The 71,449-nt window shown below is 33.9% G+C and overlaps 6 protein-coding genes across 28 annotated transcripts; 2 read left to right on the forward strand and 4 right to left on the reverse strand.

Annotated features, from left to right (window-relative positions):
* Window positions 1-621: 621 nt before the first annotated feature.
* LOC108320868 (PH, RCC1 and FYVE domains-containing protein 1) lies at window positions 622-15,321 on the reverse strand. Of its 2 annotated transcripts, XM_017552434.2 has the most exons (9): window positions 14,386-15,320; window positions 13,814-13,900; window positions 13,125-13,214; window positions 12,793-12,873; window positions 12,420-12,590; window positions 10,296-12,329; window positions 9,431-9,577; window positions 2,848-3,140; window positions 622-1,364 (listed from the first exon to the last, which is right to left on the reverse strand). In XM_017552434.2, exons 1-9 carry the CDS (start codon window positions 14,431-14,433, stop codon window positions 1,274-1,276), a joined length of 3,042 nt encoding a protein of 1,013 aa, XP_017407923.1. In that variant the 5' UTR covers window positions 14,434-15,320; the 3' UTR covers window positions 622-1,273. The 2 variants fall into 2 exon arrangements, with proteins under 2 accessions (XP_017407923.1, XP_017407932.1); XM_017552443.2 differs by lacking the exon at window positions 12,793-12,873 and having other exon boundaries at window positions 14,386-15,321.
* A 7,373-nt stretch (window positions 15,322-22,694) lies between these two features.
* LOC108347928 (endo-1,3;1,4-beta-D-glucanase) lies at window positions 22,695-27,942 on the forward strand. 21 transcript variants are annotated; one of them, XR_001833930.2, is made up of 9 exons: window positions 22,697-22,902; window positions 23,513-23,614; window positions 23,751-23,835; window positions 24,138-24,227; window positions 24,320-24,409; window positions 24,602-24,702; window positions 24,947-25,058; window positions 27,359-27,470; window positions 27,582-27,942. XR_001833930.2 is itself a non-coding variant. In XM_052877240.1 (8 exons), exons 2-7 carry the CDS (start codon window positions 23,546-23,548, stop codon window positions 25,055-25,057), a joined length of 546 nt encoding a protein of 181 aa, XP_052733200.1. In that variant the 5' UTR covers window positions 22,697-22,902; window positions 23,513-23,545; the 3' UTR covers window position 25,058; window positions 27,582-27,942. The 21 variants fall into 21 exon arrangements, 11 of the variants coding, with proteins under 11 accessions (XP_052733213.1, XP_017442899.1, XP_017442923.1 ...); XM_052877240.1 differs by lacking the exon at window positions 27,359-27,470; XM_017587392.2 differs by lacking the exon at window positions 27,582-27,942 and having other exon boundaries at window positions 27,359-27,525.
* On the reverse strand, window positions 26,778-32,101 carry LOC108327030 (putative pectate lyase 2). Its single transcript, XM_017560699.1, has 6 exons — window positions 32,013-32,101; window positions 28,021-28,396; window positions 27,557-27,912; window positions 27,328-27,463; window positions 27,042-27,206; window positions 26,778-26,786 (listed from the first exon to the last, which is right to left on the reverse strand). Exons 1-6 carry the CDS (start codon window positions 32,099-32,101, stop codon window positions 26,778-26,780), a joined length of 1,131 nt encoding a protein of 376 aa, XP_017416188.1.
* A 5,666-nt stretch (window positions 32,102-37,767) lies between these two features.
* Window positions 37,768-43,732, forward strand: LOC128196438 (uncharacterized). Of its 2 annotated transcripts, XM_052877260.1 has the most exons (10): window positions 37,768-38,044; window positions 38,153-38,255; window positions 41,320-41,555; window positions 41,639-42,297; window positions 42,382-42,641; window positions 42,722-42,889; window positions 42,968-43,072; window positions 43,175-43,223; window positions 43,306-43,401; window positions 43,490-43,732. In XM_052877260.1, the coding sequence occupies exons 4-10, from the start codon at window positions 41,941-41,943 to the stop codon at window positions 43,577-43,579; spliced, it is 1,125 nt and encodes a 374-aa protein (XP_052733220.1). In that variant the 5' UTR covers window positions 37,768-38,044; window positions 38,153-38,255; window positions 41,320-41,555; window positions 41,639-41,940; the 3' UTR covers window positions 43,580-43,732. The 2 variants fall into 2 exon arrangements, with proteins under 2 accessions (XP_052733220.1, XP_052733221.1); XM_052877261.1 differs by lacking the exon at window positions 41,320-41,555.
* Window positions 43,733-45,644: 1,912 nt separating this feature from the next.
* On the reverse strand, window positions 45,645-47,996 carry LOC108337929 (HVA22-like protein c). Its single transcript, XM_017574514.2, has 5 exons — window positions 47,794-47,996; window positions 47,648-47,674; window positions 47,425-47,547; window positions 46,612-46,870; window positions 45,645-45,838 (listed from the first exon to the last, which is right to left on the reverse strand). The coding sequence occupies exons 1-5, from the start codon at window positions 47,859-47,861 to the stop codon at window positions 45,770-45,772; spliced, it is 546 nt and encodes a 181-aa protein (XP_017430003.1). The 5' UTR covers window positions 47,862-47,996; the 3' UTR covers window positions 45,645-45,769.
* An 18,724-nt stretch (window positions 47,997-66,720) lies between these two features.
* On the reverse strand, window positions 66,721-68,050 carry LOC128196440 (probable membrane-associated kinase regulator 6). Its single transcript, XM_052877264.1, has 2 exons — window positions 67,001-68,050; window positions 66,721-66,911 (listed from the first exon to the last, which is right to left on the reverse strand). Exons 1-2 carry the CDS (start codon window positions 67,806-67,808, stop codon window positions 66,904-66,906), a joined length of 816 nt encoding a protein of 271 aa, XP_052733224.1. The 5' UTR covers window positions 67,809-68,050; the 3' UTR covers window positions 66,721-66,903.
* Window positions 68,051-71,449: the final 3,399 nt, after the last annotated feature.

Genomic DNA, 71,449 nt, shown 5'->3' on the forward strand with positions numbered 1-71,449 from the left:
TGGGAGAAAAGGATTCAAATTAGTAATGTCACAAAAACTTAAAGGAAGAAAAATTTTCAGCCTGTCTATGATGACATGAGCTGGATTGAGCTAAAGAAAACTACAATAGTCCAACCCAAAAAGGATTGACCCACAGCAAGCTTTGATTTCAGTAAAGTAATTATTTTCCTTATGCATTGATTGTATCTCTACTTAGGTCATTATGTATTAAAGTTCTAGAAGCTTAATGCACACTCGTTAATTTTACAATGTGACAAACCATGGAACTTTCCACTTCCAGTTTCAACAGCAGGATATAGTGACAGGAAATCCTGAGGGGCAAAAAAGGAGAGTGAAATGAAAAAATTCTCGAGATAGGCCACGAAGTTCTAGGAAGGAATGAAACTTGAGGAAGAAAAATATGTTATTTGAGCGCAGGTTCTTGGATAGTACTTTTGCTACTTACTCCATTGAAGATGCATTTGAGAGCAGTCATCACCATTTTTCCTACATTTGCCAACAACAACCTCTGCAAGATTTTAGGAGTGATAATAATCACAAATTGGCGTTCCTAATGATATGTCTATCCAAGAACCAATGATGATCTAAATTTAACGAGAAAAATGGTGAGTCCGAAGGATAAAAAATAAAACCAACAGATAATATACGGGGCTTAAAAATAAATAACTACCTAATGTACATATCCGTATTTTACTGAGGATACCTAGCCAAATTTAAATACCATCCCCGTCTGTACCTTTGAAAAGGTATTGAATATCAGAATGGTAAAAAGGGACCAACGACTAACCGCGCATACAGCCATGGATGTCAAGTGCAGCAGTGCCTTGCAATGCTCCAAATGAAGTGGGTGTATTGACAAAATGCACAGCAAAAAATCACTAGGTTGGCAAGAGAAGTTGCTATACAATAGGCAAAAAGAAACTGAACAAAAGAATCCTCAGCTGCAAGTAAACATACACGCAGTTGTACCAAAAATAAAACAGCTGAATAGCATCACAACTGTCAGTGAGTTAAGTAAAGAATTTTTTTTTTCCGCTATTTTCCTTTTTTCTTTCTTTGGCTGAGGGGAGGGAGGTTGTAGGAGCATTTTTCTGGAAAGTTACAAGTTTCCTCCTGTGGTTTTTTTCCCCATAATTCTGTATTCTACCTGTCAATTTTGGAGAATATCCTTGTTAATTTTGGAAGAGGGAGAAGGGAAAAGAATTTACTGTTTGCATAGCGTCACAGAATAAGGATAAGTTTTTGCTTCGGGAAAAAGATTCTCTTGCATATTCTATAAAGCAACTATATTGTGCCGCTCCAATATTTTGCTTCCATTTTCCGTCCACCACTTCTCAGCTTCTTCTTCTGTAAAATGCTTTCGACTGTAAAAACAACTGAGAATTTCAGTTAAGTCTACACAAAAACCTAAATGCTGGACAAACAGATAAAGAAAATATTCTTAAACATTCACCACATATTCCTAAAATATTTTTAAAAGAATGCAGTAGATTTTCTTTTTCCATTGTTTTTTGTTGCTCCACATACAAATAGCTAGCGAGGGGTTGAATAACGATATCTCCTTCCCCTCAGACCCGGTCTCAGTGAGGATCGAGGATATGCCAAACCAAAAATCAGCCTACAATTATTCCACGAAATATTGTTCTCTACCCAATTTTCGGTTACGAGGTTATTATCATAATTCACTTAAAGAATGAAAAGGGTTAAATAAAATCGACAAAGTATAAAAAAAGGTAAATATATTGTAGTCAACTATGAACCATTCTGAAATCTCTTGATAAATAATTTCATGCCAATCTGAAATCTCTTCATAAATATTTTTGTCATTTTGAAATTTCTTCATAAATAACAAAAGGGTTAAATAAAATGTTTTTCCCAGTAGAGAAACTCCAAAAATACTTCTAGCTTTGTATCCAAACAGGCCCCATGTTATTTTATATATCTTTATAAATATTTTTAAATTTGAAAGATAAGCCCATGCAAAAGGCAACAATATGATTTCTTTCTTGTTGATCATCACCGGAAGCAATAATTAATATCGTCGGGAACCTTGAGCGCATACAAGATGGGTAATCCCTTCCCGACATGGATTATTCCATATCGAAAGTGGTATCACCATGGGTTTAGGAACAAAAGACGCTATCACTTGTGTCAACCAATTTTAGTCTATGATTTATCTTATAAATATATAAGCAACTAAAATCTGCTTTTTCTTTCTTCAAAGAAAAAACTGGCATAATGTATCGGAAGTATTCAGTTCATTGTAAAGATATTCACTAAAATGAGCAAGCTTTGACCACTTTAAAGTTGTAGAGGGTATTGATAGATTGAGTTGTGACATTTCAAATAACGATTTTGTAATAGTGCCTCATTTTCAGACAATAGTACAATAGTGCAAGTAGCATGCACTCAAAAAGCTGCATGACTGCAGAAGCTCTATCAATCCCCCACATTAACCACATCTGATAGTATCTCATGTTTTCATGGAGTAACAAGTTGTAGATGGATGTAGATGCATGGAATGAAGGTCCATTAAATATAATCCATAATAACGAGTCTCAGATTCAATAAGGAAAATAAATAGATAAAAAGAAATGGTTAAAACAGAATAGATATGGATTACATGAGGTGGTTGAAAAAGTACTTTGAACAGCTTGATCCCCAACATCCACCACGCTTAGTTAAAAGCATTGATAAAAATATTTATAGGTGGAAAGAGGAAACCAACAATGGCAAAATGGTATTTAACAAAGCAGCGTCACTTCTAATTTAATTGGAGAACATGAGTTCATAAACATTTGTAATAGTTCTGTATGAATAGCCTTAACAAATTAGAGCACAGCATACCTGAAGCGAACGCGCTTAAGCTCATTACCACCACCTGGCTGGGGAGACAAACTTACGAACACACCTGGTTCATCTTGCACTACCCACTCTGCCTTTCCACTTTGTGTTTTGGCACCATTAGGTAATATCAGATTTGCTACATTGCTGCTGCCTTCATTTTTTAGCATGATAGTGTTTCTTATATGGCTCACATCCAAGGAATGATCTAGAATATTTTTAGTGGTTTCAGCACAGAGCTCTGTACTGGAGTCAGCATTGTGTCCTTCTGGCAGCCTTTCCACCATTTCCTTTAACTGTAACACAATTTAACATAGAGTCAGAGATAATAGATTACGAGCTAAAGAACAAGAATAGTAAACTTCACAGCAATCACTTAATCCAGAATCTCTTGCCTGCCAAACAAACATTCCTTGGATATTTTCGAACATTTTCTTTGCTACCCACATAATAATACAAGGTTTTTCTGCTGTGAGTGTGTGTGGTGTGTTCTGTCATCAAAACAGAGGAAAGTCTACGTTTCTTGTCACCAAGGAACCAAACAGATGTTGAGGGAGAGTTTTAGAGTTGATGTTTGTGACAGGGGGAACCCTGTGAGAAAGGAATGCAATTTTCATTTGGAAGCTTTGGATTTTACAGTGTAAAGTGAATGCAAGACTTTGTCTTTTACTACTTTTTTGTGTTGTTTTTTTATCACAGTTTCTAGATTCCTAATAATTTGGACTGACCTGGAAGATTCAAAAAAAAGGGAAAGTTTAGAAAGTAGAGTAAGTTCTTCAGGAAAGTTTGGCCAGCGAGTAGGGAAGAGTTATGGCGGAGATGAAGACAGAAGTGTCTATTAGCAAAGATATCCTAGGGGCATAAAGGAGATTAAAGAACTTCTTCATTATATCAAGAAAGGAAAGAAAGTGGTAAACATGGGTTTTTATATTCTGGAAGATAATTTGCAAGACATGGAAGAGATTAAAGAACTTCTTCAAGGCATTAAGAAAGGAAAGAAACTTTCAGACGAAGGAGAAAATTCAATCAATAGGAAAAGAAAAAAGAAGAGGATGCCATTGGCAGTAGTGGACTTGTGAAAATTGCTGATGATGATGTTTTTCAAGAAATGGGTAACGTTTTGCAACAAGTAGAAGATTCGTATGATACTGAAAAACGATCTAGTTTGCAGATAGATTCGACGATGATACTCTGGAGTTTGAAGAGCATAACAATGAATATGAATGCCAATCACATGATTCAGGAGCAGATTTAAAATGTGTTTGTGACAGAAATTGAAATGGTGGTTGAACCACATGATTCAGATGAAGCTGAACTGGAGAGAATCTACTGCCTGGAGTTAGGGGTTGAACCAAATGCATCAGTTGAAGCAAGATCTGAGTCATTACCTGGTATGGAGAAAACTTGTGATGTTTCAGAACTAGAAAATAAAAATAAGGAATGTGTTGGAGCCTACCAAGAAAGTTTTCTTGTCAAGGAATTCACAAATGTTATTATGGAGGTTACTGGCTTAGAAATTGTTGATATAGTACCTGCTAACATTTTTCTGGATGTTACGGATCAAGGTGTTGCTAGTTTGCTTCTTATGACAACTAATTGCAAAATTTATGACCAAGTCAACAATAATGATGGTGATAAAGAAGATATTAACAAAGATCAACATGTCAACAATCACTTTGGTTAGACTAATGGAGCTAGTTGAAAGCATGGATGAAGAAATTAGTCATGAGGGCCTCAAGCAGCTTAAATTTCTAAAATTCAACCTTGAGGACAAGGTTGTCCCAGCAGAGGAGAGTAATGTTAGGCATGGAAGTAATGGGAGGGTTAGGAAGAAATTTAAAGATAAAAGTAGTAAAATGGTTAGTTGTTAGAGGGGGAGACTTTATAGGAAAGTCTATATATTCTTATCTTGTGGGATGTTGAGGGAGAGTTTTAAAAAAGTTGATGTTTGTAACAGGGAGAACCCTGTGAGCAAGGAAAGCAGTTTTCCTTTGGAACCTTTGGCTTTTACAGTGTAAAGTGAATTATACAGTGCAAGACTTTGTCTTTTACTCCTTTTCTATCTTGTTCTTTCATTACAGTTTCTAGGTTCCTCACAGATTACATCAAGGTTTAACCTTAAGTCCTCATCATAAAAACCCTGGAAAGGAATCCAGTATAGCAGTACTGCTTGATGAAAAAGAGGAGCTACAAGAGCACTTATAGTGAAAGTAAATGGTAAGGTAGAGCCTGTGGCTCCTATTAAAGGAGATATTCTTCTGACTACCTCAATACCATATGCACGAAAGCCCTGGAATCCTGCTGCAAATGCAATAAGCATATGCCATGTCAAGTCACCATTAATTCTCTCTCTCTCTCTCTCTCTCTCTCTCTCTCTCTCTCTCTCTCTCTCTCTCTCTCTCTCCTGTACATATACCCTCCATATGATGGGATTCTTTGGAGTTAGGTTCAACATTTGATCCAATTCTTGCTAATTATCTTTAATCTTAATTGTGGCCTAAAAGCCTCATGACATTTTTTAATCTAGTTTTGGTCATGCTTATACAAAGATTATCCCTAATTGCATGATTTTGTGAGTGCAATAGTTTTGATTGAGAAATCAAGGGAAGTAGTTAATTTTAAACTTGAGCTTTCACGAAATTTTTTGGCAGGAAAATATTTTTACTTAAATAGGAAAAAGACAGTGTGTCTTGCAATTTTAACAATAAATAAGAGGAGTATGATTTAGAAGTAAAAATGGGAGAAGATGTCATACCACAAGTTTGACATGTACGATTGTCATAGAAATTGAAATGCTAAAATGGATGTGTGACAAACAAGAAAGGACATTATATGAAATTATGGTCTGTGAGAAGAAGAATTGGTTTGGCAACTATCCGGAAAAAAAAAAAAAAAAAAAAAATCAGTAAAGATGATTTTGGACGTAAACGAAGAAAACCATTAGAAGCACCACCAAGGAGACTAGATTAAATAGACTTTAGGTCTTTCCGTTGAATATAAAACTGTTGGATCTAATTAACAAAAATAATACATTGGATTTTTATGTTATTTTAAATGGAAGTTATGTTAACTGATAAGATCTGTTTTTGTCTTATTTTTAGTCAGTATCTTTTATCATATTAGGCATTATCTTTTATCAGATTACTAACTGATAGCTTTTAATAGTTTTGTATTATTTTTCTGGTTGTTCATGTTCTATAAATATGTTGATTTACATATGAATACAATTATGCCTTAAGCACATACAATTTCTTATATAAAAAATCAACACTTTCAAAAAGGGGAGAGAGACGAAGACCATTAGTTGAAATTGTTAATAGAGATCTCACAGTGAATAAGATAGCTAAAAGGTTGGTCTTTAACTGTTGAGAATCAAGAATAAATAATAAACGTTTTAATGTACAGGATTTGATATTTGTTTTAGGGGAAACTGAATATCCTCCGATCATATTTAAACTCAATCTCTCTATATAAAACATCTAGGTAATGTTTAGTCAGTTTCAACATTATGTCTATCTTTTTTTTTTATCATTTTCTTTTTTTTTATCAGCTTTTTCTCATTCAATATAATCTAGGGCCTAAGAGGTCATCCAAAAAACGATGATCCATTATCCCCAATGAAAACTTTTGTGAACTGTGTTCCAAATTGGTTTAGTTTTTTGCCACACTCTTTTCCACCGCACTTTTTAAATAGCTCCAATAACTTTTTCATCAAAATTTCCAAGGGCCACCAACCATGTTCACCCATATAAAGTGTCTAACCAAACCCATGTTGAGGTCCTTTTCCAACGCCCTCACAAACCCCTTTTTGCTGAACAAACACAAGCACAAATTTACATGTGCCAAAAAATTTCTGACAATCTAGCACCTAGATCTCCTAGCCCACACAACCTAGCCCCAACTTCCATCCCTATCCTAGTTTGTCTGGCAATACTTTCTCTGTAAATTAGCGTTTCCAATACCATTCTTACATAATCTAATCTCGTCAACTATATGTTCTCCACCTTTTCATTTAAACAAGTTCCTCATTTAGTCACGACTTCATCAATTTCCTTTTCATGTCATTGGGTCCACTTGCTTTGTCCAAAACTTAACATTGCTTCACTCCTATTTTGCAATGTTATTGTACTCCTGCTAATTTCTCCTTTTTCGAGACTGTTCCTTACTTTGAGTCTCCTACCACTAATTTCTCTCCACCTTTTAGTTTAAACAAGTTCCTCATTTAGTCACGACTTCATCAATTTCCTTTTCATGTCGTTGAGTCCACTTGCTTTGTCCAAAACTTAACATTGCTTCACTCCTATTTTGCAATGATATTGTACTCCTGCTAATTTCTCCCTTTTCGAGACTGTTCCTTACTTTAGTCTCCAACCCCTAATTGCTCTCCACCTTTTAGTTTAAACAAGTTCCTCATTTAGACACGACTTCATCAATTTCCTTTTCATGTCGTTGAGTCCACTTGCTTTGTCCAAAACTTAGCATTGCTTCACTCCTATTTTGCAATGATATTGTATTCCTGCTAATTTCTCCTTTTTCGAGACTGTTCCTTACTTTGAGTCTCCTACCACAAGTTACACTATCCACACATGTACACATTCTCTTGTTCTTCTTCCATCTATTTGTCAAGTTGACTTTGCACTCCCCTGGGATGCTCCTCCAATCAAGCCACTAGAGGTGCATCCCCTTAAAGCATATCACCATTGCCCATATTACACACCCACCATTGAGATATTGTAGAGGCCATGCCAAACTATTCACTAGCACTAGCTCCTTTACTAGATTTGGACCGATCACCTTGACTGGCTCATCCCTTTGCAAAAAGATATTCATTCTAATCACAATCAATCTCCTCACTAAGTTATCATTGTCTTCCCCTTTGCACTATACATGGCTCTATTACGTTTCTTTTGTGTCTATTCCTAGCTCTCTAGGTGTGATGTCTTATCTCACCCCAAGTGGTGGATCAACAAGCAATGATTGATGAAATGTGTGCACTTCAAAGCAATGGTAAATGGAAATCCATCTCACTTCTACCTTGCAAGTCCATAGTTGGGTGTCAATGGCTTTATTATGCTTTTTGAGTAGGCCCTCACATAAAAATTGACAGCAACAAGGTCCACCTGGTTGCCAAAGGTTGCATGGCGGTATTTAGGCAACACTACGCCAACACTTTCTCTCCTATGCCTAAAAGGGCATCACTAGACACGTATTTTGCATGGCTACTATTCTCCATCAGCCATTGTTTCAATTTAATATTAAAAAATGCCACAATGGAAATCGTGAAGAGGTTTATACGAAGTCACCACCTGTATTTGTTGCTTAGGGGGATTCCTTTACCATGGTAGGTTGGCTTAGCAAATGATTTAATAAGCTTAAATAGTCATCATGTGTCTGATTTGACCCGTTTCATATGATTGTGAAGTACTTTTATATGATTCGCAATGTTCTATTGCCACTCACCTATGGCATGCATCTACTTCATTGTGTAGGTGGATGATATTGTCATCATAGACACTAATCAACTTGGCATGTTCACCTAAAGCATCACCTCTCCTGCCAATTCCAGACTAAAATCCTTGGTAGACTTCACTAATTCTGAGATATTGAGGTTGCTAAACCCAAGGATGGCTTGATTATCTCTCGAAAGAGACATGCTTTGGATATCCTGAAAGAAATTGCCATTTTGAATACCAAACCAATTGACATTCCTATGGACAATGGCATCAAATTGATAGTCAATCAAGAAGAGCATTCATCATATCCTGATGATATGAAAGGTTAGTTGGAATGTTGAACTACCTTACTAGTTACTCATCCAAATATTGTATTTCCAACCAATGTAGTAAGTCAACTCTTGAATCCACCTTGTCAAGACCATTAGAATGTTGTTATTTGTATACTGAAGTATATTAAAAAATTTCCAGGCAACAGTCTCATTTATGAAGACAAAGAACATGCTTCGATTGTTGATTACTCCAATGTTCTACATTTATGAAGACAAAGAACATGCTTGGATTGTTGATTACTCTAATGTTGATTAGAACAGCACATCCAATGATAGACAATCCACCATGAGGTCCTATGTCTAATTGGAGGAAATATAATATCCTGAAAAAAACAAGAAACAAAATCTTGTAGCAAAATCCAATGTTAAAGCAGAATACCAAGTTATGAGCTTAGTGACTTGCGAACTCATAACTGAAGCAACTCCTGAAAAAGCTTAAATTCGAAGACTCTACACAAATGATAATGACTTGTGATAACCAGACAGCATTGCATGTTGTATCTGATCCGTTTTTTCACGAGAAGACAACATATCAATGTAGCCAATATCCTCATCAAGTCTTTGAGGGGTCCAACAATTGACTATATTTGTTACAAGCCAAGTGTATATGATTTATATGCTCCACTAAAGTTGGTTATTTCACCAAAAGGCCTATATTTGTTTATTCCTTGTTTGTAAGATCCCCCACCAAAGCTTTAGTTATGTATCTTCCCTTGCAAGAACAGTTTACATAAAAACAAACTACAACCATGCTTAGTAATGAAGAAGAGGAGAAAGAACCCTAAGGATAGAGTACCCAACCTGTGCAGTCAATGATTTTATGACCTCTTTTGCTGATTTACACTTTCCAGCTTCATCTGCAGCTACTGTAGTCACTTCCTTCAATTGCTTTGATGTTCTCTCAAGTTCAGCCTCTAAACTTTTCGATTTTCGAGTAAGATCTTCAACCTAACAAGTACATTTGATCAGTTCCAGGTTGAGTATACTTCAAATATTTTCAACAATTACAAATCACAAACAAATAGTATCAGAAAGTTAAAAACTATAATTATTTTAAATTAAAGATCATATAATTATGTAATTATTATAACTCAAGATAAAAACAAATAAACATATAATTATTTGGTTCAATTATCATATGTGAATGTGAATACACAGACCTGAACAGTGAATACAAACTAGTAATGAAAATGCACTGTATACAGTTGATGCAAATGGTGCCATAGAAGATACAGATTCTTTTACATCAGAAAGTTAAAATGGTAAAGTATATGCAGAACCTTCTCCTCTTAGAAATTCTTGAATTATATTTGCATTTTATATTCTATCTTTAACCAAGAAGAATAACACCGTGGGATTCATGTTATCAACTTCACGTAGTGGAATAAGGCTTTGTTGTTGTTGTTTTATGTTGGATCCCTTATCCTCCAAACTCTGTAATTACCCTGCTTTTATTTTAAGCAAATTCGTCCATCCAAAAGAATCTTATAACAAATCAAATGCAATGAGATATGCAAGCTTTAAGAAGTTAATCAACAATTTAATCAAAAGTAATCTTCTTTCAAAGCGTCAGAGTCATAAACAGATAAATATTACTTATGTGCAATACATTACGTTCTCTAGAAGGATAGATACACATGAATCTGATATATGTGATAAGGCTTACCTGAGTCCTTAAACTTATAACTTCTTGACTTAAAATATCATTTCTGTGCTTTAAATCATCATTGATATCTTCATACAATTCTCTTGGACTTGACTTTGATGAAACTGGAGATGATTGACAAGATATTCTTGCAACAGGCTCAGAAAATGAAATGTGTTTCTTAGAATCCACAAAAACAGAATTTGATGATTTTGAAGAAGCAAAACCCCTCATCTCTAATTTTCCATTTGAAGCCGGGGAACGATGAATATCTTGTGAATCTGGAAGCTTCGATTGACCACTTACTGTATGAAGAATAGAACCAAAAGATGAAAGCCTCAATAGTGTTCCCTGTATTTTAGTGGTTCTGTTCTCTTGCAAACTTACACTTCTCAAGCTAGGAGTTTGCACCAAGGGTACTGATTCAGAAGATTTTTTAAGTTTGAGATAACAGTCCTCACAAACTCGATACAGCTTACTAGCATTGGGAGCAAGGGAAGCTTTTAAAGATTTCTTGCTGGTGCAAGATTTGCAAAACACAAGTCCACAATTGTAACAATTATGACGTTTTCTTCTGAAATTAAATGAATTACGACATCCAAAACATGTAGAATGATCAACACTTGGGATCCATTTATGAAGACATACAGCAAGGGTAAAGTTTGAACCACAAAAAACACTTTTCACTTGTTTATCTTTTAAAAACTCAACAAGTGTGGGTTTATTCCTGTGATCATTGTCTCCATGACCTAATTGCCCATTCAAACCCTTTCCCCATGTGTAAACCTCTGCCTTGGAAGTCAAGACTGCAACATGATATGAACCACAGGCAATATCTTCTACAAAACTGTCAGCAATTTTAACACATGTAGGGACTTTTCCATCGGATGCAGGACAGCCAAGTTGCCCATAAGCAGTGCTTCCTACTGTATATACACGTCCTGATGTTGTCAAAGCAATTGTAAGACTGTGGCCACAAGCCACCTGGCTAATGTTTTCAGTACTCAATGCAATTACACACTCAGGAACTAGTCTAGGTTTCTTATCCGCATGTCCAAGTTGGCCTTTGTCTCCATCACCCCACGTGAACAGTCTTTTACAAGATGAGCTTGTAGAAGATTCCACAGACTCAATTATCACCTCCACAACTGCAGCAGTGTGCCAAACACCACAAGCAACCCTGGTTGTTCTAAACCCTCTCAAAGTTTCCACTTCCTGAGGAATAGTTGCACTACTATGATTTCCGTGTCCTAAGGCACCAAAAGTTCCATCGCCAAATGTGAACAATTGCCCAGCTGATGTAACAATAGCTGTGTGCCAAGGTCCACAGGACACATAAGATACACGTAAACCCTCCAAATTACCACTTACTTTCTTAGGAATCCAGTGAGTGGCTTCAATTCCATGTCCAAGCATGCCAGAATTGTGAGCACCATCACCCCATGTATAAAGATCCCCAGAATAAGTAACAGCGCATGTATGATATTCTCCACATGCTACTAACTCAATATTCAAGCCACCAAGAGCTTCAACAAGTTTAGGGTGATGAACATCCATTTCTACACCATGTCCAAGCCTACCTCCTGACTCCTCTCCCCAACTAAATATCTCTCCCTGCTTGGTAACCAGAACAGCATGTCTGTAGCCACAACTAATACTTTGAACATCTAGAACTAACTTTGATTCCAATGCCTTGGGGAGGAAAGCATCCATCTCAGAACTAGACAAGGCTCCAACTCTATGTACACCACCACCAAGAATTCCATTGCCAATACCTTCTCCCCAAATAAAAATATCACTTAGGGAATCAAAATCTTCATGATAAGAACCCTGACTGGAGGAACTTACAGCACTAGACAAACTAACTCGAAATGCCTCAGATGAAGAATTTCGATTGCTTGAGTTATCTGCAGATCCAGAGGATAAAGAGGAATTTGCAATAGATTCAGCTTGACTGGAACCCTTGCTAGCTGCATTGAACGAAATTATTTCAGAGAAAGCCTTAACCCATCTATTTTTCACATCAAAAGCAGCTCCACCGCCATCTCCAGGGTCCTGTGGTATAAAATTGTAGAGTGAAAAATATAGCAAATTGTAAATGTCTATCTGAACTGTATGAAACAAAAAGATGAAAGGCATTGTTACAGAAAATGGTGTATTTGAAGGAGTGGATTTTCGTGTGCTAGATTTTGGACTATCAGAACACTGACTGTCATCAGTTCTTGACTCAAATCTCCACTTGTGACTGTTCCCTCGAGTAACTAATGCCTTAAGACCAATAAACCAGATTTCAGCTTCTTCTTTGTCCTTGCATATCTGTACACAGATTAGCAGTGGATCAAATACTGAAGCTCATAAGCTATAAATTCCCCATTTTACTCAACTCACTAACTCAATATCAGACTAGCTTTTCACAACCAGGTCAGTGAGAGGAAAACAATGATGAGACAATCTTCATTACAGGCCTAGTAGATTTGATTTTCATAATAATTAACAATTATGCAGAAAGAAAGCACACCAAATCCAAGGATCTGTCATTGTATATAAGAGAAAATGATTGATATTCCTTCTCAGGTCGTGGATACCGCTGAAATGTTGCCTGGATGATAACACCAAATAAAATAAAAAATGAGCACGGTACAGTAATCCAATAGAAAAAATAAAGAACTAAGGAGCAGTAAAATATATGTATTTTTTCAACTTTTTCTACAAAGAATAAAGCCCAAAAGCCATTTCAGAATGATGTATTGAACTCAGGTGAAGGCTTATCAAGGAAATAATTGAAATTTCAAAAAAGGCACCCAGTATTAACCAGAGAAAATAGTATCTCAAGGCCTTTTACAAACTTACAGTTCTCTGCCCTGGAATGATCCTTGAAACTGTACCAAGCTTAAGCTGTTTCTCTTCCTTGCCAGAGTACCATAACAGTAGAGACTCATCCTAAAAGCAAAACCAATAGCATTGAACAAGGCAGAAGAGAAGATACGTGCTGGTTTTTCTTGTCCTTAATTTTAAATTTATTTGAAAAACACAATACTTCAGATACGTAGAGTTGATATGTGTGGGCAAAATCAGAAACATGTAAATAAGCACATTTTAAATTCCTAGCAAAAGCTTAATACTTGAAAAATAATATACAAAATTCCTATTTTATAACATTGAAGACACAATGCATCTAAAGGCATTTGACCTTTTCTTCCACTCTGGCATAATTGGCTGTTAAAATAAGCTGTTTGGCATCTATATTATTCAAAACGATTAAAATATTCCTAAAGTAATGTTGACTACTGAATTTTATGCATATTTAACTACTGGTTTTAATCTAATAAAATGTATTTTGTGGTCATCATGTATATAATAGCAACCTATTTGTTGTTGTGTTACCACTTTCCATCAGCAAAACTGTTACTGTCAGCGATATCTTCAGAAAATTGTTCTGTATAAAGTGTATAAAATTCTAAATAAAAAAAGGAGGTAGTTTTATTTCCTTTGATGGGTTATGACAACTCTTTTAACAAACAATAACAATAGCAACTTACATTGGAAAGCCTAAATGGGCAGAACTTCGGCTTCCCTCTTCGCCCGTACTTTAGAAGATACGAGCCTTTCTTAAGAAATGTAAGTGCCTAAAAAAGGGAGAAAAAAGGGTTATATATCATTAAAGGAAGATTATCCATGACTTCAAAACCAAAAAGCACAAGGCAAGACATCAGCTTCCAGCTTTAACGTCCAGTTATGTCAGCACCCATTGTAAATTAGGACAAAACATAGATGCATACTAACATGTGTTTATTACGTTTTCTTCAATTAGAATTAAAGTTTCACCCTCAGTAATCAGCATAATAAAGATTAGTATTACCAAAATAAAGCTTCAATTCTGATTGAAAAACAGTACAGGCAGCACCTAAGGAATCGTGTATAACTCCCATCCCATAAATTATTAATCACCTCACTAAAAATTTATTAGCTCAACAAGACCATAAGAACGAAGAACTAAAAGGTAGGTGAATGGCACACACAGCCAAGTAAATTTTATTTTCATTTTCTATTTTGCTACACTAATCATTAAAACCCAGAAGAAACAACAGAATAAAAGCAAAAACTGTTGAACCTGCTCGATATCTCTCTCGCCAAGAGCAGTTTTCTGAGGATCAGCCATTCAAGTTGCAATAAGAGGCGCTTCCCAAGAATGGAACCAACACCCATTTGAACAACGAACCAAAACAAAACATATACCATAAAGCAACGTCCAACCCCTCCCCATGAAACCCGATTCAGCGCTTTCAAATTAACCAAGAGAAGCTACTCACATCTACCCCATAGCTCAACCACACCGCAGAGTTCATAGGACCGCAGAGAAATTCTCCTCCGGTCACCACTTTCAGCTCGAAAGAAAACCCTAGAAAACGCGCTTACCACCGAAACCTCGGAATTCCTCGGATTCCCTCTAACAGAGAGGCCTCGGTGTCGCGAATGCGAAAGGAAACAACGCAACGGGAACCGAAACCAGCGACATTTCGAGGAATCCTCGGACAACGAGAAAAACCTAACCGTTTGAGGAGAAGTCGGGCTCGTTGGAACCGCGGCGTAGGGAATTGGAAGAAGGAGAGGTTGCGGTGTGGATGTTGCGGTGGCAAGAGACAATGCCTTGGGTTTTTCTCCTTTCTGAACTCGAATTCACCGAGGTTCGTTTGAAAATTTGGTAACACGCGAAGGGGTCTCTCTTCCGAGAGGAGCTAACTGTTTTTTCTGCCGGTTAATGCCACGTCAGCAACTGAAATCTGGGAGATGGGGATGGCTGGTTTTGTCGTTTTCTGGAACTTTGGGGGACAAATGAGTCCAATTTCGGGATTTGAAACGACATGCCTCGCTGGTGTCGCTCTCTTCGGGGACTTCACTCCCCTGTGCTTCGGACTATGGTAAGACCTCCTAGGGATTTCCCTGTCTTGATCTTAGATTCATTGAATGGAATAAGAGACTGCGTTTTCGAGGGTGCATCGTACACCGTGCTCAATACCACACCCAGTAACTCCGGTTGGATTTCGCGGGAGAAAAAAGGAATTTGGGCGTTTAATGTAGTATAATGTAACTATATTCCCTAGAGCTTTTATTACACGAGTGGGAAAGATTTTGTTACATTTGAAATTTGAAATAATAAACATGTTTTAGTGATTTTTTTTATTTATAGGTTTTGCTTGGTTTTACAGGAAAAATAGAAACGCCAGTAATTAAAATTATGAAGAAAAATGTTTCAAGCAAACTAATAAATTCCTATCAGTTAAAAGTAAACTAGTCATAATTTTATTTATTTATTTATTATAAATTTAATTATAATATATTTTATGAGGAAAAACTACATTTTTTTCAATTCGAGTTTTAGAAAGGCAATTTAAAATTTCAAAATTATGTTTTTAAAGTTCAAAACACAAGAAGTGTTTACTGCGAAATTTTTATAAAGTAATACAATTTCAAGATTTCTTCCATATGATCATATCTATCTAAATAGTAATGTTTATGATTTATGATCAAACTGTAGTGAAATATTTCTTTTCAGAGAATATAATTGTAACATCCCAAAAAGTTTTGCCCTTTTAAAATTCAAAATTTAAAATATTATAATAATACAATTACCGTAACACCCCGAACCTCAAACTTAAATCTATACATAAGTTTTAAGCTCAGACTTAACAGTAAAGATAACATTGAATCCTTCTAATACGTTCTTCTATCTCTTCCTGCACTTGCGCCGGATCACGCGACATCCCTTCATCTGCTCTCGTATAACAAATACGTTATACGATCATCGCAAAAATAAGATTTTCCGATACATGCACAAATAAGTAAGGGTGAGCTAACATGCAATATATCATTTATAAAATATGCATAATTACTATGATATAAACATTATATAATATTTAGGTCAGACATCCTCATATACCATCATACCAAAATTTTTACTAGACACTCATCCGGATGATACATTGTTAAGCAACTCAACGGAAGGTTCTCCACTTGCGATACTATTCTTAGTCCCCTCAATATATCCAAAATCGGCCCACAAATCAAGACATCCGACTACAGTACCCTCAACATCGATATATACACAGATACCGTGACATTACTGAATCTCTTCCTGAGACTCATACCATACTCATATCATGATCACATGTATAATTCCATGTCAACATCATAAAATTTATTCGTCACAGTCATTTTATCATATTTCATGCATTCATATATTTTTCCCATAAACCACCTCAAAATATATATCATCAAAACACATTGCACACTTAAACAAGAGAGAAAAACTTTGGAACCGAACCCTCTTTGCCGAGCACCATTTGGTCAAACGCTATCTGGACGGACAATACTGGACGAACGCTACTGAACAAAACTATTCCCCAAACATTCTAAGACCGGATACTATTTGGACGGACGCTATATGTCGAACGCTTATCTAATGAATACTATTTGGTTGGATCCCATTTGAATGGACGCTAGGTGATCATGTACTATTGAGCCGAACGCTAAACTCAGAAAACCATAATGACCGAACACTCTCATAATGAACACTGAGATCAAACACTAAGCCGAACACTAAAAACCGAACGCCAGATCGAATACTATTAGGCCGAACGTTATTTGCTTAAACGTCACAGAAATGAACGCTAACTCAACGAGCTTCCTATTTATCGAATACTGTTTGCACGAACGTTAAGATTGATCACTTAGGCTCGACACTAGACACCAAACGCTATTAGACCGGATACTAGTAGGTCGAACACCAAGAGACCGAACGCTAAGTAAGATCAAGCACTTAGACTTCACGCTGAGACAGCGCACTCTACTAGAACAATTACTATTATTTTGAACACTATTCAAACGATCGCTCAAAGATCAAATCTCGCGCACCACAGATTAAGTACTATTCGGACGAACGCTTAATTGATCACTTTACTGGATTTAACACTATATGAGGGCAACATCGTCGAGATCGGACGTTCCCTACGTACGACCACTAACTGTTAACAATCCTTATCTAAGACAAGCGTCATCCAAACCGAGCACTACCTATGAATGATCACTGCCTGAAACATGCATCATCACGACTGATCACTACTTATTAATTGATCGCTACCTCAATGAATATCAAGCCCGGTCGCTCCCCATAAATGATTGCAACCTCAGAGCAACATCACCAATAAAGATCATTCTCTAAGAACGATCGCTACGAGACAGAACACTATAATAACGAACGTTTGAGTCTGGGTTAAACGCCTAGAGTACTTTGCTGAACACCTAAGGTACTGATCGAACTAAATCAAACCAAACCTCAGGGTACAAAATTAAGACCGGACACTAGCTACCTGAGAACAACTATCATCAATATCAACAGTTACCTAGTAACGCTCGCTACCTGAAAATAAATAACACCAAGACCGAACGTCACTAATAAGAACGCTCGTTACTACCTATAGACCCAACAAGTTTTACTTCCCGTCTCTTTCGAAGAATTATTCCAAATCCAGCTTTATCTGCACTACCATCTCTCCCGTACCAGCACGATCATCACGGGTGGAAACCACAACCACAACATGCAAGATGAATAACCAGAAGTATCACATCATAAACCCATTACATATAAACTATAACAATTTCCATGATAAATCGACACCCATGACATTGCAGACTAGTCTTTCATAAACTAATGTCGTTTACTTGTAATTCGTCGTCATAACCTGTTCTCAATAACAGGCGACCCGAGCCGTCTTCCATCGCGACTTCAGACCTATCTCCCCGACTCCTCAAGGACTAACGAGTAAAAACATCGATACTACGCGTAACGATGCACTATACTCAACACGAGCCGAAGTCATTGGGCGAGACATTCACCTCCTCGCGCAAGTAAATAACATAGTGTATGTACCACCTCCAACAGAATAAACGTGCTCAATCACGAATTCATACATATTCTCAGTAACATGTATAAATAAACCGATATTAGATCAAGGAAATAACCAACAATTCTCAATAATTGTTTCAAAATACTCCCACGGATTCATACATTATCGCCGAACGCTATTTTCAACTCGGATACTATCTAGACGAACGTTTTGGGATCAATCATCATCAAGGACCGAACGCTGCCTATGGATACCAAACGTTATTAAACCGAGCCCCAAAGGACGAACGCTCAAGATCAAGCGTAGTCGTAACAATACCTCTGACGAGTACTTCCTGAGGATTAACATCATCGAGAACGAACGCTCACAATCATAATTAAACCAAGGTCGAACGTCCAAGATCCAAACCTAAGAATACCAACTTAAAGCCGAACGCTCAAGATTGCTACCCAAGAATTCCAAGTTAAGAACGAACGCTTATACTCACTAATATCTCAATACCGAACACTCAAATCAAACACTATTAATCCGGACACGATTAGGACGGACGTTTTTATTCTTGGTCGAACCCCTAGGTCACTTTGCCGAACACCTAAAGTACTGGACGATCGTCTAGAATCCTGGCCGAATGATCACAACTTAATCGAACAGTATTAAATTCACACTTAACCGGACACTATCAATTCAGGTATCAACCGAACGGTATTAAAAAGAAGCCTGACCGAACGACATAAATCAGCAGCTAACCGAACGGTGCTAAAATCAAAACTTGACCGATCAGCAGAAACTAACGACCGAACGCTCATTAGTCACTAATACCCCAAGGCCGATCGTTCAAGATTCAAAACTTAAGAATAAGCAACTTAAAACCGAACGCTCACTTATACCCAAAAACCGAACGTTCAGGATTCAAACCTAAAAATATCAAATTTAGATCGAACGCTTAACATATCTAATTCACTGGATAATATTTTGACGAACGTCTAGTATTTAACTAACTCAAGGACGAACGCTGGCGCTCGTTACATGAGAATACAAAACCGAATGCTCATATTAGTTTGGCCGACCACTAATTGGTCGAGCACTGTTGGGACGAACGTCCAATTTTGACTCACCAAAATTGGACGTACGCGCGTTCTGCAGAATTCTGCAGAATCGCACCAGATTCCAGAGAAAACCCAGAAACCCCCATTTTCATCCCCTTCGGTCCAGATTTGCCCAGATTTACAGTAAACACATAATATCTCAACAATCAAGGAAATAAATCGAACTCCCCTTACCTCTTGAAGACTTCCTTTGTAAAATTTGTGATCTAACTCCTCCCAGACGTGCAGCTCAAGATCTCCTAGCAACTTCAGCAGTTCTCCACTTCCTCTCCCAGATCTTGCTGCAAGGACTCCACTCTCACCAGATGCCCAACCCAGATCCTCCTCTCAGCCCTTCTAAAGTTGGTATTGCTTCCCCTGGGTGCTCTTTAGACGGTTGAAAACGGGAGAAAGGGTTTCCTCCCTCTGGCTGCTCTCTCTCTCATGCCAAAAATGAAACCCTCACCTTTACTAAGCTTCCTGAATTATGCACCTCCAATAATTGCATTCTAATAATGCAAGAGGTGGGTGACCACCGTGTCCCCACCACTTCTAAAAATATAGGTTCTTACAATAATGATTCCGGTAAAATTTTACAAATTTAACAAATATTGTAATAATTTTATTAAATTTATTGACTCAATTATGAAACATGACAAATGATATATTAAATTGAGTTTAATTTTTAAGTAATTTAATATTTTTGAAAAATATAATGTTAATAACGAAATTTTATAATTTAAATTAAAGATATTTTAAATTATTTAATAATGATAAAATTGTTTTGTAATAAAAATTGAAAATCGAAGTATAATTTAAATTAATTATTTAAGGTAATATTGCAAAATTGTATTTATTTAAATTTTTATGAAATTTTATTTTAAAATAGTTTAAATGAAAATTTAAAAAAAAATATTTAAAATATCATTTGTTAAACTGATAAAAAAATTTTAAATTTAAATTAAAAAGAATCAATAACATCTACAAAATAGAGAAATAAATTTAAAAATTTATTATTGACGAAATATATATATTAATTATTTAATTAATATTAATTATTTAATAATTTATTTAAATTTATCAAAAATAATAATTAAAAGATAATAAACTTTTCACAATTTTAGTTTAAAAAAAATAAAATTTAGTTAATACGTCGATATGAAAGTTATAATTTGATTCCCGATATTTTGGATAAATATGATGGATAATATATTACTGAGAAATCATACTATTGTAAGAAAATCAAAATATTATGAATAATATACTGTGTGGAAATTTTTTATTTGAACCATTTAGAAAATTTTTCATTTAATATTATTTATGATATTTGCAATCCCCTTAAAAATAATAAGGTTAACTCTGAATGAGTGGCTATAATATCCATTTCCGAACTTCTATTTAAAAAAAAACAATTATTTATATTTAAAAATAGCAATTTTATTTAATCATATTTTGATATCATTAAAACTACCTACCTCATTCCCTAGCGGTGTCTTCCTCAACTACATTACAGTGGTAAAAATTAAAATCAAAGCTTTTAGAGCAAAATTTATATTCAATATTTTACTCAATGCTTCATCCAATCCTCTATATATCAAATACTCAATACCTAAATAGTGATAAAGTGGGTTATAACACACTTGAGTATGCCAGATGAAAGTGGTTCTTTTTCTTATCTATTATTTTTTAAAATTAAAACTAAAATACAAAATAATTTAAATTACTTCAAAATCATTAACATAATAATTAATTATCATAAAATATTTTAACATATCATTATTTAAATCATTAACACTTATAAATTAAGTTTTAATAATTAATTATCATAAAATAATTTAACATATAAATATAATAATTATTTAAATTTATCTGACTAAAAATATTAATCAATTAAATATTTAAAAAATATTTATATAATTAAATATTTAAAAAAATAATAATATAATTAAATATATTTTTAATATATATATATCTATATCTATCTGTTTGTTAACTTATGTAACTTTCGTACCAAATTTTAGTTAATAAAAATATTTTTAAATATTATGAATTTTAAGTTTTAAAATTAAGGATATATTTTAAAAGATTAACATATATATATATATATATATATATATATATATATATATATTAAAAATTTTAAAAGTTAAAAATTAAAATAAATTGACAATTAGTTGAGTTACCATTTTTAGCACTGTGGATCAGTCTCGTTCCGATTTTAGTAAGTTAATGATGGAGAGTTAGAACAAGTCGGACTTCCCATTTTTCCACCTTTATTAACACTTACTAATATCATAAATTTAAATTTCATTAACTACAACCATAAAATTAATTGGTTTGAATGTGATTATATATAATGACATTACTAAAACAATAATAACATAATAAATACATGGATGTTCATGAAAAATAAGTGAATTAATAGACTATTAAAAAACATTAAGAATATGATAAATAATATATTTTAAAATGGTAATTTTGTTCTTATTAGAGTAAAAACATTACTAATTTATTACTAATTTTTCCCTATATAAAAATATAAAGCGGTATAAATTTATCAAATATGTTTTTACCTTTTATAAAAGAAAAAATATTTCTTATCACATTTTTATAATTAAGAATTTATAACATTCCATTACCACTATAAATAGACAAATCTATAAACAACATATTAAGCAAGTATATATATACTTTAATGGATTTGATAGGATTGTGGCTAGACTTGTATAGAGTCTACCATGATAAAACATATAATAACTTTTTTTTCAGTAATTGTTTTACTGGAAATCAAACTCTTTAAATATGACTCCATTTTATGAAATACAAATATATCTCGATATAAATGACCGAGATAGAGTTGAACACATGAAATACAATTACCGACATAAATATATAAAACAACAACGTAAAAAAAATTAAGTCACATTAAATGGATTGTTTTTTTAAGTTTGATAATTGTTTATAATCTAAATATTGATGACGATGAGATGCGTGCCCTCTTAAATTTTATAGTAATAAATATTATAATTGCGTTATTTTATAATTCTATTATTATTATAATAATGTTAACCCTTCAAATACAACATAGTAACAATCGATAGGATAAAAATATTTATCCAGTCAAGTATATGTTTAGACTAAGTTAATTAACAAGTCATTTTTAATATAAAAAAACAATCTTAATAATATTATTATGTGTACTAATAATATAAAAACAAACTTAGTATAAGTCCAGGCAAAAAAAACATAACGTATGAATAGGAACATGATTCATATACATAATATAGGTTAGTTGGTATAATATATTTCATAGGAATGGGTTTAGGATGTTGAATAATTTAACGCGCTTAATATGCTTCGATTTTCATAAAACCGAAGCATATAAAATGTGGTGGCAATTTTGTAATTGAAACGAATTTATATATCTCGGTTCAGTGGGAACTGAAGCCTATGAAGTCTACTACTTCGGTTATTTACGAAACCGAAGCATAATCCTCTGCGACAAAGCCCTACGGCTTCGGTCTTTTACGAACCGAAGCCCACCCAAACTCATTTCATTTCTCTCAATTCGTCTTCATCGCGTCTACATTCTTTCTTCAGAGAACTTAATTTCTCTTCAACCACATCTCGCGCCTCAAGGTATTTCTTCTTCTTCACCGAATCATCATCGTCTTCATTACCTTGCGCGTCTCCTCCAACACCAAACCTCATACTATGATAGGGTTTCTCTTCCATTTAGCCTTTCCCTTTGTTTTGACCGATTAAAATCCAGTTTCCACCGATTAAACACCATTCTACCGATTGATTCTTCGATTAGCTCCATTCTCACCGTTCAATCTCCATTTCACACCGATTAATCGGTTCATTTTATGTTTTCCCCCTTTTCTAGGGTTCCAACGGTCCATTTTAGGGTTCTTCGTGTTTATAGGGTTTTCTACCATTCAAATCCTAGCTTCTTGTGTTCTAGTGAGTTCGATCTCACTTTTGTGTCCGGTTAGGGTTTTCACTGTTCTTCTTCGCTTCTTCGATCCATTTTAAGGTTCTTTGAGTTTTCGTCAAATTCCGCTGTGTTTCTCTATACGAGGAAGCTTGAGGATGTTCGATTCACGATCATACAAATCCAATAGATCCTCTCCTCAAGCGTCTTCCATCAACTTTACTATGAGGATTGTGTCCCTAAGGTTGGATTTTGACGGGATGGTATTAATTTTTTGTGTTTTGATTGAGCTGATGCTTTGGTTTTTGGCAGCACTTCACCATCTATGGTTACGCACGGAGTAAGATGACTGATGCAGAACTGAGAAAATCAGAAGCACATAACTCATGTATCCCCATATTAGGGCTGGGCATGGTTTGGGTTTTTCTTTCCTTTCCCTTTTTCCTTCCTTTAGTTTTTCTATAGAAAAAGTTGTATAATAGTTTTTCTGTGGGGTTAGTTTTGGTTACTCTAGATTCTTTTCAGTTTGAGGGTGATTAGTAGATAATAGTTTTCAGTTTTTGAGCTCGCCTTCGAAGACTTTGCCGCACTCTGCCGTAACACTTCTCCTTTAGTTGGAACTGTGCAACCCAAAGGTAATAATGTTTTTCCCTTTCCCTTTCAAAAGGGATATATGTTATGACTTTCTTGCATTATAAAGGAGTGTTTGTTTTCAGGCCTTATTGTGGAGTCATTGTATCTGGTAATGATCTTTGCTTATATTGGAATATTTAGATGTTTGGACTCTGTAACCTAAAGGATGGCCACCATTTTATGTGGTGTCTGATTTGCAAACCAAATATCATGTCTGTTTGAGTTTAGATGAATAAAAATTATGACTTTTCTTTAAACTGTAATACATTTTGTCTGATTCTGATATTACCTATTAAATGTGCAGGAAAAGGTATTGAAATTGCAAAACCTATTATTGAAGCCTTGAAAAGGAAAGGTGCTTCTGCTGTGGGATTTGCTGGTTTCTGTTGGGGTGGTAAGTTCCACTAAATTGGTGTTGTATTTTGTAATTTCAGGTCACCTTAAGTATAAACTACAGAATGTAATGTGTTTTTCTCTTTCTCTTAGCTAGAACTGTGACTAACCTTGGAAAAACCAAACTTGTTCAAACTTCTGTGCTTTTACATCCATCATTTATCACTGTGGATGACATCCGTGGTATAAATTCTCAATCAGATGACAAAAACTTCAACTTTTTGTGAATTTGACATTATAATGCTTGTGTATTTTTGTAAATCTCTTTTTCATGATGTCTTTCATTTACCATTTGTTTATGGTTAAATAAAGATACAAATCTCATAAGCAGTGATTAGATGTTAGTTGTGAAAGAGTTACTTTGATCTTTTTCAGGTGTTGAAGTTCCAATTGCTATACTTGGAGTTGAGCATGACTCAATCGCTCCTCCAAAGCTCTTAAATCAATTTAAACAAGTCTTAGATGCTAAATCTAAGGTACGATGAAAGTTATTTTCCTTTTGTAGTAGTTATGCTCTGTCATTTTAGGCTTTTTATTTAAAAAAATAAATAAATTTTTAACTTAATTTAATCTTATCAAACTTATTTGTGATATGATTTTTGTATTTATTTACATATTTTTAATTTGTTTTATGTATGATTAATGTGAAATCTTTAATATAAATATCTTGTGACGAGACATATTTATTTGAAGTGTGTGACCTATTATATTTATTTGAAGATGGCAATTAAATTGCAGAAGCAGCTGGGAATTCTAATTGCATCCTGTGATATTTCGGATGGAAAACTTGTCACTGAAGAAGAGAAAACAATAAGCACTTCTATAAGTTAAGGTGTTATATTTTACAACTTATTTAGTCAACGATGCAGTTTCCATGTTCCATGTTTAATTCTTCATATTGCTTCTTGCCTATTTTATTTATTGAGAACTTATACATGAGTGAACACCAAAAGCTTTCTGCTATTTTAAAGTTGTAGTTCCTGTCAGAATTATGTCACTGTATGATATTTGCTAAAAGTATTAGGTATAATAAATAGTTTGATTTGATATTTGAGTATTAAATTTATTTTATTGGCTAGTCTTTTTTTTTATTGAATTTTCCAAGATACTGTCTCAGTTCAAAAGAGAACCGAGGCAAAAAGTCCTTTAAAAAAAAGGGCAAAATCCTACTGCCTCGGTTACTTTTGAACCGAGGCAAAATCGTATCATTTTTGTCTCGGTCCACAACAGAGGTAAAAATGGGTAGACTTTTTGCCTCGTCCGTATATGCCTCGGTTCTAAAATCGTTGTTTATGAGCAAAAATAACCGTTGTCGTTTCCCTTGACTGCACTAGTGCTACTAATCCACTTGAAAATGACTTGTAGAAAGAGACATTAGAGTCTAAACATAGAACATAGAAAAGTTTAAATAATAATATGGATGCAAAGTATGATTCATTGGTGGTGGAGGGATATTAGAAAGCCAAGTGGGGATGGAACATGGAAAAATTGCTTAGATGATAATATCTCATGAAAAATAGGAACTAGGAATAAGTTTAGATTCTAGAAAAATAAACTAGAGACTCACCCGTCATAAATAGATTTTCTAGAGTGTGCACCAATTTAGCTTATAACATTGCCATAAAATTAGCACAATTTCTAAAATATATTAAATTAATAGAGCATAGTCCATATGAGCTATAACACTCTAAGTAATATTGATATAATGAACACAATAATATCATGCAATTCTTACATGAAATTTGTCCTATGACAAAATTGATAGTATTTGTTAAAATATATTAATAAATAATACGAATAAAAATATTTAGAAGTAAAAATAGAATGTTCCTAATATATGAACATATATAATTAATAAATTGTCAAGCTTTATCAATTTAAAAGAACTTATTCTAACATTACAAAAATAATTTTGACAAAAACTGGAAACGAGATTATTAAGTTAAATAATTCAAATTTGAATGACTTCATTAAAAGAATAAGATTGAATATTGATGATACAGTTAGAAGTTGACTTGATTTAACTACATGTGTTGGTATTTTTAAGGGAAGTCAGAGTGGATATTTAAATAATTTTTCAATTCTTTTAGGATGGTAGACTTCTATTTATGTTGAGTTTATGCTTAGGAGCATGCCTAGAGGGAGAACTTTTAGAAACATTGGTTGAATAGAGATTCTATTTCATTATATCATGGTTTCTTAGATCAACGACTGGTTCCTTGGAATTTTAGAAAGAAATGATGTTAGTGCTTGCACTTTTCTAAGCATATTTGTTCAAAGTTTCTTATATTTTCATGAGATAAATCATTATGATGATAAGTTAGTTAATTTGACTTTTATTTATAAAATTATTATAAGTGGTTTGATATTTTACTTTCATGTATTTATTTATATTTCTTTCATAATATGTATACTTTGTCTATGTTTCGTGAAGTGTAATTATTATCATGATTTTGGTATGGTTCCCTGTGCTTTTTATTCATTTATCTTCTTTCATTTTTATTTTGATAAATTTTAATGTGACTACAAATTATTGATGAGTTTTGGAGTTTCAACATAGCTAAGATGTCAAAATTCATAGTGATGTTAGACATGAACTTATTTGAAAATTGAAAATTTATAACGTTTAGAATTCAAAAGTAAAAGTACAATTCAATACATGTAGAGAAAAATTATATCATAATCATTTACATAGTTTGCATTTTAGGACTAGTAAACAATTAAGAATATTGCACCTCTTTTACATTAGTTAATTAGTATATTTGGATTTTTTATTAAGTCGTAACACGCCCGATGAGCGTGTCAACGATCTTACAAATTTGGCATCAACAACTTCGAAATTTTGTTCCTTATTATAATTTGGTTTTTGCACACGTCCTCCTTTTTTTACGGTGAATGAAGCTCCATTCTCAAACATATCCTTTACGGAATGAAAATCCAATCTATCTCCACTTATATCATCCTTTTTTCTCCATGTCACCTACACATAATAAACAATTAACATAACACTAAAAAAATATTTATGTAATATATATATAATTAAGAGATTGATTATCAGTTAGATATGAAATTGTTGGATTGAAAATTCTAAAATTTATTACCTCTTTATTTCCTATGGTTGGTGCTACAAAGAGATTAGCTTCACTTTTGAGGCTTGGTTCCATGCTTCCACCAATTGCATACTGAAGCCATCCTTGATAAAGATTATTGGCTACATGCGCATATCCATGACGAATCCTGGGAGGTTAATTCATTTGTTAATAAGAGCAAATAATATTGCTTATATTTACTTGTGTATATTTTTAAGTACTTTGTCTAGCAATTATTTACCTTGGCATACGTTGATTACAATTAGGTCCAAAATGGTTGTACACGACTGTAACCTTCATATTTTTGTCTCTCACATATCCATCATCATGTCCAAGAAGCATGACTTTATCTTGGTTTTTGAACCAATTATTGGAGACAGTCACATCAGTGGAACCTCGTGTTACATCTAGCAAACCGTCTTGACAATCATACAATGTATTATGGTCAATCCAAATCTTTGAAGCAGTAACCAATCTTATTGCATCTCCGTCTACATGACCTAAAGGAATAACCTTTCCTTCGGGCCCCATTACAATCCCAGGGGCTTGGGGTTTACAATGATGAACTCGAATGTTATGGATAATTATGTTGGTGGCCTATAATAAAGTAAGTAAACTTTCATACAACTTGATAGCTCGTGAAAATAATTTTGTAATGTTTGATTATCATTTAGACAAGTATAATTATTAGTAAGTAAATATTACCTTAAAGATCATTAAACATGCATTATTAGCAATGTGGACGTTAACACCTCGACCATCGATAGTAGTAAAACTGCTAATGAGAAGAGGTTTCTCTAATGTAATGAGCATGTCTTTCTGGAATGTGATCCATACTTTACCTTGAATAATAGAAGTTCCATATCTCAAGGTGTTGGGTTTTGGGTTTATAGGATCATCACTAGAGTCAGTAACTTTATAATGAACAAGGTCATTACCAATGTTATTTATCATCTTACCAGCATAGCCCACAGAACATGTGGCTAACTGAGATCGATGTCTCCTCCATTCGGGATTTGGTCTCCAACATCGATCAATAACATTCATTTTCAAACCATTTATCTTTGATTGCTTTGCGAAACTAAGATGTGAAATGAAAAAGAAAACCACAAGAGTGAAAAATAAGTGTTGGGGGTTGGGAAAGGCCATAATGAAGAATATTTGCTCTTAATAAATGGAAAATAAAGAGAAATTAATAGAAGAAAAGGTGAACAATGGATTTGTAATATTCTTATATGATGTTGTGGTGTAAGAAAATGATTGCATATATAGGAAAAAGTTTTATTAGAGTGTTAGTTTAAGTTGTTTTATCAAACTATGGCCAAGATAATATTGTTTGCAAGACAAAAGCTATGAATAGAAATAAGTAAGTAAGGATGTTTATGTAGTTTTAAATCTTAACATCTTACCTAAATTTGTGAGTTAAAGAAGCAAAATTAGAAATATTAATATACTTTAATAATATTATTTTTAATAGTTGCAATTCAATTTAAATTTAATAAATAGTAATTTAAATTTACCCTATTCTAGGTTGGATTTACAATATTAATATCTTAAAAAAAAGGTTATGTTTATTCACCTTATTAAAATGATACCACATATATAAATTAAATAATGTTGTAAATACACATATTGTCATCATATTGTTATGATATGTTCATGGTCACAATTGATGAGAGTTTCTTGTTCTGGGTTGGAGATCATGTGTTCAATTCTTATTATTTGCATAATATACGTTTAAATTCTTTTATTTTATGTGGACGTGTGGTACATATCTTTGCTTGTAATTATTATTGCGTATGTGAATGACAAGATACATGGGATAGTTTGATGGGTTTGGTGTGTTTATGTAGAGCTTGAGGGTAGTGTGTTCGAACATTGGTTGGAGCTTAGGTAAATTATGGTCATTCTATTTTTAGTGAATAAGAAGGGAATAAGTTCATTGTATCTGGACACAAGCACAAGAAACCAAAGTTAATAAAGGTTATTTAAAATAAGCTGACAATTAGGAATTAAAATAATTGGATTTTAAAAATAGTGTTGCTCCTATCTTTTCTTGTTCTGTGAGATTATTATATGTTGATCATGTGGTATTTGGGACTATATCTTGGTTGTAGCGATGATGTTCTATGAGCATGTGTTCATCTGGATGGTGTAAAGTAAATTTGTGTATATTTTTGGTTTGTAATATGGTTGTAGGAGAAGGAAGTCCAAGTATGAGATTAAACGTTTAGTTAAGAACTCTTCAATTTTCTGTGTAATGATGTGATTGCATGTGTTCATCTGGATGGTGTAAAGTAAATTTGTGTATATTTTTGGTTTGTAATATGGTTGTAGGAGAAGGAAGTCCAAGTATGAGATTAAACGTTTAGTTAAGAACTCTTCAATTTTCTGTGTAATGATGTGATTGTGGCTGCTGATATTGTCTGAGGGTTAGATGGTTGTTGCTTCTGGTGTAGTAATGTATACATGTTTTTTCTATAGAAGTTTTGGTTTAGTAGTGGTCACGATTTGATGTTTAGTGCATGAAATTTTGGTTTTAATGAGTTATATGTTGATTGTTAAATTTGGGTTTAATAGTAATAATATTTTGTGGTGTAGGGCTTGGTTTCTAGTTGTAATAGTAATTTTAAGCCAATGGATTATGTTTGGGTGTTGACATATGATAATAGGCATATTACATGGATGGTATTGGTTTGTTAGATTCATGTAATAAAAACTAAACTGTATTGTGTGGGTTTAACAATACATATGTTGCTTTCTGGTTTCTAAATCAAAGCACAACTTTTAGGTTTTCATTTATGATGTTGGAAGTTTCTTTCATGTAGTTTAGGATTGAATCGGTGTTCTATAAATTGGAAATCGTGTTATAGTAACTGGAACAATGTCGTTATCTGTGTTAAAGTTGTATTGGGACTTTTAGTTAATTCTTTATTTGCGAAATTCATGAATTGTAGTGTGCTAATCTATTTTTGAATAGCTTAAGTTTTAATCCGAGTTGTTTAATGGTAACCCGTGTTGGTTAAGTTGCTAAGCCGTGTTGTTTGAGTGTTAAGTGTTGAAGACGAGTTGTTTAGCAATGTTATTGAGCTACTTGGTCTTGTTTTCGAGCTAGGTTAGTGTTAGGCCGAGCTGGGTAGTCAAGTTGGTTGGTCGGGCTAGGTAGCTAGGGTGTTAGGCCGGGTTGGGTTGGTTGATTGGGCTGGGCTGGGCTATTTGGCTGGTTTTTTGAACAAGTTATTTTGAGACCTCTGTTTGGAGGTTTTGGAACTCAGTTTGGTTGTTATGGAGGTCGGCCTTGGGTTTTTGACCCTGGTTGAATTGTTTATTGTATTTTGTCGAGCTGTTTGTATGAGGGTCGAGTTATGTTTTTTTTTTTCGAGCTATTTGTATGATAGCCAAGGTGGTTGCATGTTTGTTGGGCTACGAGTGTGTTTGGCTGAGTTGTTGTGATGATTGTCATGTTGTGTTGGAACATGGGGTAATGTTGGATATTAGTTTTATTGTTGTGGTGGGGTGTTGTTGTGTATTCAGTGTGAAGCTGGAAGACATGCTTGGTTGTTATGTCTTCTTGTTGTACCTTGTAAATTTGGGGTTTGTTTGTCATAAGTTGTGAAGGCCGAGGAAAAGGAAGTGTTGCACTTTTTCACCTATGATAAGTAGTGGAGAAGAGAAAGATGTTTTGCGCGTAGGTTTTCGGCTCATTGTTAAGTATAGTGCTTGGTGTGTGATGCAACAAAGTTTTTAATCGTAAGTTATTGAGGAGTAGGGGAGACAAGTCCTTTTTATAACAACATGAATCCTCGCACTACCTTGTTTTGGTATGGTACAAGAAAATAACATATGGTTTGGTATCATTTAGAGGTGATGTATGTGTGGTATGGTTTTGTTTGGTATCATTTCAAGGTGATATTGATCTTGTGACACATTTGTGGTGTGAATTCATTGATTATAATGGATGTTTTGTATAGAGTGGGTGAGTATGATTATTGTATGTTATCGAGTATTATTTTATGGTTAGTTTGCCCTTGTTTGTTTGTGTTTTTGCAATGATCGTATAACTTGCATTGTTATGCGGGGGCAGATGATATTATAAATGATGTTGGTGTTCTTTGTAACAAGGAGACACGTGAGAAAATCTTATGAAGGATTTTTGAAACACAATTAAGACAATGTTTTATTTTAATGTAATTTTTTGGAATATTATCCTATGGTTTTAAATTTAGAATAATGTGATTTCTACTTGGTTCGTTTTAGTTCGCGATAATTCAATAATGTTTATTAATTCTCTATTTAGCGATGGTATCTGAGTGTGGGGTTTTTCTTAAGTTAATGAATGTTTTATAAACTCACGTGGCATCGTAAAAAGGGTGTTACACAAATGTTGTCAAGGATAAGCTAAAAGAATTCTATGAAGACAAGCTAAGTATGGGAAATGACTTTGACATCAAATAGGGAAACATCATGGGTTTAAACCCTTTAGTTGTTCCTATTTATGTGAGTTTTTTCCATTTTGATCCCCTTCTTATTAGAATTCCCAATTGAGTCCTTAAAAGTGCTAATTTGAATCAATGGAGCCCCTGCCATTAAATTTATTTAACGAGGTTAAGTTTGTGCACAGGTTAAAACGTTGATGTGGCCAGTTTTTGCCACATCACTCATACTACGTCAGAGTCATCTTTTCCAACAGCACAAACCTAATTTCCCAAGCGTCGCCGCTGTAAAGCCACTGCGAAGCCTTCAGTCTCGCCGTCACCACCTTGCTACGCCGCAACCGTGAAGCCATCGTGAGAACGCTAGTAGCGCCTTCGCTGCACTGCCACCTTCTTCACGCATCCATCATCTCGTCGCACCTCAATGTTGAAGGAGTTTAGTGGTCTATAGTGGTAACCCACGACGCCACATTCGTCACTGTGAGGCCACCGGGACTGCCATTGCCAGCTGAGGAGGACACAAAAATGCTAGCCGAGGTAGCCCCGAAGGCGCCAATCGCAATCTAGTCGAGGTGGTACGGCACCACCACTCCTCCGACGCTAAGCGACACCACGTCGACACCGTAGACCACGGCAGCATCGAATGCGGCGAGAATGTTGGAGCCGTAGCACTGGCCGAGCCAACAGACTTTATACACTGCCAACCGCCCTTTTGGCGCCATGCCGGCGGCGACTCCTTTTGCGTAACCCAACGTTGATGCCGGCGACACGTACCTTCCAGCAGCGATAGACGCCGTATGAGTGTCGTGGCCGTTAGAGTCTCTTGCCGAGCGGAACTCCACGATCTCGTTCAACTTCCCGTTGGTGGCCTCGTACCCTTCGGACAAGTACCTGGCTTCGATGATTTTTCGGTTGCATGAGGTAGCCGGGAAGCTCTTCCTAGCGACATACCCGCCCTTCAACTTGGCAGGAACGGGCCCCAGGTCACGATCGTTGAAACTCTGTGAGTGGATTACGTGATCTGAAATCAGTCTCGTGCAGCAACCCGACGCGCCTCAATGAATATTCTTATGGTGGTTCACATCATCAAAAATCCAATAACAAAACCAATATCCATTCTTATCATTTCTCAATCACTGCAACTCTGAAACTGACATCTTTACCTTCTACCTTAATGCCCTTCAACTCCAAAGTATCATTTTTCGTTCACCTTTGGTTCCAATTTTTCAATCGATTCATGTTAAAGAGGGTATCTTTTTTTTTAAAATTAGCATTAGTTAGAGAAAATTAAAACAAAGAAGGATAATAGGTATGGTAGGAGATTTGGAACCATGTGAGTTGATTAAAATACAGATTAGAAGAAAAAAGTTAACTGTTTTTGTTGAGAATGTCTTGAAGAAGAACAGTTCTATGAGCTTTGATTTGAATGTTAAATGGGGTTGTTGGGTTTGTTTAGGATAGAGAATTTATGGGCGGATCAGTTTGATCTGAATGTTAAATGGTTCTTCCAATGCTTTTGACAATGCTTTTGGTGGCTCTTTTGATGTGGTGAACTCCATGGCCTCTAAGAATCCTCTTCAATCTATAATGGGTGCCAAGAATTGCTCCAATCTCTTCAGGCAAAAGAGCTCCCCTGTTGGATTTTTCTCCATTGAAAATGGTTTTTGCTGTTGGGGAAGATAATTTTTCTTCATTTACCCACATAAATATTAAATTATTACACTTTACCAAATTTCAGGTTTCACCATGCCACGTTTCAACTCTCACCATGCCACGTCTTAAAAAATAGACACATCAACCTTCCACTTGTGCACAAACTTAACTCCGTTAAGTAAATTTAACGGCAGGGGCTCAATTGATTCAAATTAATACTTTTAAGGACTCAATTGGGGATTCTAATAAGAAGGGGATCAAAATGGGAAAACTCCACATAAATAGGGACAACTAGAGGGTTTAAACCAAACATTATGTTCCCCTAAATTATGGAAGAGGAGAATAAAAACTTAATGTTTGTTTTCACTAAACTTAAGTAAAAGGTAATGTATGAAATTATGAAGGCACTAAACTTCTTATTCTAGATGGTTTCAATGTTCGTTTCATAAAGATGAGTTAGGACATCTTAAAAGAGAGGTTACACTAACTCTTAGTGACTTCCACAATACATGGAAAATACTTAAGGATTGCAATGCTTTGATTTTAGCACTAATAACCAAGGTAGATAACCTACAGGGCTTAGAAGAGTACAAACCTATACGATGGTGAATGCTTTGAGTAAGCTCCTTTAAAGGTGATGATCTCCAAATGGGTTGATGATGCTTCTTTAAAGTAGTGAACTCCATGAAAGAGATGAATGAAGCGGAAGCAATTAGATGAAGAGAAGATGATGCTTGATGATATGCGATTTTGGTAGAGGTTCCTATAAGGAGGTTAGGTCAACCTTGAAGGAGAAAGCATAAAGAAGTCTAAGAGAAGACAACTCATAAGGTAAGACTAGAAGGAGTAGGCTAGAATACATTGTATTTGAAAAGAGAATAGAAGGTTCCTATGGCAAGGGGGGAGGAATGAGAGCCTTACCTCTAACTAATCATCCACATTCAATGTAGGAGAGCCTCCCTTGATTTTGACACCTTTCAAACCTTCTAAACTCTTCCAAACCCATTTTTAGGGGCAAATCCTCTAAAACATGCTTTATTGGTGCACTAGCTCTCATTTAACACCACTAAACCTTTTAAACAAAGCTAAACAAAGTTTCTTTGCCAAATACAAGGCCTAATGAAACTACATTACATATTTACAAAAATGTTTAAGATAAAAGAAGAAAACTTAGTATGTGATCCTCCCTAAGAGTAGTGTTCTTGAATCTCCTTCTTCTTCTTTTATTCTTTTGACCATGGTTATGAGAGGTCCAATGTCCTCTAAAGCTTGAGGGAAAGCAAAACCAAGCTTGAAAGTCCTTCTTCTTTTTCCAATATCCTAGTCTTAGCTTAAGTTGATTTTACCTTGATTGATTTCCATTTAGTTTCCAAGATGGATTCCATCACTATATCATTGGTAAGTTGTATGTATAAGATAATCTCAAATGTAATATTGTTTAAATTGAAACATTTCATACCTAAGATTATTTACAAATCATAATAAGCATTTTTAAAGGATAATTTTTGTTGGATAGCGTCTTAATTTCAAATAAAGTGGTAGATGAGGCAAAATGAAAAGGTGAAAAGTTGTGTCATACTTAGGGTAAACTATGAAAAAGCACATGACTCAGTTAGATAAGACTTTCTTTGCTATATCATGGACACACTAGATTCATGCAATAAGAAAATTAATTGAATGTAAGGATGCCTAAAATCAACTTCTATATTTGTCTTGGTTAATGGTAATCCAATTAAGGAGTTCAAATCCACTAAGGGCTTAAGATAAGGTTGCTAAACGATTGAAAGGGACGGTTAAGCATACGGTTAGAAGGAAAATGCTAGAAGGGTTTAAAGTATGGCATAAGGAGGTGCTAGTGAATATATTCCAGTTTGCATACGACACATTATTTTTGTGTGATGCAAAAATTTAAAACATAGTAATTATTAAAATCATTCTTAGGTGTTTTGCACTCGTCTCACGGCTTAAGGTGAATTTCCACCAAGAACAAGATTGAATGATTGTGTATAGAGAGGCAAAATTTAGTAAGATTCTCTTTATTATTGATAGTGGGTGAAACCCAAGAAATATAACTTTTGGAAACCTGTTATGAATATATTCAAGAAAAGATTATGAAAATGGAAAGGTAGGTTACACATCATAAAATCAATTCTTATAGTCTTGCTATTGTTCTTTTTGTCATTTTATAAAGTAACAACAATGTCAATAATGAAATTAGGAAAATGAAAAAAAAAATTATGGAGATGGGAGGGGGGGATAGGGGCCGAGATAAGAAGATTGCATGGGTTAAATGGGAGAATATTTGTAAGACAAAAGAAGGTGGAGTTGTGGTTAAAGATATGAGACTATTCAATATGGCTCTACTTACAAAATGAAAGTAGAGATTAAGAATAATTTTAGAAGGTCTATGGAAGGATATAATTGAATTTAAATATGGGACATGAAGATTTCTAACATAATAAAGTAATGCAAAGGTGGAATTTGGTACATGAGTGTTAGCCCTTACGCACACTAGACTCAAACAAAATCTCAATAACTCCCTAATGTAATGTAGGGTATACTTGAGTGTTAATCCAAAATGCAGAGGAGGTGAACAACGAAGGCAATACCGCAAGACCTCACCGTAACCAACCACATGTGGAGTACACGAGAACGAGAAGAATAGAGGAGGGACAAACGTTGTTGAGAAGATGACCTATGGAGTAGAGCGATGCTAGAGTGACGATGGTGTTGGAAGACAACAATGACAACAAGACAATGGTGTTGAAGGATAGCGACGACAACACGACAATGGTGTTGGAGGGACAACAATGGTAGCACAACGATGGTCTTGGAAGATACGGGCACTAATGCGGTGATGGTGCTGGAGGACAACGACGATAGCACAACCTTCGACGAGGAAAGGAAAGGTGAAGTCGAGAACAAGATGAGAGTTGGGAGATAAAAGTGAAAATGAATGGGAGAAGTAGAAATAAAGGTGTAGAGAAGAGGTGTAAAGGCGAATGATGAAGCATGAAAGTCTGAAAGAAGGAAATTAAACATTTTATACTGGTTATAGTGACTATCCGATATAAAAATTAATTTTCTATATCGGTCTAGGTTTAACCGGTATAGAAAAACTTTGTAATTTATTAGAGGTTTGCCACCGTACCATTTTCTATACCGGTTGGATCCACAACCAATATAGAAAATCTTACAATATTTACAATTATGTTACCATATCACTTTTTATTGGATAGATTTCAACTAATATAAAAAGATACTATAAAAAAGTATTATTTTACTTAGTAAATATCAAATGTTAATCACATCAAGGATATTTAGATAACTATTTCTCCTTTCTCAAAATATCATTTTAAAATTTTTCATATGAAAGAAAAATATTGAATTTTTTTACAAAAATAATCCCATTGTCTCAATAACTATATTACTTTTATATATTTCAAATAAAAGTATTAGTTATAACTAATTTAAAAGTAAATGAAAATAAAACTGAAAATATTATCCTACTTTGAATTGTTTAAAAGATTAAAACTATGTGAAGGACTCACAAGTCTTGCCACAGAAATGGCCTTTAACGTCACCCCATAGACGTCTGTCCGCAACAGCCCCAACGTAAATAATTGACCAGTGACATATCCGTAAATAAGTGAAACTCTAGACGTCCGTTGTAGGGGGGGACGAACGTCTACAATATTATAGACGTCCGGGCCCCACCCACGGACGTCTAAGAGGCTGGAACAATCACCTCTTCAACTCCCATGTCAGCCCCTTAAACGTCCGTTGTGGAGGGGGCCGGACGTCTATAATATTATAGACGTCCGTCCCCCCATATCGGACGTTTAGGGTGCTGACAGGGTGGTTGAAGAATTAATTGTCTTCAGCCCCTTAAACGTCCGTTGTGGAGGGGGCCGGACGTCTATAATATTATAGACGTCCGTCCCCCCATATCGGACGTTTAGGGTGCTGACAGGGTGGTTGAAGAATTAATTGTCTTCAGCCCCTTAAACGTCCGTTGTGGAGGGGGCCGGACGTCTATAATATTATAGACGTCCGTCCCCCCATATCGGACGTTTAGGGTGCTGACAGGGTGGTTGAAGAATTAATTGTCTCCAGCCCCTTAAACGTCTGTTGTGGAGGGGGTCGGACGTCTATAATATTATAGACGTCCGGCCCCCTCCACAACGGACGTTTAAGGGGCTGACAGGGGGGAGTTGAAAAGGTGATTGTTCCAGGCTTAGTCGTCCGTGGGAGGGGCCCGGACGTCTATAATATTATAGACGTCCGTCCCCCCCCCCCCTCCCCACAACGGAGGTGTAAGGGGCTGACAGGGAAGTTGAAGCGTTCATTTGTTCAGCCTCTTAGACGTCCGTTGTGGGGGGGGGGGGGGGGGTCGGATGTCTATAATATTATAGACGTCCGGGCCCCTCCTACGGACGTCTAAAACCCCCAGCGAATATCAATTTTAAATCCCCAAAGACGTCATATTAGTGATATCCCCGACGTCTATATGATTATAAACGTCGGGGCCCCATAGTACCGGGCGTCTAATAGTATTTATACTAATATGCGAATCCGCGAGCAGTTACGCTCACTGTTCATCGTCTACCCCGCGAACTCTCTCTGTGGCATTGCATTTCCAGGTGCGTTTTCTCTCTTTTGGACCGTTTAAATTTACTTTCAATCCGATTACATTGCTCTGTGATGAAATATCTTTGATTTGAACCGATTAAAAATCGTTTTTGGTGCAGTTTGTTGTGTGGTCTTGGGCGGCTTTTTTGACTGTTTTTGGCCTACGTTTTAGGCCGTGCCCTCCTCGATTTCCCTCCCTTTCATTTGGAATCTACTCTTCAGGTTAGCTTGTTCGTTGATAAAGGTTTTTTGTATTCATGTTATTGGTTTTTGTGTATGCATGTTTTTGACTCTAAGGTATGCATGTGTTATTGGCTTTTGAATATGCATGTATTAGTTGTGTTATTATAATTGTGATATGTTAGAATGTAAGTATCAAATCATTGAGTGACACTTAGTTCCTGTTTGAAATTTAACACAAACGATTAATCTTTTAATCGTTTGTGTTAAATTTTGAATTGTCCGATTGGACAGTTTGAGAAAATTAATTTTCATAATTTGCAAAACATGTCAATTGGAGTTTATGGATAAGATTTATAAAATTTCGGTTCAGTATTTGTGTTGTTCTCCGGATGCATATTTGATTGTGGTCATCGTTGACTACTCTCATTTCGTGTATTTCGGAGACCAATGCGAAATGCTGACGAAATCTTATCAATTTTATCATGTAGACTTCTTTGCATGTGTCTTAGCAAATTATGAAAATTAATTTTTTTGAATGGGTAGAGCCTAACCTTGTGAGAGTTAAAAAACTTATACTGATGATTTTACGAACATAGTATGGATCGAAGCTGGATGAATGAACGTCGCATTAGTGAAGAATATAATAAGGGTGTTTCGGAGTTCTTGCAATACGTGGAACAAAATGCTAAGTCTGTGAACGAGACATATTTTTGTCCTTGTGTTCGTTGTCTTAATCAAATACGGCAAGACTTAGGCAATGTGCGTGACCATCTATTCATGTACGACATAATGAGGACTTATACCGTTTAGACTTGGCATGGAGAAGTACTGGACCAGCCTACCACGTCACGCGGAACAGATTATGTGGAAGAATGGATGAGTGACCATTTAGAGGACATGATACGTGATGTCGATGAAGATAATTTTGGAAGAACTAATTTGTATGATTCTCTTATTAATGATTCAGAGCAACCGTTGTTCCCAGGATGCTCGAACTTTACATGTCTGTCTGCAACTTTAAAGTTGTTTAGTTTAAAAGCAAGGAATGGATGGACCGATAAAAGTTTCACCGAGTTGTTGGAGTTGTTCAAGGAGATGCTTCCAGAAAATAATACTCTACCTATTCGTAATTACGAGGCCAAATTTTTTTTATGTCCAATGGGTCTTGAATATCAAAAGATACATGCTTGTCCTAATGATTGTGTTTTGTGCACAAAGGAGTTTGCTTCGCTAAAGTATTGTCCAACATGTGGTTTATCCCGTTTTAAAAAGAAATCTGACAGAATCACTGCTAATGAAGGTAATGATGGTGCACCTGCTAAGGTGATGTGGTATTTGCCTATAATACCTAGGTTCAAACGTATGTTCTCTGTAAAAGAAGATGCAAAGAACCTTAAATGGCACTCTGACGAAAGAAAGTGCGATAATCTTCTTCGACACCCTGCTGATTCACCCCAATGGAAAAAGATTGATGACAAATTCCCAGAATTTGGTGCAGATCCAAGAAACTTAAGGCTTGCACTTGCAATTGATGGTATAAATCCTTATGGAAACTTAAGTAGCAAACATAGTTCGTGGCCAGTTATGTTGATGATGTACAATCTTTCTCCTTTGTTGTGCATGAAGAGAAAATATGTGATGTTGTCCATGATGATATCGGGTCCTAGACAACCTGGAAATGACATTGATGTTTACTTAAAACCTTTAATTGATGATTTGAAATTGTTGTGGGAAGAAGGGGTCGACGTGTTTGATTCACATGTTTAGGAACAGTTTCGTTTGCGTGCAATGTTGTTTTGCACTATAAATGATTTCCTAGCGTATGGAAACTTGAGCGGTTATAGTGTTAAAGTTCATTTTGCATGTCCCATATGTGAAGAAAACACTAGTTACCTTCAGTTGAAGCATGGTCAGAAGACGGTATATACAAGACATCGAAAATTCCTTCCTCGTAATCATCCTTATCGTAGATTGAAAAAAGCATTTAATGGAAGTGTTGAGGATGAGGTTGTGTGCAGACCCCGGAATGGTGAAGAGGTGTACAACGAAGTCAAAAACATTGACATTGTGTTTGGAAAACATCGTAAAAGTACCTCTGCAAAACACATTTGGAAGAAACAGTCAATATTTTTTAAGCTTCCATATTGGTTTGAACTTGATGTTAGACATTGTATTGATGTGATGCACGTTGAAAAAAATGTTTCTGACAGTGTCATCAGAACTTTATTAAACGTCAAAGGGAAGAGCAAAGACGAAATAAAAGCACGACAAGATTTGGCTGACATGGGAATCCGATCTGAGTTACATCCATAGATAATAGGAAGACACACCTATCTGCCCCCAGCCTGTCACACACTTTCTAAAAAAGAAAAACAAAGTTTTTGTAACTGTTTAAGAAGTGTGAAGGTTCCACAAGGTTATTCTTCAAATATTAGTAACCTTGTGTCTATGCAAGACTTAAAGCTAGTTGGTTTAAAGTCTCACGATTGTCATGTATTAATGCAACAATTGTTACCTGTTGTTATTCGAGGCATATTACCTCCTTCCTTTTTTGACATCATGGTACACTTGATTGTTCATCTAGTCAGAGAAATTCGAATGTGTGGGCCGATCTTCTTAAGGTGGATGTACCCAGTTGAAAGATACATGAAGATCTTAAAGGGATATGTCAAGAATCAGTATAGACCAGAAGCTTCAATCATAGAGCGATACGTTACAGAAGAAGCCATTGAATTTTGTTCAAGTTATATGCCATCTTGTGAACTCGTGGGTCTTCCCAATAGCAGACATGAAGGAAAATGTGAAGGTAAGGGTGTTCGAGGTGTGAGAATTCAAAGTGTTAATAGAAAAGAAATTGACCAAGCTCATTTGTACGTCTTAAACAACATTGTTGATGTGATTCCTTACATTTCTGACCACGTTAATGAAATAAAGGCAGCAAACCCAAAAATGAGTGAAAAATGGCATCTTAATGAACATGTGAAAACCTTCTTACAATGGTTTAAGAAAAAGATTTATGCGACTCCACATGTTTCTGAAACTTTATTGAGGTTATCTCGTGGGCCGAACACAGATGGCATTATTTATATACATGGTTTCACAGGGTAAAAGGTTAGCCGCCCAAGAAAGACAAAGGCTAAACGATGCACCACACTTGTTACACGAGGTGGTTATGCAAAACTGGAAAAGAAACTTAGAAAGTCTAGAGCGGATGCCTTGGGACTTGAGTCGCCGGACCTAGCACCTGCACCTGCTAGGTACGAGCTGTGGAAGGCTGCTCTGACTAAATTTGATGGGAACATGACATCTTCCTCAGCTGCCTTGATCTCACAGAGAATTGTAAGTTCAAATTATAAGCAGTTGTTTGATTGTGTATCTATCACAACATGTCTTCTAAGTAACGATTATTTTTTTATGTGCAGGATGAGTTGGTTGAGCAGCAGACTCAGGGCACATTTGCTGGCCAAGGTAGGGGCGACATTCTAACAACGGCCATTGGAAGGCCCGAGCACCTAGGACGTGTACGTGGAGTTCCTGGGGCGATTGGTCTTCGTGACTACTTTAGCCCTACACAGAAAACCCCCCATCAATGAGTCAGGAGACACTGAGGCAGATGGATCTTCAGTAGGAGGAAAGACTCAACCAAAGCATGAGATCAATGGAGCAACGATTCATGGAGCAGCTATAAGAACAAAAAGAAATACAAAGAGCGCTTGAAGAAAAGATGCAATCCATGACGCAAGGCAACATGGGGGCCGCTGAAACTCCCACACCACCTCGTGTCAGCACTAGAGGATCATGCTCTGCTGTAGAACCCACTCAGTATAGCGGTCAGTATGAGCTGTTGGTTGATGGGGATCCCCCACGCATTGTGGCTGTCGGACGAGTGCTTGAGGAAGGGCAGACTATTCATGGTGTTGCCATATTACCCCAGCACGTGCGTGTGACGATTGACGAGGTTCAGGATCACCAGGCTCAGGTGCCTGTACCCACTCCAGAAATTAACTTTGTGGGGGAGGCCATAGGATCATTTATTGCCTGGCCTAGAGCATTGATCATGTCACACATCGCTACTCCACAGGTATAATGTCTTTTTCCTTAGTTTTTCTATGTTTATTCTTCAAATATTTGTTGATAACTCTTTGACGTAAATTCTTATCTTCAGTTCACACGTCCTCAAAAGCAGCCAATTCATGATACAGTCATACATGAAGATGATGACATGGCTGAAGCGGAGGATGATCCTCTATCAAAGCTAATGACAAAATTACCTAGGTTGAAGAAAGCACCATTAGAACTATACTTGGATTTGAGAGTATTTGGTGTTCCCCAACATGTGCCAGTTTATATCACATTCTCTGATGCATTGGAGGTGATTGGGGGAGACATGATGTTGAATATTTCCATCATTCAGCTGTGGTGCATGTAAGATAGTCAATTTGGTCTTTCCTATTACTTTTATTTAGATTCTTATAGTTTCTAACAACTTAACTTTGTTGTTTTAGGTACATGGACACAATCGTTGTAGACCAAGGTCGGTCTTCCATGTACGGATTTGTTGAACCTCAAACCATTCAACCGTCTGGTAACACACTTCAAAACAGACAACATTATTTGCAAACATGGATGGATGAGTCAAAAAGAGACGTATACCTTGTGCCATACATTGATGGGTAGGTGTTGTTATATGTGGCCAGTTCATTATTATAGTTTCCTTAATTAGTTAAATAACTATTTATCCTTTATGATAGCATGCACTGGCAACTGATGGTCATCATTCCCAAAGCATGTAAAATTATATGGTTTTGTTCGTTGCATAGGAAGATGAAAAATGACTTGAGAATAATTCTTCAAGGGTAAGTGTTTCTCCAAAAATGACTTTGAATTTGATGTTCACCTTCAACTTTTATGATAAATATAGTCATATTAATTATACTTTGTGTTTTCAATCTGTACAGAGTTATTGGTAAATCACGTGGTCAACTGGTTCAAATTTTGTATCCAAAGGTTTTAAGTCATTTATAGTTCTAATTCATTTTCTATGTTATTGAATGAGCTAAATTTTTAACTATTTAGTTTGTTATTTTAGTATAACCAGCAACTAGATTCATGGGAATGTGGCTTCTATGTGATGTGTTGGATTAAGACCATCATTCGAGTTGTCATTACAGATGACTGGAATGAGGTAATGATGTATACCTTGAATACATTACAAATCAAATTCATCTTCAAACATATATGAAACCATAATGAATCTTTCTTGAATTTTGCAGCGCTTCAAGAGTACATCGCCTATTCCAGAGGACACAATTAAACAGATAAGGCAGGAGTGGACCGCTTATCTTCTGCAAAGATGGAGTTAGGAATAATTTTATTTGTTGTTGAACATTGCTTAGTTTTAGTTTAAGTTTTATCTTGATAGTTTTGGTAGTGGATTATATTTTACATTAAGTAGAACTTTGTTTATATGAAACGCATATATATATTATTGCAAAATTGTTCTGGGACAATTTTCTGCTTTTCAAGTGTGGTTTTATTGCAAAAATAAATTAATTTTTTAAAAAAATACGCCCAGTAGACGTCGGTTAGTGCACTGTCGGACGTCTAGCAGTGCACACACCGACGTCCAACCCCCACCCCTAGCACAAAACAATTCAGGCATGTGGTCGTCGGGTGATACACCGTGGACGTCTGTATAGACGTCGGGGGAGGAGGAGACGGACGTCTCTGGGGACGTCAGATGGGCACGTGGGACGTCTATATGGACGTCCGAGGGTGTACACCGGACGTCTGGATAGGCGTCGGGTGTGACACATCGGACGTCTATACACACGTCCGATGTGGACCCCTCGACGTTTGAGTAACGTCACCCACAAAGACGTCGGAGGAAGGTCAGACGTCAAAAAGCCAAAAGAACGAACGTCTAAAGCCCTTTCTGCACTAGTGCGGTATAGAAAAACTTTGTAATTTATTAGAGGTTTGCCACCGTATCATTTTCTATACCGGTTGGATCCACAACCAATATAGAAAATCTTACAATATTTACAATTATGTTATCATATCACTTTTTATATTGGATAGATTTCAACTTATAAAAAGATACTATAAAAAAGTATTATTTTACGTAGTAAATATGCAAATGTTAATCACATCAAGGATATTTAGATAACTATTTCTCTTTTCTCAAAATATCATTTTAAAATTTTTCATATGAAAGAAAAATATTGAATTTTTTTTACAAAAATAATCCCATTGTCTCAATAACTATATTACTTTTATATATTTCAAATAAAAGTATTAGTTATAAATAATTTAAAAGTAAATGAAAATAAAACTGAAAATATTATCCTACTTTGAATTGTTTAAAAGATTAAAACTGTGTGAAGGACTCACAAGTCTTGCCACAGAAAGAAAGACGTTGAAAAATCATTATGTTTATTTATTTATTTTTTGTAAAATCATTATTTCTGTACTACAAATTTAACTATTTTAAGAGTTATTCTTTTACCAATAGTATTAAGTATTACAACCACGTCAACCTTTTTGCTTTCTTAAAAGTTATCTCATTATAATTCATCTTCTAATTAATTAAATATTTTTTGCTTAAATATTATATTTATTTCAACTTAAAATCATATTACCGTTTTAAAAATTTATTTATAATTTATTAGTGGTATATTTTTATTTTTATATTTTTTAACTCAGATTTTGTATGTGAAACAATCAAACCTTATCTTAAAATATTTATAAAACAACAATCAAGATTTAAAATGACATAATTATACTTTTAAATTAAATAAAAACATATTTTATTAATTAAGTACCTAATTAAAATGCGCATTAACTTCATCACTAGTTGGCGAGATGATGGCATGACACTAACTTAAACAACTTATTGTAAAATACAAATTTAATTATTCTAAAGCCCTTAAAATTTAATGGAATGCATTATAATTTCTCTGGTTTAATATCATGCTGTTGTTCTCCATTCATTATGGCACACCACCCTTCTCTCTAGTATTTGTTTTTTCCTTCCCACAAAATGAGCATGTTCTTTCATACGAGTTAGAGGTAATCTTAGCATATATTTTTGTACTAAAAGTGAGATGTGAGTGAAAATTAGCTAGACAATTGAGTGAATTACAGAGAAAAATTAATTCCACAACTGAAAATTTAACATTCGGAAGCTATAACATAATATTTTCCATACAATATTCTAATTACATTAATAATAAATAATGTTATATATATATATATATATACACACACATGAGTATAATTTCATAATCATAATTTACATTTTATTTTAGTAAGTTATAGAAAATAGAAATGCATTGGGATAAAAAAAACCTTAAAAATATTTTATCTCTTAATTTATCAAAATATAACTAAATTAATAATTAAAAACTTTAAAAGTAGGGAAGGGTGTTGGAGAACAAGTGAGCCATTAACATAGTTCAATATATATGGTCATCATCAAACATCACAAAATATGATAAAATGAAATATTAGCAATGATGCCTTAACAAAGTTTAAGAAAACAAAAATAAAGTTCAATATCTATAGTCGTCATCAAAGATCATGTAATTTCCATTCCTCCTTGCCCTAGCCTGTCTGTCATTCTGCACATCAAAACCAATTATGTTCTTCATAGTTTCAAATATTAGTCCAAACCCAAATGAAGTGAAACCCGGTGCGTAAAAATCACAAGTTTAAATTTACTACAAGGGAATCACAAGAAGTCTAAAACAATTGTACCTCAACTTGTAAATGAAATTTCAGCTTATAATTCCAGCTTGTCTAGCTCAAATGATTCATTGAATGTTGAAAACTAAGATAGAATTATGTAGCAAATTTCTAAAATAAATACCAAGCAGCCAAATCTCCCCCCACTAAAGTGCAAATATGTCTGGAGTGTTCGAAATTCTGGAGAATAAACTCATTATCATAACATGTTTGATCACTTTCAAAGGTACATTGGCATACTTACATTTAATCTGAACCAAGTTACTATAAAAACAAAACCAAACTTTCTTTTGAGAACTCAATGAGAAAATTGAAAACTACTCCAAAATTAAGTTTTGTAACTTAACAATCATGCTTCTGCTAATGTTAAGTTACCTTCGACTTACTTATAAACAGGACTTATGCAAGACAGTTATCTCCCAGGCTAGCCTGTTATTGTCCACAACTCTGATTTTAGTTCATAAACAAATGTTGCATATTTAGAATTAGACACGGGGTAATATGCCAATTCTGTGTAACATGTAATTGCCTAATAATATATAAGCAAAGCTGAATAGTCCCAAAAACCACATTTTCGCAAATTTTGAAATATCTTAACTTTGAAGCAGGGCCAGTTATTCTGGACTAAAAGCATTAGTGATATGTGTACCTTGTTTATAAGTCTTTCAAAGGCTTCTGTACCATGCTCTTCCATGTATCTCTCAGCAGCACTTAAAACATCATCTGACTCACTGAATAAGGATTTCTTTTGGGGAAAATACCACATTTGTGAGCCTTGTGGAATTGGGATTTGTGGATTCATATAGAATGGTCTGATGTAATTCCTGTAAACAACTGCAGCCCCATTGAAGTGAGGCAGAACCAACCAACAACTGAATATCAACTTGGCAAAGGGCCAAATGGGAAGCCTGAAATTAGTACCAAAATATTATATTGGAGAAATAACACTTAAACAGATGTAAAGCAAAGAAAACAAAAAACTGAAAACATTGCAAAGACTATTATTGTATCCTCACTCACAATCTTTACCCAAACATAAGCACAATAAGAGACAAAGTTCAAGGCATTTTAGGTTTCACACAAGTGCAGCATTTTACAACAACAAAATCCACTTGACCAAGCAACGAACAAATGGGACAATTTTCACTATATCAGGTCACTTGGCCCAATTTCATGCGTGTGAACCTACACTTATCCTTATTTGAAATTCTTCAAATTATTTTGACAAATAAAAACTAGAAGGTAAGCAAAACCAAGAGAATGTGAGACGTGAAACTCTTGATATGCTCCAAAAATTACAACTATGGTTAAATTGTGAAGCGATTATGATATGACAATGTTTTCCCCTTGTCCTTCTAAAGGAATAGAGAGAGAACATTCAATAACGGATCATTTATAAGTTATATGGCATAGAAAATGAAGTTATAATATCTCAAACATGACCATTAGAAGAGGGACTCACACTTCAAGAACTTTTGCAAATGTGAGCTCAAAGAGTGTTAGAATGGAATACAGAATCCAATATGTGAGCCATTGCTGATCATCTGCAGCAGACTTGGTCTCGATCGCCTTAATTGAAGCATATCTGACCATAGAGGCAAAAGGGTAGGCATAAAAGTTGAAAATTCAGACATACATTCATTTCCCAAATGAGATAAATACAACAAAAGGAGCAGCATACTTACAAAGGGTAAGCAAGCGTAACCAAGGGTCTGGAGAAAATGTCAATGATAGAATGCATTTAGTAACAGACACACCAAAATGATTGCCATAAATTGAGCAAGAGTGAAAAAAAAAGTATATGATTTGGAAAAGAAGAGAGGAGATTTACAGAGCAAGAACGTCGAAGTTATTGAAGACAACTTGAAGAAAGTGGTTGTTGTTGTCCGAAGCACCCATATTTTGCAATGAAAGTTGTTTTGTTTTCTACAGCTTCAACTTGGAAGTGAGAAAGTGGAGAAATTGAAGCGAGAAAGTGAAGAGGGAAGAAGAAGGTGAGAGAAAAGGGGTTTGGAAAAGAGTGAAAAAAGTAAGAAAGAAAATGCGGGAAAGTTGGCAAACAGCCAAAGTAGTCTTTGAAAAGAACATTTGTTTTGGACACAATCTATTGCGCACGGTCAACGAGGCACCGAATTAACTTTTTTTTTCTACCTCTCTAGTGCAAGATGTATACTTTTATTTTTTCTAGGTATAATCTATAACTATATATATATATATATATATATAAATTTAGGTTATTAGTCTCTTTTCTTTTAATTTTTTCGAAATTGTTTAATCTAATTTTTCAATTTGTTTAATGTAATTTTATTTTTGTTAAAAATAATTAATATGATATTTTTGTTAAATTAGTATTTACACGATATTAAGATCAATTTAATAAAAATAATTATAATGACTCTTTTTAACCAAATGAGCACTAGGAGTAAAAAATTAAAGGACCAACGGAACTTAGAAAAAAAAAATTAGGTTTAATAATTCTGATAGTTCTTATTTATGATAAGTTTTTTTTAAATAAGTTTTTTTTATTTTTTTTCTCAATTTGGGTATCTAAATATGAAAAATCAGTACAATTTGTTTCTCTTCATTTTTATGTTTGGAAAATCCCAATTTGTTGAATTGAGCAGGTGGGAGAAGAAGAAACATAGGCCTCACTTGTAATGCTCTTCTCATATTAGACGTGCCCCAATTTGGTTTTCAATAACCCTAATTTCGTGATTCCTATGATTCCTAAATTCAATTTTCAGAAACAAATTTTTGAATCTATTAATCTAATATATTCCACGTACCACCCTGCATTTGCCGCGTCAATTAATGCATCCACCTCATAGTGACAACTCAGCTTAATTTTAACTACGTTAACCCAATTTAATTGTAGAGACTCAATTGCATTATTTTTTCACATTTAGGAACCCAATTGAGATAAAAAAAAATAAGAAAGAGACATATTTGAGAAAATCCAACATAAATAAGGACTATCAGAATTATTAAACCAAAAAACTATTGAAACTTATATTTGTATAATGATTTAGTGAACCAAGTATGGGGAGCTAACATGTTTGAATTGTAATGTGGGATTGTATAAAGGAATGAGTGTTTATCTGTTATTTGTCGAAATGTGCAGAATTGGTTGATTTTTAGGGGACTTGCAATGCCTTCGTTGAATATTTGAAGTTGTAAGTTGATGAGATGTTAAGTGGGATATAATTGATTGAATGAATGTATGATTGATGGTGTTATGTGAAACTACCAAGGTTGGTAGGATTATTATTCTTGATCAGGGTACATTAAGGGTTGGTATTGTACTACACATTATGGTCTTGTGTGTTATAATGCATAACTGATATAATGAATGCATATTCTGATACAATTATGTCTAGGTTATTAACATTGTTATGGAATTTGTAATGGATTTGTTGAAATATATATATGATAAGACTGGGTTATCGTTGTTGTTATTCCAGTAACGATATGATTGCATGTGTGTTTGTTAGGTTCCGAATCAGATTGCACATCCGTTGAGTTATTGAAATGTGTGTGTGTATATATATATATATATATATATATATATATATATATATATATTGAGTTGATGTGATTGTTGGAATGTAAGTTTTGGTATTCGTGCATTTTATTGGTTGTAATGCAATGGTTAGATGTGTGCAATGGTGTATATATTGAATAATTATAATATGCACATTTGATAATGGTGTATTTGTACTTTGGGTATCAATGGGTGTACTCACTTAAAGTGAGTACATATTGGATAGGAAATAGTCCAATATATTATAAGTCAAATGTGAGTAAGTGTGATACCCTAAGTGCTACTCTTGAGTGATTCAAGAGTAGGAAGTGATTTAGTATGGTTGGTAGTGATACCCTTAAAGCTAGGGTCTATCTTTTGCTTGTGTGATGTAGTGAAAAAAAGGATGGGTTACAAGAAGTATGGTGGTGGTTGTTTCTGGTCACTTTAGCTTAGTGAGGAGTCAGGGTGTTGAACCAATGATGTGGTGTGGTAATGGTTATGTTTTAGTATGTCTTCCGACTATACTTAGTTAATCAATAGTTTGAACCTTTCCTCTTTTGAGAGGGTAGAAAGGTAATCACCTTTTCTCTTGTGAGCAGGTAGAAAGGTGGATCTCTTCTTTTTTAAAAGGTAGTAGAAGAGACATGTCTCTTCGTCCATGGTAGGCGGTAAAAGGGACTAGGATTCAAGTGTCGCCTTTCCTCTTACGAGGGGGTAAAAAGGTGGATATCTCCGTCTTTAAAAGGCGGTGGAAGAGATGTGTCTTTTCGTCCATGGTGGGCGGTAGGGACTAGGATTCGAGTGCCGCCTTTCCTCTTATGAGGAGGTAGAAAGGGATGAATGTCTCGCTCGTAGGGTTCCGACTCATTTTGAGTTTAGAGCTGATGGGAGCAGCTTGAGGAGTAGGGGGATATGTATGAAGCTGTAATGGAGGACCACTCGAATTGTTCTATTTTGGTAAACAGGAATGATACAGTGAAGTTGGAAAGAAAATATACATTTATAAAAATGATTAGTATTTCCACGGGTTGTCGTTAATGGATAGGTTGTGTAGAGCTAATGGGTTGGTCATGATTCCTTTTAGGGGAATGTATGAATTGTCATTGCATTTCTTGTTATAGCCTTATTGTGTGTTGATGGTGGTTGAGGTGATAGAATTGTGGTAGGGACTAAATGGATGAGATGTAAAGGATGTATTGGTGAATTAATGTTTATTCGGTTAGCTCACTCACACTTGTTTGTGTGTGCATTATGTGTGTGTGACGATAATCGTATAATGTTTGTGTTATACGAGAGCAGTTGTAGATATGCTCGATGCTGGGTAGACGTGGGAGAGATGGGACAAACTTTCAGTAGGAATTTTATGAAGTCTATGTGGTTATTTCCTTTAAGAAAGTTTTACAGATTTATGTATTGGAAAACATAATTGAATTCAATTTATTTGAGAAATTATTTTTATTGTGAATGTTTTTTTTTTATGTTTTAGTGACACCCAAAAAAAATTGAGTTATTATAATTCATAAATTGATTTATATCAATAAAAAATTAATTTATCTCTTTAAATATTTTGATATTATTTTTTAATGATAAGATAGACAATTCATAAATTGGTTTGTTCTCTCAAATTTTAGATTAAAGGATATTTTATAATTATAAGTAAAAATTGTTGTAAATATTCCTAACATTATCTATAGTCAAAATAACAATAATCAAAGGCATTAAGTCATTTTTCATTATCTTTGTTAATATATATCGGATAATTATTCCAACATAAAAAAGTGTAAAAATCTTCTTGAGAGATTCACAATTTAATTTTTTTTTTAAATATTAGTTTTGATTTAGGAAATATATTCAATTTGATTAAATTTAGTTGTTTTAATTATTGTAAGATTTAATTATAATAATATTATAATTATATATATTCGGATATATTCTTTTTAACACTAATATTATAATTATATCATGGTTTAATATATTTGGAGGTCCCTATTTGTGCAATTTTACGTCAATTAGGTCTATGTATTTTGAAATAAGTCAATTTGGTCCCTATTCATGAAAAATTGAAGCAATACAGTCCCTGCTGTTAAATTATGTGGACGACGTCAAAATTGTTGTCAGGTGGCTAGGTGAGGTGGCATTTGAAAAGCACGTGGCACACGTAAGCTTCTTCATCCGGCAACCATGGCAGCCCAAAGCGCCGTCACCGCCATCCTCGCCGGCAGCCGTCCTCTCCAACGCATCATCAACGCCCAAGCTGTCGTCGCAGAACCACCATCTCGCACCTTCATCTTCTCCGGCAAACCACCACAGCGCCGCCACATCACTCCGCCACCACGACCCAAAATCACGCAAGCTTCGAGCCTCACTCACGTAGATCATCATCGCGAGGTCGCCATCAACACCTCGTCATCCTCCAAGCTCGCATCGGACCACCATCATAAGCAGCGCCGCTTCTACATTCACGCGCAACCATGGTCATCTTCCATTGACGCTTCGTGCCGCCATCCTCACCACCTACACTCAGAAAAACCAGAGGACCAACAACCATCACACACACAGAGACCTAATTCGAAGAAACCCTTCGAACTCTGAATCGCCATCCGCAAGAGGCCACCACCACGAGCTTCTGCCTCACACCTGCAAAGAGAGGAAAACCTAAGAAGACAACTAAAAAACAGAGAGACCCAACAACCACCCTCTAGGAATCGCGCCGCCATGAAGAAGAAACCCCAATCGCGCAACCAAACCTACAACCAGCCAAACACCGTGAGTGACTACCTTATCTCCATCAGCGGAATTCCTTCTCTCGCGTAGAGACTTCCTGACGACGCAAGTTCTTTTTCCCTAATCTGGCAAACCCTAATTTTGGGTGGGGAAGGGGATGACACGTGCCACGTACTTTTCAAATGACATGACACCTCAACTAGCCACCAGGCAACAATTTTGATGTCGTCCACAAAATTTAACGGTAGAGACTGTATTGCATCAATTTTTCATGAATAGGGACCAAATTGAGTTATTTCAAAATACAGGGACCTAATTGACGCAAAACTGCACAAATAGGGACCTCCGAATCAATTAAACCTTATATTATTTACACTTATGAAAATTTTCTGTTATATGAGTTTATTCAAATTATTAACATTTGTAACATTTATTCATTAGTGAAAAAAAAACAATTTTTATAACAACTATTCATATTGATTATACTCCATCATATATAAAAAGTGGTGTAGTGGCATAATTACAAATATATAATATTTTTTATATGGTTATAAATATAACCGGTATAGAAAGTGGAGATAATGAAATTTTTGTAATAAAGAAAAAAACTTTCTATATTGATTTTATTTATAATCATTATAAAGAAGGACGTGGTGACATTTTGTAATAAATAAAGAAATTTTCTATGTCAATTCTAATTATAACTAGTTTAGAAAGTGGATGCAAAGATATTTTTGTATTTAATAAAAAGTGGTGTGGTGGCGTAATTATAAATATATAATATTTTTTATATGGTTGTAGATATAACTGGTAGAGCTGTCAAAATGGGTAACCTGACTCGACTCGGCCCGACCCACCACGGGTTAGTCACTTATTGAGACAATCCAACCGGCTCACTTATTAGCGAGTTGAAAAAATTTGAACCCGGCTCGACTCACCACGGGTTGGTGGGTTAAACGGGTTGATTCACTAGCTCATTTAATTATAAGTTTTTTTTTTAAAAATAAAAAATTACAAGTTTTTTTTAATTCAAATCTAAATAAACGTCAAAATTAAATAAAAATTATCATACAATCCAAGCGTAACCCAAAAACATGTACAAAAGACGAATAAATAAGTTTCTAATATTGATAATTTTTTTATCACTTGTCCATTTATAATATTAGAGTCTTAAATAAATAAATCTATAATATTTTTCTCTCTTGAAACATCTTCTTCTTTGCACTATCTACGATATAATAAAAAAAATGCTAACTAATAATATTGAAACACAAAATAATAAATAATTAAATTAAATTAGGTGGGTTGGTGAGCCAACCCGGCTCACTGCGGGTTCAACCCATTAAGCCGGGTTCTAAGTGAGCCGGATTAAAAACTAATCCGCATAAAAACAATTAGGTTTAATGTCTCAATAGGTCCCTGTTTTCGTCTAGAATCTCAAATAGGACCCTTTCTTTTTTGGCGTTTCAATTGGGTCCTTATTTTTGTAAAATTGAATTAATTAGGACCTTTCCGTTAAATTGATGAAACGGCGTTAAGTGTTGTATCACCTGGTATGCTGACGTGTTGTTTTTAACACACGTGTCATTAGAAACGTGGATGAATTATATTATTTTAAATTTTAAATTAAAAAATTGAGTTAAAAACTTCAATTAGGGCAAAGTTGGCAATAGATTCGGGGGAAACGTGCAGAAATGAAGGCAGAATCTAAGCTTAGTTGAAAATAGATTTGGGGGAAACGTGGTTACGGTGGTGGTGCCTCCTATCTAATAATTCTTTTGAGGAGAGAAAATTGTTCGAAAGAGAAGACACAAAAACCTTGAGAATATAGCATGGTCTGTGCCATGGGTGAGTTAACCAGGACCTGCAGTAGCTGGGAGCAATTCAGTTTCTCAAAATCCACGAATACTGCTGAGTTTTGGCGGAAGGAAGGCGAGGAAGAAGATGAATGGGAGGGCATCGACTGTAAACGCTGTCGTTTCCACTAGGGACTCCAAACGCTGTCGTTTCTGCTAGGGCTGCTCTGGGGAGCGGAGTTGCGGGAGGCGGAGAAAGGGGTTGGGATGGTATTGGGGAAAGAATTTGAAAGGTTGAGAGGGTTCGGTTTTAGGGACAAGGATTTTTGGAGGCTCTACGGTTTGCAGAATTAGGGTTGGGTCGTCGGTCCGCGAAAAAGGGAAGGGTTGAGAGGGGAGTGGCTGTAGACTGGTGCTGGAAAACATGGGGTCCAAGGAGGAGATGTCGCCAGAATACATTTGCAGAGAGAATGGGGTTCTGTAATTGAATTGCCAACTTTGCCCTAATTGAATTTCTCCTATTTTAATTTAATTTTTTAATTCAAAATTTAAAATAGTAGAATTTATCCATGTAATGACACGTGTGTTAAAAACAACACGTCAGCATAGCAGGTGATACAACATTTAACGCCGTGTCATCAATTTAACGGAAAGGTCATATTTAATTCAATTTTACAAAAATATGGACTCAATTGAAACGTAAAAAAAAAGGGTCCTATTTGAAATTCTGGACGAAAACAGGGACCTATTGAGACATTAAACCAAAAAATTACATTCTTTTCAAACCCAATCCGGCTCAAACCCGTAGTGAGCCGAGTTAGTTCGCGGGCTAGAACCCATTTTGATAGCACTAATAGAAAGATATATAAAAAGTAGTGTGGTGACGTAATTATAAATATATAATATTTTTTATATGGTTGTAGATATAACTGGTATAGAAAGTGGAGATAATGAAATTTTTGTAATAAAGAAAAAAACTTTCTGATTTTATTTATAATCACTATAAAGAAGGACGTGGTGACATTTTGTAATAAAAAAAAAAAAATTCTATATCAATTCTAATTATAACTAGTTTAGAAAGTGGATGTAAATATATTTTTGTAATTAATAAGAAAAAAATTTATACCGATTCTAATTATAATCCGTATAGAGAATAATTTGTTTCTTTATTTTATTTCTAAACAAAGGTTCTAATTATTCATGCTCACATTACATTTTTATCCTTTTCTCCTATTTTCTTCTATTTCTCTCGAACTGTTAGGGTTTCTTCTATTGTCTCTTTTCCTCTATCTCTCTCCTCTATCCTTTTCCATGCCATGTCCAAGCCATCATCCGCCTTCAACGATCTCACGTCCGCTGCTAAGAAAAATTCCAAATCCAAAACTCTCAAGCTTCCATCACCTCCCAAGAAAAGAAAATCTCCATTCTCCACTTTCTCACAAAACCTTAGCAACCCCAAACTTCCTTTTGCGCCTATAACGATTGAAACAGAACCCTTCTAATTTAGATCTCGCTTCGATGATTTCTTGGGACAAAGGATAACACGTGTCATTTTTCTTTCTCGCCTTGACATTCTATATGATTTCTCAAGAAAGTGGAAGAATTGTTATCACTCACATTGTTTGTAATTTGTTATGAACTATGATGTTGGCCACGATGAAGGATTTTGTTCCCATCGTTTACCTCTACTCCTTGTTGATTTATGAAAAGTGTTACACAATAGAACTAAGTGATTCATGTATCGATGAATCCCTAGAATATCTACTATTTAAAATATTTTCTTTTATATCGATTATGCATTGAACCGATACAAAAATAACATTTTTTTTATACCAATGCTAAAGTTAATAGAATTTTTTTTTTAATTAAAGGAAATAATATATATACCTCTATATATATATAATAATAATAATAATAATAATTACATTCTTTTATGATAAGAATCTTAACAAATAATTTGGAATATCAAAATTTTATTTTATAAATAATTATAAATATAAATAACTAACATTATTTAATTTTTTAATTGAAATATAAATAATTGACATGAAAGTAAATAATATTTACCCCTTAATATTATCAATTAATTGTTTATTTATCATGATATATAATTAAGGGAATTACATATTGATGTTAGAGACATTCCGAACTAAATGTTAATGTTTCTTTGAGAGAGAATTAAAATAGAATATTAAGAGAGAATAAATAATCTCACTTATTTTTTTTAAATAGGTGGATCTGCTATTCAACTTAAAAATATAATGATAATAATAATATTAATAACTAATAATTTTAATCTTACAATCAAAATAACGCAATATGCGTGTAGTATGTTTTATTGTTATATACTATTTTTGTTTTATATTCGTTTCCTTTAAATTTGAATTCATTTATTTATCTAACTTAAAATTGAAACTCACTTAATCTAAAACAATTTTTTTTAATAAATTTAAACATATATGAAGTATTAAAGGCAACACAAGACCCTTAAGTAACCAATTAAACTCGTGAATTTTCATGCTCAAATATTTAATGTAAGTGACATTGATTGTCATGGTTGCTTAAACAATATTTGTTTTGTTTGTTCTACCAAATTTATGAGTATTGCTTTAAGGAAGATCAGGGTCGGTCGAACATAAATAATATTTATTTATTATTCGATTTAAAAAACAATTATATCGATATTTAAAAATGAATTATAATTTTTTAAAATAAAATTACAAAAATTTATATAAATAAATTAAATTAAATTAAATTACAATATAATTTTAATTAATTTAACTAAAAAATATAAATTAATTTTAATTTAATAAAATATAAATTAAATTTTGATGTTATTTTTTTTAATAATAAATATTTACAGTAGATAATATAATATTACATATTAAAATACTTGATACGAACTATTTAATCATAATTATATACATAGATAAGCGTGTAAGAATATTTTTGTTATTCTTACTTTTTTCTAGCATTAAGTAATCTTGTAATAGTGACTTGCCTATCCCCACTTAAGTGAAATACGTTATCCCTCTTAAGTGAATCATGATGTATTACAATGAAGAATCCATTGCTTTTTTTCTTCAACTCATTATTAATTTTAATATTTCAATTATTCTAATACCTCAAAGTTTATTTATCATTTATCATCATATAAAATACTATTAAAAAAAATAAATATAAAAAAAAAAAATGAGAGACCACGTTAAAACTAAGAAAGTGCACTGCACAAAACATAAACAAACTAATGTCTTATGCTCTAAACAGCATTCTTGCCTACAACAAGTATGTTGCCACTTTGTTTTTGTTTCACACAAGATCACTTTAAGTTATTTCTGATTGGTTTAAACGATTGCAATTTTGTGACAAGTATTTCCCTTACAATTAGTGATGACACAATATATTATTTTCTTAATAATTTTTAAGACAAAAAAAAGTAAAACTCTTGTAATGACATATAACATCACAGTGACAAAATCGTATTTTTTTTATCTCAAAATTGGGTAGCATTTATATATGTGTTATTATCATATATAACATCACAGTATGTGTTATTATTTTGCTTACTTCAGGTATTAATTAGTTTTAATATCCATACACTTACCTGATTTTCTTACTGTGAAGAAAAAATAGAGGAGGAAAGAGAGAAGATGTGGACATATGAAAGAGAAAAACTGAAACACATGACCCAAAATAAACCATAGAGCCGACAAGAGAATGAAACCATATAAACACAAATTGTTATGAAAATTCTACGACAATCACGGAGCTAATAATCCAGAACATTCTTGTACACCTGCTTGTCGTGTTAGAGTAGTTTAATTGTGTAAGCCATATAAGCATCTAACCGTTGTTTGTCGCAACTTGGAAGACTATAATGACATGACTTGTAAGAATTAGTCAGCCACGAAACCAAGATATAGTATATAATTTTTAAATTTTATACCAAATATTTGTATTTTAAAAATTATTATAAATACACTGTTAAAAAATAAAATTGAATTATATAATTTAAAAAATCAAAGGAGGAAGGCTCACATCTGTGCATACTTTCTTCCTTGGGTCCCAACTTGATTGTTCTATCCAAATGTGACCTTACACTAGCCGAGGTGTCCATGTTTATAGAAGAGAATTATTCGCAGAAGAATAGTAGACTACAACTTTGAATGGGATTACATGCATAATACAAATGCTACAAGTGTGCTTTCTGTACTTTTTGAAATGTAAATTGTCTATACCAAGTGGAGGTATGAATTATACATATTATAATTATTTTATTATCAATATGAGTTTAATTATTACTATTAAATACTTTAAAGTAGCTAATTTTACCATTTTATTTGTTAAGTAACATTAAACACAAAGACGAAGTGTTAATATTATTTGATTTTTCCTAATTTATTTAACTACAAAGAAAATTAATATTTAGTAGATCAAAAGTCGATACTAAATAATTATTAGTGTCGACTTAGTTTTGTTAGTAAATTGAAGAACTGACAATGTGAAATAAAAGTTTGAATTGAAATGTGTATGAGTTTGTAAATTTAGATTATTCACAAGTTTCAATTTTGTTTTCTTTTTCAAAATTCTTATAAATAAAACGATCACCATGCAAACCTAACTAATGATCTATGTAAGAAAATCAACCTCTTGTGCAACCTTTGTCGTAAAATCTTTGAAGTGTTAGATTTACGTAGATAATCATAGAATATAGAATGATTTATTTAAAAACCTTCCCTTTTTGAAGTTTATTCTCTCGGTAAGGAGTGTTCATAGCTCATATTCTCTCTTAAGAGAGTCTTACTTGTAATTTTTGTTAACAAATGTAATTAAGAATAGTAATGAGAATATATTAGGAAAAACTAGAAATCACTTAATCTTAAAAAACATTTTCATCAAAGGGGAGAAAAGGTGGAAAATAAAAAATGACTCCATAGATAATATTTATAATCAAGTTTGGATTATTAGTATGTACGTGTTATAAAAGAGAATTGCATATGTACGGAGTTCAATATTGGAGTAATAATATAAACAGTCTAAGCATTGAATTAAATTGTCTATTACTCTAATACTAATCATTGCATTGAGTTGTCTATTATTCTAATACTAATGTAATTTAATTTTTTCTATATTAGTAATTTACCAACAGCTCTAAAGATACAATTTGTATTTTATTTTTAGGAACAAAAACATGTTTAAACCTTTTTTCAAATTTCATAATTTTATTGAAAAGTTAATCAAAGTTAACAAACATCTTATTAAAATACACTTTCTTTTTTACCTAATGCACTAGAACAAAAATGTCTTATTCTAACCTCTACATTAATTCTAATGCAAAATATAAAAAAAAATGTTTAGTTGTTCATTGTCATTAGATTTGATTCACAATATACAATTATACTTACTGGTAGTGCTATCAAAATGAGTTGTAACCCGTGAGTCAACCCAACCTACCACGAGTTTGAGTCGGGTTGGGTTGAAAAAAAATGTTATTTTTTTATACGGGTTAATTTTCAACCCGGCTCACTTAGAATCCGACTCACTTGGGTTGAACCCGTGGTGAGCCGGGTTGGCTCACCAACACACCTAATTTAATTTAATTATTTATTATTTTATGTTTCAATATTATTAGTTAACATTTTTTTTATTATATTGTAGATGGGATAAAAAAAAGATGTTTCAAGAGAGAAAAATAATATAGATTTATCTATTCAAGACTCTAATATTATAGATGGACAAGTGATACAAAAATTATCAATATTAAAAACTTATTTGTTCGCCTTTTGTGCTTGTTTTTGGATTATACTTGGATTGTATGATATTTTATTTTTAATTTTGAATTGTCTTTGGAGTTTAACATCATTTTTTAGAGTCAAATTTATTAAGATTTGAATTAAAAAATATTATAATTTTTTTATTTTAAAAGAAACTTATAATTAAGTGAGTCAATGAGTCAACCCGTTTAACCCACCGACCCGTGGTGGGTCGGGTCGGATTCGAATTTTTTCAGCTCGCTAATAAATGAGTCGAGTTGGGTTGGCTCACTAAGTGACCAACCCGTGGTGGGTCGAGTCTGGTCGAGCTGGGTTACCCATTTTGTCAACTCTACTCATTGGGTCAGATAGCCAAAGAAATGCATTTTTTTTGCACAACAACTACTTGACAATACCATAGCTGCATACCCTAGACTCGAGTATAGATGCATTGAACCTTGGGGGCTAATGTACAATATGTGTCTGAGTACATTTGGTGTACCCAGTTTTATGGTATGGCCACTAGAATGTATTCCTCACATGTCTGAATACGCCTTGGCTACTCATGCCTAGGAATACTCGACTCTCATGTTATGACACAATATCTAAGTGACTTGGCCGCATGCATGATAGCCAACCGAAACCTACATTTGTAGAACGTTGACTGAGTTTACTTAAACTTGTATTTAAGGTTTGATTAATTAAAAGACTAATCAGGGTGATTAGCTACATATATTAGGCCCACCCAAGTAAGAAGCTAATAAAAAATTGTATAAATTAATAGCATAGTACACGAGGTAAATTAATTATGTTCCATTATTAGTAGATTGATTAACTTTTAACATGCTTAACTAACTTGAGCGTTAGAATGTCTTTTGCAGGCACAACCCTCACTTGACTAATGAAAGACGAATACCTTTATGGAGGACAAGTACTTTTGGAGCTTGAAGTGCTATGAGTTAACTTTCACAGAGTATATTATATTCCACAAGTAATATTGTCACCCACCATGGGGCCAACATATATTATGTGAAGAAGAAGTTACATGGTATCAACTAGAAGCAAGATGGTCGAAGTAAAGGAAGAAAATGCAAGGCCTCCTCGACTAACATAGCCACAATTCTTGAAGCATATACTCAAATGCAGTGAGAGTTTACCGACTTCAAGAAGACAAGTGTAGAAGAGGAAGGAGGAGGAAATCACACACAACGTAGGGTTATTGTAGGGTAAAAAATATAAGGATAAGTTCTCATGTGCTGAAACTGACATATCTACCTTTGAGAAAAACAAAACACTGAAAGCCTAAACATTGTATATTCAATTAGTGTTAATGAGAGAAAAAGAGTTAACGTAAAGATATTGTCTAATAAATATAAGCTTCAAACAATAAGACGTGGTCTTAAACATGTTATCAATAGAAACGTCTTATAGAAGAAATAGTCAAATGAAAAGCACGTCAAACAAACAAATCTTAAGAATATTTTTCACTGATAAACACCTAAACGGTTTGTATCGTCTATCAATATTTGAACGTTGAACTAAATCAGATACATTTATTATTGGCATGACATATGATAAAATGTTTTTTGACTGAGAAATAATATTCAACGTATATAACATTCAAAACATTAAATGTTCATTAATGCATGTACTGTAAAATGCTATTTTGCTTGTATGATTTGTCCTTGTTCATTGTGTAAGTAAAAAATATACAATGGATTAATCAGAACCAAAGCACACGTTGGATAAAGATGTTAAGAGAATAAGAGAACACTCTAAGACTGTTTCTATTGAGAACTTCTGCTTTGACAAGTAGTACAAGATGCACATCAATTAAAAACTCTAATAAAGCATTGTACAATTGTAGAATAGACATGAGTCTGACTTAGAAGCTAAAAAGGCTATCAACTTAATCTACAAGAAGTCAACTCAACACTCAATGGGAATATTCTCAAGAAAGCTATAAATAGCTAGACATATGAAGAGAGAGTACAAGAAGGATAACGAAGTGAATATATTATCTTGTTCAACTTTCTATGCTCATAGTTCATCAATCGTCTAAAGCTTTCGAGAAAAGAAAGAATGAAACACCGTCAAGATTTACATATTATATTGTATCAAAACATATCCTCTCTTAGAAAGTTATTCATCTGTATCTTGTACATCCTGTTGTGAATTTGTTGTAACTAGGAGTGATGCAAATACTCATTGTAACCAAGAGTGATGTTAATACTCATTGTAACCAAAAGTGGTGAGAATACTTGTGTAACCATGAGTGGTGCTAATACTCAGTGTAACCAAAAGTGGTAAAAATACTTGTGTAACTAAGAGCGGTGCTAATACTCGTTGTAATCAAAAGTGGTGATAATTCTTAATGGAACCTTCCAAGAGTTCTTGAGAGAGAACTAGACGTAACTCAATTGGAATGAACCAGTATAAAAATATAACTTGTTCATTACTTTATCTTTTTAATCTTCTCATGAAAAGCTTTTTATAAAACCTAGCGTCTGAACAACTCTTGTAACAATCTTTATAAACCCTTTTCCAGACTTTGAATCACTAAACATATTCCTTATGCTTACTACACTGTTTTATTGAACATACCTTTATACGAGTTTTATAAAACAATAACGTCTAAGCAAACCCTTTGATCAAACATATCTTATAATATTTGTCAGATACTATATTGTGAAAGAATTTTCAAAAACACCATTCAATCCCCCATTTATAGTGTTTTCTTGTGATTTCACCTACACGGGCCTTTTTTTCATAAGTAACTGTTGTCTTTAAGTCCTCATTTCCATTTCTCAAGTCCTTAACCTCTTTCTTTAGTTTCTTGTCAGAAATAAGACATATCGTCTTCCATGTCTTCATCCTACTCCCACTTTCATCCCTTTCCCTCTCAAAGGTCTTTCTCTCCTAGGCCTACAACTTTTGGTCAGCCTCATACCTCTTTTTCAAGTTAACTAGCTTATCGGTTGCCTTAGCCTTGCCCTTGTCGGCTAATTTCTTCCTCAACAAGCTGGAAATTCTATGCCCATACACAAGTGTACGACTATAAAGTTCCAAAAAGGCACATATAAGGGTAGATGACACAACCTCCTTTACCACCTTTTTCTCCACATTCGTCAATGTTACTTGGACACCCTTGCGCATAATGAGGGTGTGACTATCCAACCCATTGAGATCAGTAGCCTTGCTTCTAGAACTGTTAGTACATAGGCTATACTCGACCCTTAGCCTTTTCTTGTCTTTGGAAACACCCAACACCTTGGTAGGTATGCCTTTCTTTGCAATGCTTTGGGGTCGATGTGTGTCTACCACAAGACTCGTCAAGTTGGGTACCACGTTGGTCACCCCCTTCCTCTTGGCTTCTTCCACCATCTTGTTCCTCAAATTATGGAACAAGTTCCCAATTCTAGTTGCAACTTCGTGTTGGGCCATGTAACCTCCAAGCACTAAAAAGTCTTCAAATTAGCTCAAAAACATCCAAGTTACAAGAAATTGTAAAGTTACCAAGCAAATCAGTAATTGGATGAGGTGACAAGTAAACCCTAAAAATGTTTTTAGTAGGAAGTTTATGTGGGAGCAACTCCAAGATGCCTACAACCCTTTTATTATTCATCAAGAGAAGATATCCTTTGGCTACTCCTTATATCTAAAAGGGTCAACAGTCCAATAGAAAGGAATATTTGGACTGTTATTCATCATACAAATGTGATCATCTAGCCGGATTCACCACCACCTTGAAAAATCTATTTTTAAACTTTTTGAAGGACTGATAGTATGTGCTAAGTAAGCATACACCTGACTTACTCATTAAGTATAATGATGTGACAGTCCTAGGTCAAGTCAAGTAAAAATAGAGAAAACACTAAGGTGAAGGTGACAAGTACAAACACACCAACCTAAATATATGTAGACAACGATAACTATTTGGATGAAATTGTATTGGCGCACACTAAGAAGATGTAAAACACTCGTGGTGAACTTATCAAAAGATAACTGTACATGAAACTGAATAAAAAAAGACATGTACATATAGAAGAAGTTTTCCCTGTAACTCTTTTGGTCATGACAAGTGTTATCTATGACACTTACCCTTCTTAAGGAAACTATATTCTCTACCCTACATTCTCGAACAAGGATGAAGATAATAAAGACTACATTCGTGTTCACCAAACTCCCAAAGTAGTTTTTTTCCGTTTTTTTTCTTCGTTGGGTGAGCTTCCTTCGACATTGAGTTCTTTCAAATCCTTTTTCTATTTATATGGCCAAATTCTAAAATTAGGAAAAGTAATTTTCGAACAAATTTATTCAATGGATTAAATTAGCCAATCAAATTTCATATTTTCCAGAGTTCCTTAATTCAATATTGGTTGAGCGAAATAACTTAGTTCACAGTGTTTTTCTATATACACCAAGTGGAATAAAATTGCTTAGTGGATTTAGCTCCAAAAGCTGGTGTTTTCTTTTTTCTATAGTTACAAAATGACGGGATCAATGCATCAAACTACCTATTTTAATATCATGTTAACTTATCTTAATTCTTACAAAAGTAATATGTGTGTTGAGGCATTACCGAAACTTCAATTGTAAATTTAATTAGATTGCCATCAACATGTACACATTTAACAAGTAAATTAGACGATCAACAAGGCATGAATCACTGGATTTTCTATGGTATATTAAATTTGATTCTCCATGCTTGAGTATAGTATAATCTTATATATAAATATTTGTGTAGATGTATGTTAAAGTCATATTGAGAAACGTATCTTTCCTCGCGTTGTCACAATGTTTTACAATAAATGAAGGTTAATGAATATTTAATAAGTAATTAGGCATTGAATTAAATAAGATTTAAGTTTTTAAAAGATTAGTTTAATGAGGTGTGAATTTTGAGTGAGAGAAAGATTATTTGAAAGGATTGGTTTGAGTGGGATGGGTAGTGTCTCTGTGAGCACAAATATATGCATAGAATGCAGCGACATATTTGTCCTCACTCAGCGTACCCAACGTTTGAAGGAGTTGGAGAGATGCAAAGAGATAAATGAAGTCACTTTCTACCTATTCATCATAGATTAGGAGCCAACAACTCTCACAAACAAAACAAAGAATGAAACTGCAGGATTTAAGATTCCATCAACTATGGATTTTTCTCGAACATCATCTCTTGCTTATTCAATAAGGCTAGGCCACAACTCCAGAAAAGTTAACATCAATCATTTTTTTAAATACCCAAATTTGAATTTAAATCAAATTAATGTTAACTATTTATTCAGAAGTCAAAAATCACAGTCCAATCCATTTCAGACTAGCTTGATGTGGGTAATCACTTGAATTTATTTATATATTTAATTTTTACATTGCTATTGTTGTTTCTTAATTTTGAGAGTAAAATTTATAGGTTTGTCGGTTGCCAAAATGGTCCAGAGTCTAGAGGAGGGAGGCTCTACCTGGTGATTTTGCTTTCTATTAAAAACATTCCCTTGCTATTTCACACCTGGAGAACAAGATCTAATTTTTGAATTGACAAAGTAACATAGCTGTTGTTGTTAGCAATGTGTAGAAAGGAAAAATATCCACAAGTTACAATTCTGAACAAGGACATCAAATAACCTACTCAATAATTAACTTGGCAGCCACTCCGAACCACCCTTTTTGGTGGCATATTATATATATATATATATATATATATATATATATATATATATATATATATAAATTAAAAGTTCATTGTTTTATAATTTTCTTTTACAAGTACTTATAATGAAATCAACTATTTATCTAGGAAAACATTGTCCTAGGAATTATAAAAATATTTATTCTATTTTATTGACACCTATTTCAAATAATGGATTTTATACAATTTACAATTTTATCATTCTTGTTATGTGATTTAACACAACAATAGCTTTAAAATATTGGAATCCATCATACTTTATTTCCATTTTTGTTATTTTATTTTCCTCTCATCTCATTTTCGCAAGTTCGACAAACATCACCACGACAAACAGGTTAGCATCAATTCTCTTCTTACACTATCAATATTATTAAGAAAATTGAAACAGATTCATGACACAACACTTCACTTTGTCTAAAGTGAGTATTTTGCATCTTTAGTAAATGTGTTATTTTTGATCATTAAATTAAATGCATCAATCTGAAAACCTGATTAGGAAATACCAAAAATCAAAATATCACAGTTTAGATGACAAGAAAACAAAAACTGACTCAATAGACGACCAGTTTAGTCGAGTTGGACTCCAAAATCTATAAAAATGGTTTTGGCCCTCTGACCGTTTCAATGTCTATGAAATTACAAAATTTCAGAAATTATTAAACTCTTTTATGATCTAAAATCCTCAATAGCAAATGTCTTTTGCTTTTTGATTGAGAATGATGGTATGAATATAATAAAAATATTAGTGACTTCTCATGTTTAATTTAGTGTGTGATTTGGCCGTATCTTTATTTTTTGTTTCAATTTATTTGTGGATTTTTTTTTTTCAATTCATTTTTAGATTATTTTTTAGTATTAGAAGTTTTTGTTTGGATTATTTTTTAGTATTAGAAATTTTTGTTTTGATACCCATTAATATATATAAATTACATAAATGAGTTTTATAATAATATTTTAAAATTGTAATTGAATACTAATAATAAGATAAGATGAACAGGTTGATAGAATGATAAGAATAAACGGCCTAATAAGATGAGTGGGATGTACTCAAGGGTAAAGACACTATTATATATTAAAAAAAAAAAAAAATCTTCAGCCACAACTTGTTATTTCTCATAGCTCTTACTGTAGTAAAAATATATTTTCTCTTATAGTATGTATGTGCTATAATTACTTTTTTGAAGGCCTCTGAAGTAATTTTGTTCTCAGAAAGACCTTGCAGTAAAACCCCCAGCCAAGTTTTATTGCAGTTAAAGAGAGCAATGAAGAAGAGGGAAGAAGAACACTGTTATCTCTATTAAATATGAGTACAACACAGTTTGTGCTATCATATCTGTACAAAACCATGAAGCAGTAGGATCCAATCCAACATGAGAGAAATGATGCAAAAAGAAGACATGCTTTATCAGCTACCACCCATGGAAGCTCTACAATTATCTTCTCTTTATTTGAGAATGGATTATCTTTCTGAAAAATTGGAAAGAAGTTAATTAGCAAGGTAAACAAATCATACACTAAAATTGAAACAAGAAAAATAGGGAAAAGTGTGACCAGACCTATTGATCTTTTGCAGTGGAGAACTGCTTCATAGATTGAGTTCTCATGATCATGCAAAGCACCAATTGGACTGATAGAGCTTGATTTTGGAGATGCTTGGTGTGAACTGCTCCAGCTATTAACAAGCCAGTCTTCCTTGTCAAAATCATCAACTTTAGTATTTTTCCTTGAGCTTGCAACTCTCTGGCATAGTTGGTTGACATACCTAGAAAGGTTTCTCAAGGTTCTACATGTGGAGGTTTTCCACCTTGTGAGAAAACCATGATGAATTTGCAGAGTTCTTGGAGAAACAATTCTAGAAGAAAAGGAAGAAACAGGCTGGGATTGGAGTGTGGAATCTTGGGTGGTTTTGCAGGAGTCTAACTTGGAAGGGCCAACAAAGAGTGGTTTGATAAGGCCATTAGAGAAAAGTTCATCAGCATGAGCAAGAACAGCAGGAGAGTGAGTGAAAGAAATATCAAAATTGAAGCTTTGCCATTCTTCCATTAATGGGGAATTGCACGTAGATGATGATTCCCTCAGAAGTTCCTGAAGGTCATTTGCAAAGGGTTTGCAGTTTGATAACCAACCATAAGAGAAGCTATCAGTGGCTAGAGGCAGTGAGGTTTCCATTTGCAAGCAACGATTTTTCAGGTTATGATGAATAAAAAAAGTATATGCAACAAAGACGTTATTGGTATAGCTTATAGTGACAAAACAATGATGACCACAAGGGGAAAGTTCGTCTATTCTATCAAGGTCAAGCAGGGGACAAATGGAACAACATGAGCGAAAAATTGTACTCACTTTAAGTAGTAACTTCAACATCTTTTCTCATCTTGTTATTGTCTTCCATTTTCATTGGACAGACATAGGATAAATCACAGATCAACCCTCGTGAAAAAAATACAGATTTATAGAAAATCAGATAACCATTTTCATTTCAACCAACTTTCTGTCACACCAAACAACAAATGAATGCCAATCTTTACGTGTCAAAAATATGATTTTGCAATGGTCATACATAAAGTCAATCATAATACCCATGTCCAGCATAGATTGTCAAACTACGTAAGATCAATCAAAGTTCAAAACAACTGTACTAAGTTTATATAAATTACTCAACAAGTACTCAAGGAACAATGAAATAGAACTAGATTAATCATATTTCTTAGGTAATTTAAAATTAACATATTCATCTTAATTTTGTCATTTTTTTTTCGTTTAACTCCTCCATGAACACTTATAAATTGGCCCTGTATATAAGTTGTTTTTTTAAATTAAAAATAAAAAGCTTATCTTGAATTAGAAATCGAAGTTCCTATTAAGTTAGAAGCTAGTTTAAATTGACAGAAAAACATAACGATATTACAGAAAAGTCTTAATTTGTGAACTTTCACAATCGACAAAAACTTTGTAAACACACCAAAGGTTCTTAGAAAAAAGTGGAATTAATAACAGAGGAGTAGAAGATTTTTAAATGTAGAGGTTGTAAAATATTAGGACATTGTTGTGTGCTGTTGTGTTTAGATTTGAGAAGGAGCACATGATAAGAATGAGAAAAGTTGTTTAAAAAAGTTTGAAAAAAACATGCACGAAAACTGTAGAAGGCGTGTTTATAACAGACATGAGGTCGAATTGAGTAGGGGCATCAACTTGTTCGTCTAACTTCTCCCACAAGAAAAGTATAATCACAAGGACGTTTGGCCCCACAAAATTTATCAATAATAATAACACTTTTTTATCACTTTACCATCAAATCAGATTAGTTTAAGCCTTAACAGATTAATGAATTATATGACAAATTGCTTAATTTTAATATTCACTATAGCTTCTGATTTGGTGAAGTAATAAATTTTTCGGGGTAACCATTCATAGAAGCTAAAAGAATAAAAGCATGAAACGACGAAACACAAGGCAAAGAAAAAGTGAATGGCTGTCTCACCAAGAAGTTTAAATTTACTTTTCTTTTTCAAACAAAAAAGTAACATAATGTTCCTTTTACATAGATTATTGAAGAGATAATTATCATGTATCTTTTCCTCTTTAGCATGGATTTTAGAGGAGTGTGTGGAGAATACAAGATGAAATAAAATGTTATTCTGAATTTTATTCTTGACAAAAGCAAGTTGAGAATACGAATTAGTAATCATAATTGTTACTTTAAAAAAATATTTTTAATTAGTAATCATAAATATACTAAATGCACAATAATAATATAGAGTTTATAATATTATGTACCATCCTCCAATCATAAAATGTATTAAGTTGTATTTTAAAAGATAATGAAATGAGTAGACTAATACATCACACTACCATATATAACTATATTGCACTGTCGACATCTATCATTTTACTATAGTGCACTATCCGCATCTATCATTTTTTTAACATGTTTTAATGTTGCTTCTCTCCATGTCCTATATTATCTCTGCTCTTGTGAAGTTCATGGTCATTCGAAATAGATAACAACACTAAAATAAAAAATACACAGAGTAAATTAGAGATAATTTAAAATTTATAAATTTAAAATAAAAGGAAATTTTTATAATGGTAATAATGGAATCACTATACGACTTCTCTTAAATCATATAATATGCACCAAAATACAAAGGCTCTCATGGTCCATTCATATACCAAGAACCATAGGCTAAACTTTCGGAAAACTGATATTTTGACTAGTTTTCTGAGACCATGTACATGTTATTGCTCTTTCACTCTTGTCTCTCAAGAGCAATAATATCATGTTTCAATTGCTTCTGGATCTATAGAGCACAATAAGATAAATTCTATATCTCATGAGTTTGATTACTTGCCAAAACTCCAAATATGAACCTCCATTGACTCTCACACCTAGTTATTTTCTTTTATATGAATCAAATTACTAGTTGAGTCAGGATTATCTCATTTCAATCCTCTATCGTCAATACAGTACACATAATATAACACATGATAGTATTCCCATCCTAGAAATCATTGTTTTCTTGCTTCATTCGGTTCATATCAAACCATAATGAATTCTACTAGATTTAAACTAATTATATTGTTTTAGATCACTAAGTTCTCGCTTAGTGAAGTCACGTCTCATTCAGTAAGTATCCCTTGGGAGGAGATTCACCCAACGACCATAGCACTTGCTTAGTGAGAAGGCTACTCTGATATTCTCTAACTTTATTTAAAATCTTCTTGCTCAACGACATATAGGCTTGCTCAACAAGAGAGCACTGGAACTAAATCTCTTAAAAATTTGTCATACAAGATTCTCTCACTCAACAAGGGAAGCACACACCTTGCTCTTGAGTTTTCAACATTCTCAGATTCGCATAACCAAGCTTAACTCACTTAGCGAGTATAACCCTTGGAACTGCTTTAACAAGCTTGCTCAACGAGAAATGACTTGTCCAACAAAACAAAGTGTTGGAGCTCTCTAACTTGCAAATTGTACACTCTTGTTCATCAAGCCATATGCTTACTCAACGAGTCTGCATATTATGCAGGTTAGTTATAGTGTACTCTTAACCAACTTATATAAGTTTTTCACTTATTTTCTATTGGAAACATGCATAATCTTACTTATTAAACAATCTCAAGCAACAAGTTCAATCAGGTCACAATCATATTCACAAATATCATTAGTGTAGACAACTCAAAATCAGTGATAAAGCATCAATTCAACCAATCACTTCAAAAATGTAAAGTTATCATTTGGACAAATTTACCCAATCAATTCATTAATTTCATCAATCATCAATAAGAATTAAATTTTAAACAAGCTTTCCTTAGTTGTTGTAGAACACACTTTTTTTTCTTAAGAATGTTCTTAGAGCTCTATATCACACAAGATCCTCAAACTATCTATATCAAAATTCAACAAAGATTCACTTTGAGTAGATTTGAGGCATATGCATGGTCAACATAACTAGTTGTACCTTAACATAGTAAAATGCCTCTAAAAACAGAGGAAAAGTAATCTTACCCCTATTTTTGTTTTTGATAAGACACATGAAGATTTTTTTTTTGTGCTGACTCCATTAATAGTTCTTCATCATCAAAAGGATGAATAATTAGATCAACAACTCAAGGTAGAAAAAGTTTTGAAAGAAGCTTTTAGAGAGATAAAATATTTATATAAAATAAAATTTGATTTTTAGAAAAGTATTTATAGTTCAACATTTTATTAATAAAATAAGGGTTAAATATGTTTTTAGTCCCTCAACTATCAAGCGATTTTGTTTTTCGTCCCTATTTCAAACTTTGTACGTTTTGATCCCTCTCCTTAAAGAAATCATAATTTTTGATCCTCCAAAACTAACACCGTTAAATTTAATCTGACCTGGCTAACAGTGTGCCACACATGATACCAGCTTTCACAGTAATCTTCTGCCACGTTCACGGTGTGCCACTGTTCACCACCCTCTTCTCCTTCTCTCCTCCTCCACCACCACCTTCCCCTTCAACTTCGTCCTCAC

Source organism: Vigna angularis, chromosome 1 (genome assembly GCF_016808095.1).
Source record: "Vigna angularis cultivar LongXiaoDou No.4 chromosome 1, ASM1680809v1, whole genome shotgun sequence".
Lineage (NCBI taxonomy): Eukaryota > Viridiplantae > Streptophyta > Magnoliopsida > Fabales > Fabaceae > Vigna > Vigna angularis.

What these genes read in the sequence shown, in the direction of transcription:
- LOC108320868 (XM_017552434.2), bottom strand. Translation starts at nt 14,433, where the DNA reads ATGGCTGATCCTCAGAAAACTGCTCTTGGCGAGAGAGATATCGAGCAG. An exon ending in CTTCAAATACACCATTTTCT is followed by an intron (nt 12,330 to 12,419) that starts GTAACAATGCCT and finishes TTTATACCACAG; the next exon opens with GACCCTGGAGATGGCGGTGG. An exon ending in TAAAATCATTGACTGCACAG is followed by an intron (nt 3,141 to 9,430) that starts GTTGGGTACTCT and finishes ATTGTGTTACAG; the next exon opens with TTAAAGGAAATGGTGGAAAG.
- LOC108347928 (XM_017587410.2), top strand. Translation starts at nt 23,546, where the DNA reads ATGACTGATGCAGAACTGAGAAAATCAGAAGCACATAACTCATGTATC. An exon ending in CCATATTAGGGCTGGGCATG is followed by an intron (nt 23,615 to 23,750) that starts GTTTGGGTTTTT and finishes AGTAGATAATAG; the next exon opens with TTTTCAGTTTTTGAGCTCGC. An exon ending in TGCTGGTTTCTGTTGGGGTG is followed by an intron (nt 24,228 to 24,319) that starts GTAAGTTCCACT and finishes TCTTTCTCTTAG; the next exon opens with CTAGAACTGTGACTAACCTT.
- LOC108327030 (XM_017560699.1), bottom strand. Translation starts at nt 32,101, where the DNA reads ATGGCTTCACGGTTGCGGCGTAGCAAGGTGGTGACGGCGAGACTGAAG. An exon ending in TGTAATCAACGTATGCCAAG is followed by an intron (nt 27,464 to 27,556) that starts GTAAATAATTGC and finishes TTAACCTCCCAG; the next exon opens with GATTCGTCATGGATATGCGC. An exon ending in CAACCATAGGAAATAAAGAG is followed by an intron (nt 27,207 to 27,327) that starts GTAATAAATTTT and finishes TATTATGTGTAG; the next exon opens with GTGACATGGAGAAAAAAGGA.
- LOC128196438 (XM_052877260.1), top strand. Translation starts at nt 41,941, where the DNA reads ATGCAATCCATGACGCAAGGCAACATGGGGGCCGCTGAAACTCCCACA. An exon ending in CACACATCGCTACTCCACAG is followed by an intron (nt 42,298 to 42,381) that starts GTATAATGTCTT and finishes TCTTATCTTCAG; the next exon opens with TTCACACGTCCTCAAAAGCA. An exon ending in CTTGTGCCATACATTGATGG is followed by an intron (nt 42,890 to 42,967) that starts GTAGGTGTTGTT and finishes CCTTTATGATAG; the next exon opens with CATGCACTGGCAACTGATGG.
- LOC108337929 (XM_017574514.2), bottom strand. Translation starts at nt 47,861, where the DNA reads ATGGGTGCTTCGGACAACAACAACCACTTTCTTCAAGTTGTCTTCAAT. An exon ending in TTTGCAAAAGTTCTTGAAGT is followed by an intron (nt 46,871 to 47,424) that starts GTGAGTCCCTCT and finishes TACTAATTTCAG; the next exon opens with GCTTCCCATTTGGCCCTTTG. An exon ending in TTGAAAGACTTATAAACAAG is followed by an intron (nt 45,839 to 46,611) that starts GTACACATATCA and finishes TTTGATGTGCAG; the next exon opens with AATGACAGACAGGCTAGGGC.
- LOC128196440 (XM_052877264.1), bottom strand. Translation starts at nt 67,808, where the DNA reads ATGTTGAAGTTACTACTTAAAGTGAGTACAATTTTTCGCTCATGTTGT.